The 54506-nt window shown below is 35.6% G+C and overlaps 3 protein-coding genes and 1 long non-coding RNA gene across 4 annotated transcripts in view; 1 reads left to right on the top strand and 3 right to left on the bottom strand.

Annotated features, from left to right (window-relative positions):
* The window catches only part of LOC140009602 (uncharacterized), a 3206-nt gene extending 2238 nt beyond the window's left edge, over window positions 1-968 (bottom strand). The window contains exon 1 of the long non-coding RNA XR_011817090.1: window positions 667-968. This is a non-coding gene — a long non-coding RNA (uncharacterized lncRNA). The remainder of the gene's footprint in view (window positions 1-666) is intronic.
* A 19620-nt stretch (window positions 969-20588) lies between these two features.
* Window positions 20589-21344, bottom strand: LOC140009813 (uncharacterized). The gene has a single exon (XM_072056142.1). It carries the CDS (start codon window positions 21342-21344, stop codon window positions 20589-20591), a length of 756 nt encoding a protein of 251 aa, XP_071912243.1.
* A 6607-nt stretch (window positions 21345-27951) lies between these two features.
* LOC140009814 (uncharacterized) lies at window positions 27952-29887 on the bottom strand. The gene is made up of 2 exons (XM_072056143.1): window positions 29878-29887; window positions 27952-28361 (listed from the first exon to the last, which is right to left on the bottom strand). The coding sequence occupies exons 1-2, from the start codon at window positions 29885-29887 to the stop codon at window positions 27952-27954; spliced, it is 420 nt and encodes a 139-aa protein (XP_071912244.1).
* Window positions 29888-45061: 15174 nt separating this feature from the next.
* LOC140009815 (putative disease resistance protein At1g50180) lies at window positions 45062-49518 on the top strand. Its single transcript, XM_072056144.1, has 2 exons — window positions 45062-45335; window positions 49103-49518. The coding sequence occupies exons 1-2, from the start codon at window positions 45062-45064 to the stop codon at window positions 49516-49518; spliced, it is 690 nt and encodes a 229-aa protein (XP_071912245.1).
* Window positions 49519-54506: the final 4988 nt, after the last annotated feature.

Genomic DNA, 54506 nt, shown 5'->3' on the forward strand with positions numbered 1-54506 from the left:
GCAAGCAACCAGCTCAAAATTGAGCCTCAAGTTGCTGCCTCAACAAGCCATTCCAGCAAATCCGAGAGACAGGACAGCTAACTTAAAACGTTTGGTTCGGATCACTCACAAAGAATCAGAACGTGAATTTTATCTCAAATTAAAGCTAGGAATGTCTAGTTTCAAACGCCACCAACGGCACTTGATTTCGACCCCCGAGGACAGAGTTATGGCCAAAATACGACCACTGGACAGTTTTACCCGAAAATAATTTTCCAGCATGCCTAGTTCATGAATAAATTCATTTGCCCATCCAATCGTTAATGTTTTCCAACGAAAATTTCTACACACATAATATAACATATACACATCAGGATCATGCCAATAAATCACCAAAAATGGGCCTTATCATGGCCGAACAAAACAGGGGCAGATTCGGCAATTTCTGGTCATGACCTCTACTTGAGTTCCCAACAATAACACTCCATAAATTCATCATTATAACCATTAAACTACCATTAAATCCAACATTGATCCTCAAATCAGCAACAACAACCCAAGTGTGGGAATACAAAGAGCCCACTATCACATTTTACATCCATATCAAGCTAACCAAATGCATGCATGAACTTAACAAGGTAAGATAGCTTCCAAACTTCAAGTTTCCAAGAGTGGATCATCACTTACTTTGGGTTGATGTTCAGCAGAATTTTCGGCCCTCTATTACCCCAGAAAAACCGTGATTTCCAGCCCTTGTTTGCAGCTAAAAATGCTCCTCAAGTGTCAAGCTAGGTGTGGTGCAAGTTTGGTTGAATTTGGAGATGATTTGGGGTGGTTTTGAGTGAGATTAGTGAGCAGAAATTTTGAAGCAATGGAGTTAGAGAGAGGAGGGTGTTTGGTCGGCTATGAGGAGAGAGAAGATGGAGAGAAATCTGATTTCCTTTAGCTTCCAAGAGAAGGTGAAATAAGTGGTGTAAATTCACCCAAAAGTCAACTCTCATTAGGGGCCGTTTGGTGCGATTACGGCTCGATTTTCTCGCGCGTTTGGTTCACTAGTGCACTGAATCTCCAATGCATTTATATTCATGTAAGTGTTATTCACTCCTAATTGTCCCGATATAAGGGTCTAAAGTCCCTCAAATAACGTCGCGCGTGTGAAAACGCGTACCGTCAATTTTAACGCTATAACGCGAAACTTCCAATAAATTCTTATAACGATTGCGCTACTAACTATCACTTGAGTATTTACTCATAAGATTACCTATTTTAGGACCATAGTACAAGTCTCCAATATTCCAAGCTTATTGTGTTACTACGCGGATAAAATCTCCAAGTACTATTCACTATTTTTTTTTCTAGACGTACTCCAGGAAATTAATTTTTGAAACGAATCATTTTAAAAATATAACGAAGTTATATTACCATGTATTTAGGTCTAATAAGACTAGAAAATATTCCTCGAAGCGAAAATCCAATTAAATAATTTATTAAGCCATAAATTAGGCATAAAATAATAGTTTTTACGAGTCCTCACAGAAGAGCAGGGCAAAACTGCCTAGTTTAAATAAAAGTGACAACCCATTTCCTATTGTGTGCAGTATACACAAATCTAGTTGCTGCATACTGGTGATGCGCTAGTTCTGCTCATTCATCGTTTCCAAAAATCTTTATTGGACCCATACATAAGGGTAGTAGCTTTTAGGATAACATTGAAAGAAGGAGAAAAATTCACTTGCTATTTTTGGTAACATGACACAATTTTGAAGTAGACCAAAAAGAAAAGATGACACTTATAATTAGATAGAAGGAGAATTTGTTTCTATATGTATTTAGATTGAGGGCCAAACCAATTACTCTTATAGCATTGCTTTATTAATTGATTAATTAATATTAATAAATGAAAAATTATTATGTAGAAAAGATCGAGATTTATCTACTCAAGAAAATCTATATTTAAGTCCAAAATCTAGATTAAAACAGTAGCAAAATTGACCATTGTTTTTTCTTCAATCGAAAATCAAATAAATTCCTCTTTATATGCAGTAAAAATCGACCATAATCCAGCGGTCGCAGAGATATATACAAATTTGTATTTTGAGAAAGTGGATAATGATATGCTAAGAAGGCAACTATATTATCATTGCAACTAATTTGGAAAGGCAATATTTATATTTAATGCATACGAATAAAATTCATATTTTCTTTTAATGTTGTACAATTAAAAGTTTAAATTTTGTAAATAATAAATAAAACTACTACATTTTTTTTAAAGATATATTTTGAAGAAAAATTAGAAAAGGTTTTATAAAGAATACAAGAAATTTTAATTTTATATGAAAATGATTGAAAATGTATTTTCTAAAAAGTTTCTACCTCCTTATCTCTTATTTTTCTCTAAAGAGTGTAAAGTAGACTTAAAATTTTCCATAAAATAGAAGGCGTTAGAAAAATTAATCTGAAAGGATTGAAACGATAATGATAACAGTGAATCAGAGCAGAATAACTAGTCTAGCTACAGTTATCTATAGGTAGAACTTAACTATATAAATCAGATTTGGAAAAATAATTTCTCTCATTCATTTTGGCCAACCTCAAATCTGAAAATTCATCAATGTAAGCTTGAACAGCTTAAGTGTGGCACAAAAAATCAAATAAAAGTCAAATGACATGAACAAGAATATTCTAAGTCACCCAAATCCAACAGAAAGACAAAACTTTTATACTGATACAAAATAAAGATGGTCTTAAAACAAATGAAGCCTTGTTCCTTATGCTTAGTTTGCATGTGATGACCCCACCTCCCCCTAAAGCGAACCAAAGGATTCAACGGACCACCTGTCCAACTCTCGCCAGGACTCACTCACTAACATTCTTGAAATAGTCTTTCATGTCTCTAGATTAATATAAAAGTTCCATTCATCCAAGAATTCCAACTTAATTTACAATCCAAAAGTGAAACATAGGATTTCATTACTAAATCTCCAAAATACATTTCACCTACAAAAGTACAAGTACATGAAAATTATACACACTATTTCATGCTTACTTGCTCCGGTCTCCACTCTTGTAAGGAAAACAAAACTAAAGGAATGAGTTAAAAACCTGATGTGCGCGGGGTATACATATACAATTAGCTCATCCTAATCAAGTATTACATTTATAAACTCCTAAATACCCCACACGCGATATATCGCAAGTATACGAATCGTGAGCGAGTATAGGGTATTAAGGGTCGATCTCACAAGGAAGATTGCAATTACCGGCACTACTAAAGATTCTCTATTATTAAGACTATCAATGACTTATAACAAGTAAAACCTACGGAACTTATGCAAGAAAATAACAAATGAAAGCTCCTTAGGTTGTGGTATCCCTAACTACTCATGCAAGTGCTTTATTTGGATCATTGAATACTACTATTTAGGCTAGTTATGGTGTAATTTCCTCATGCATATGAAACCTACTTTCGTAGTGAATCAATTATACTCATAACTAATCCATACCTATTCTCATGGTTATGAAATTAGCTACAAGTTCATTTCTTCAGTGAAATTACATGAAATCAATCACTAAAACCACATAGGTGCACTTCTACTCTCGTGAGTGTACTCCCTATGTTTGGCACTTCTTGAACTAGTGTTAAATCTCAATTTTCATTGCAGAAACAACACCTTAGATAATCACAATTAATGGTACCAGATTAATCATGATTTTAAAGAGCTAAAGTGCTAAATAACTTGCTCAAATCATAGCAATCAAATAGCCAAATAATAAACACTAACAATGATAGAAAGTTCAACCAAACCCAAGGCATAAACTTTAAAGACACATAATAAACACAAAATTCAGAACTTGTATATTAACTATACTTAAGAATCTGATACAAAAGATAAAGAGTTGGAGAAGAGATAACCCATGTTACTTGAGCTTCAACTCCTCTTTCTTCATCTCCATCTTCATCCTAATCTAGCTAACATACAAGAATGGATGAACTATACTACTCTACACTAATGCTAACCTAACACTCAGAAAATGAAAGAGCAACATTTCTGTACTCTCCAAGTTCTCCCGTATGTGTCACGCCCCGAGCCCGCACGCGCCCGTCACTTGACATCCGCCGTATTCCCAAGTCCCACTCAAGAATACAAGGCCACATTAACTAGACTACTTTTAAAAGTACTAAAACAATATAATTAAATAAAGTGCGGTACACAGCTCATATAAAAGGTAGTCTACAAATACCCAAGACGTTCGTACATTTATTCTCTAATTGTAACAATGAAAACAAAAGTAAATGAAGCTAACAACTGGAAGTAGCTAGCCTGTCAACTTCCATTCATCTAAAACTAATAAAAGTCATCCTCAGGGTCTTCTACGTAAACCAATTCATACTCTTCAGAATCTGCAAAAATGGTAAAAAGTGGATTGAGCGACAAATCGCCCAGTAGGTAATACGTACCCCTCTATTGGACCATGTACTCGTAACTTTATAAATACATATATATAAGTACAAATCAAATCATTTGCGCATCAATCACCTCCATAATTTGAAAGTAGCGTCATTCATAAAACAATCAGTAATAACGAATGGCAAGCAATTTAAAAGCACCTTGTTGATAAATGTACATGAAAATCATAAAGCCATAAATCATTGCGTCTCAATTCGCAAGTCTCTTCACATCCAATACAATTGAAGTCTCTTCACATCCATTACTAAAATAATTCATATCAGTTCATAAGTCTCATTTCAGATCAGTTCATAAATCATTCCATATCAGTTCATAAATCTTCTTTCAGATCAGCTCATAACAAGTACATGCAATGACCGGCTACTGAGTACTCAGCCTAGAAATTAAACCCCTTCTAGGTGGGCGACCAATAGACTTCGCGACTATCGATTGGTCTCATTCATACGTGGGTCAAGCGGCCGGACTTTATACCAATCTACCATGACCTTGTCAATCGGCCGGATTTTATACCAGGCTACCATGACTTTGTCAATCGGTCAATCGGCCGGACTCTATACCAGGCTACCATGACCTTTTCAATTGGCCGGACTCTATACCAGGTTACCATGACCTTGCCAGTCGGCCGGACTTTATACCAGGCTACCATGGCGATTAGACAGGACTATAGCCCCTATCGTCTATTCCATGACTGTTTTGAGCTTTACTTGTCAAAAATTCATTCCACGTGTCACATACACAAATCTTTGATTTCATAAAAAATTCAGCTCGTTTGGTATATAATAACGTATCAAACATTTCAAATAAGTCACATGGTCCATTTTTGTATAAAAAGGAATATAACTTTCATAAATATCCAAGTAAAGCATTTAACCAAATACATTTCGATTCAACACAACAATATAGGATTGAAAACAAAATTTCATTTTGCACCTTTGAAATCTCAGAAGGGTAAGTACCACCTACCTCTGTTTGGTTGCTCGAGTGGAACTACCTTAGGTCTCTTAAACTGGTACCGTACCTATCAAATGCATAAGCTTCCTAATTAGCTGTTATTTCCTATAAATACATAGTATGCACCTCTGAGTAAGTTGGAGATTCATATCTAGACCATTGTATGAACCCTAATAGCGTTTTCCCTAAATTGGACGATTTCTATTCTTGGAAAGTTTCCTAATTTAGAAAGTGTTTTATTTTTAGAAAGTTTCTTAATGGGGAAGGTTCTCCTTTTTGTAAAGTTTCCTAATTTAAAAGAAGATAATTATTCATTATTATTATTATCGTCCTTGTCGTCGCTACTATATTTTATTACCACTTATATATATGTGTTAATTAGTTACTATTACCTTTCCTTTTTATTTTCACTTTTATTCGTGTGTAAGTGCTATTATTATTTATGTACACATGTACATATATATATTGGCTTATCACCATTATTATTGTATTAGTTTATTCCACTCGTATTTATATTCTTACCTTCGTTTATATCCTTACTTTATTTCCTCCATGCCCATATTGTTAATATCCTTACTATTATTGTCTAATAATTATTATTTACTATTATTATTATTATTATTATTATTATTATTATTCTTGTTGTATTATTATTATCATTATTATTATCATTATTATGATTTTAAACATTTCGTTTAACAATTTAGCACTTATCTTACCTTGTCTAATCTGACTTAATACGGCTAGAATAAGATGTTTTTAGATTCCCATTTAAATATCCTATACGTAATTAACTAAGTATAATTTTACATGACTAACCCTTCAATTCTAACCATTACTTTAAATTGGGTCCTGAATTTTAATACTGATGATAAACTATAAAAAAATGTACTAATTATAGCTAAAATTTGTTTCTTAGACATTTATTAATTTTACATTATATTTTGGTCCATATCCAAATTGCTCCCCTTTTTTAAAAATTTTTTTTTCTCTTCCTTGGGTGGGACCCATAGGCCAACCATCTTTGGCCATGGTTGCCAGAAAGACTTTCTGGTGAACCATTGTTCTCTATTGGTTTCGGCCAACTATTGCCTTGCCTATTGTCTCTTTAATTTTTTTTTCCTTTTGGGTCTTGGGCCAACCTTGCAATTCTTTTCTCTGCCGCCAGTGACGGCTGCCCCCACTTTTCCCTCTTGTTTTCTTTTTTTTTCTCTGTTGCACTGCGGCAACAACAGGGTGCCGCTGCTCTTCCCTCCTTCACCCTTTTTTTTTTCCTTTACCATAATTGGGTAACCTATTCATCCCAAGATTATAATCTATTATCCTATTCCTACTAATCCAAACATGAATCCTCCTAAATCTCTAATAGAAACGTATATATCAATTTGGTAACAATAATATATATCCATAAAATCTCTAGGACCGTTAATGCAACTAATAGAACTAAAAAGAGAAGTTTTGCGTGAATTTGGGACTTACAGGTTCCGGTGCCTAGTCGTTTGATTGATTGACGGCGACGCCTGCTTCTTTTTCTCTACTCTCTGACGGCTCTTGCTCTAGGGGAGGCAGACAAAAGAAAGGTAGGGATGTGTTATTTTTTTTCTAGGGTTTCAATAAAATCCTAAACCCTAGCACTACCCACTAGTAGGTGGTGTAGATAAGAGTTTTAGTTTACTAGGAACCCTTATCCCATCCTATGCTTATTTTATCTTATTCATTTTTTTTCCTTTTTACCTATAGTAATTTTACCTTTTTAATTAATTGGCAAAATAAAATAATAAAAACAGGGGCCAAAAAACGTGGGTTTCACATTCTACCCCCCTTACAAAAAGTTTCGTCCTCGAAACTTACGTACCTTGTTCAAAAAGATATGGGTATCTATTCCGCATGTCCTCCTCTAACTCCCACGTTGCCTCTCGCGGTATATGATTCGTCCATTGCACCTTCACGTAGGGTATGGTCCTTCTCCTTAGAATTTGGTCCTTCCGATCCATGATTCTTAAAGAAACTTCCTCCACTGATAAATTCTCCCTCACCTCGATGGGTTGATCCTTTAAAATATGGCTCGGGCCTGATACGTACTTCCTCAGTTGGGAGACATGAAAAACATTATGTATCCCTGATAAAGCAGGTGGGAGAGCCAGTCGATACGCAAGAGGTCCAACTCTATCCAGTATTTCGTAAGGCCCTACATACCTCGGATTTAACTTGCCACTTCTTCCAAATCTCATCACTCCCTTGGTAGGGGATACTTTCAAATATACATTTTCTTCCTGTTGAAACGCTAAAGGTCTCATTTTGAATCCGCCCAACTCTTGTTTCGGTCCTAAACTATTTTTAATCTTCCCTGAATAATCTTAATTTTCTCCAAAGTTTTTTCCACCAAATCGGGGCCAGTGATCAGCTTCTCATCTACTTCATTCCGATACAAGAGAGATATACACTTTCGCCCATACAGCGCTTCAAATGGTGCCATACCTATCCCGCTATGATAGTTATTATTGTACAAAAACTCCATTAGTTTCACCAACCTATCCCAACTATCCGAGAAGTCTAGAACACAAGTCCTTAGCATGTCCTCCAATGTCTGTACGATCCTTTCTGACTATCCATTCATTTTGGGATGGAAGATGGTATTTAGTCTTAGGTATCAATCCCTATAATCTCTTGGTAGGTCGACTAAAATCTAGACGTGAATTTAAGATCCTAATTTGACACTACTTCCACAATTCATTTTTAGACTAGATATCACATTCTCTCTCCCTTTTAAAGGTTTCGTCCTCGAAACCTAAAAGACATAAACATCAAGATAAGTTGACAAAATTCCCAATGTTCTTGCAATACTCTAAATTGGATTTCCTTATTTAATTCCATCGAGCTTCTGTTGCGCACTCTTATTTTCCTCAATACCACCCATCTTTATTTTTATATAGCTCAGGTGAACAGAATATCTCTCACAAATCCAGTATCTCAGCTTATAATGCTCCATAGAAATTAACCTATAGAAAGGATGCCATAAACCCTAATAGTACCGTTTCTTTTTTTGTCACACATTCTATAACAACATACTTATCTACTATCACAAAAAGTAATCATTATCTCAATATATGGATTCATGCCCACTTGTTTGTAATTGGTAACGAAATCTCTTATTTCTCTCAAATCTCAAATCTAAAATAGCATCGTACCTATTTCCAGATCCTATAACCTGAGTTATTATACCACTAAATGCCATGGGAATCTTACTTTTTTTTTCTAACCTAGCTCAATTCAATTTTCAAAAACATTAATACCTCAAATATCATTTCACAAACTTTTTGATCATACAAAAATATAGAAAATTTTATTAAAAAAAAATTATCACCAAATTCTCATATTGAAATATAATATCTTTATCATAACTTTGGTAAAATATTTATTTATGTGTAGAATTTCGAACTCATACAGGTTTAGAAAATGAAAGTGTTTTGAAATACATAAGTCAACTAACTATACTTCTTATAGCGTAAGAATTTAGAGTACAAAGAGAATTTATCAAGAATTATTGTTAAATTTTTCTATATGATAAGAAATTTTTTGTTTGTTTGTAGAATACTTTTATCTAATGCTCTTTTTGAGATTGGACAAGTATAAAAAAAACATTTTGAACAAGATTACAAGATATAATTATTTAATGTATTTATTTTTTTTCTTATAGATATATACATATATATTTAGAAACTATACTTACCCAGCAACTGTAAGGTAAGGTACATATTTAAAAATTCTGATTAAAAACTATTTGTGCAATTAAAATTTTGGTTTCACTGTTTATTCACTTTTAGGTAAAAAGTATGTAAAATTATATATTGTAAGAAATTTATAAAATATGTATTGCCTAATCATGATGTCATAATACTCGAACTAATAATATCAGCTAGTTTAATAAATGTCTTGAGCATTAGTTCTATTTATCGTAAACCTCAAAATAAGTCAACAAAATTCCCAGATCCAACACGTATTGCATGCGTTCGATGACAGCATATTGTTGATCATTCATGCTTTCGCTGCGTACTCTAATTCTCTCAATATTTTTAGTTTTCTCTATACTGGACTTCAACTAGACATAAAATTATGCATAAGTCTGACGTCCTAAAAGATAAACTTAAAATGTACTATAAAGATCAAAACTTACAAAAAGAACACCATAAATACCCTTTTATTTTTTTTTTGGAAGCATCAATCATATCTGGCAGGTGGGCTTGGTTACCTTTTCAACTTAACATATACATATAGTCATCACTTACTCACTAAAAGTAATCATCATCTCAACACCTGAGTTCATTCCAGTAAATTCGTAACCTAAAATTCTAATACCATTAAATTTTATGGAGTCACTTATTTTCTTTTACTCCCTTATCCATTTCATTCCAATTCTCAAAATCACAAATATCTTCAGTATCTTTATACCTACTTCCAACTATCACAACTTGAGCTATAATACCACAAAATATCATAGGAATCTCTTGATCTGTTTGGCATCTCCTTTCCATTTCCGAAATCATTAATATCCAAACATCATTTCTCACACTTCCAGATCATAAAACCTAAGCTCTGATACCACTAAAAATGTCACGCCCCGAGCCCACACACGCCCGTCACGTGACATCCGCCGTATTCCCAAGCCCCACTCAAGAATACAAGGCTACATTAACTGCACTACTTTTAAAAGTACTAAAACAATATAATTAAATAAAGTGAGGTACACATCTCATATAAAAGGTAGTCTACAAATACCCAAGACGTTCGTACATTTATTCTCTAATTGTAACAACAAAAACAAAAGTAAATGAAGCTAACAACTGGAAGTAGCTAGCCTGTCAACTTCCATTCATCTAAAACTAATAAAAGTCATCCTCAGAGTCTTCTACGTAAACCAATTCATACTCTTCAGAATCTGCAAAAATGATAAAAAGTGGATTGAGCGACAAATCGCCCAGTAGGTAATATGTACCCCTCGGTTGGACCATGTATTCGTAACTTTATAAATACATATATATATAAGTACAAATCAAATCATTTGCGCATCAATCACCTCCATAATTTGAAAGTAGCGTCATTCATAAAACAATCAGTAATAACGAATGACAAGCAATTTAAAAGCACCTTGTTGATAAATGTACATGAAAATCATAAAGCCATAAATCATTGCGTCTCAATTCGCAAGTCTCTTCATATCCATTACTAAAATAATTCATATCAGTTCATAAGTCTCATTTCAGATCAGTTCATAAATCATTCCATACCAGTTCATAAATCTTCTTTCAGATCAGCTCATAACAAGTACATGCAATGACCGGCTACTGAGTACTCAGCCTAGAGATTAAACCCCTTCTAGGTGGGCGACCAATAGACTTCGCGACTATCGATTGGTCTCATTCATACGTGGGTCAATCGGCCGGACTTTATACCAAGCTACCATGACCTTGTCAATCGGCCAGACTTTATACCAGGCTACCATGCCTTTGTCAATCGGTCAATCGATCGGACTCTATACCAGGCTACCATGACCTTGCCAGTTGGCCGGACTTTATACCAGGCTACCATGGCGATTAGACAGGACTATAGCCCCTACCGTCTATTCCATGACTGTTTTGAGCTTTACTTGTTAAAAATTCATTCTACGTGTCACATACACAGATCTTTGATTTCATAAAAAATTCATCTCGTTTGGTATATAATAACGTATCAAACATTTCAAATAAGTCACATGGTCCATTTTTGTATAAAAAGGAATATAACTTTCATAAATATCCAAGTAAAGCATTTAACCAAATACATTTCGATTCAACACAACAACATAGGATTGAAAACAAAATTTCATTTTGCACCTTTGAAATCTCAGAAGGGTAAGTACCACCTACCTCTGTTTGATTGCTCGAGTGGAACTACCTTAGGTCTCTTAAACTAGTACCGTACCTATCAAATGCATAGGCTTCCTAATTAGTTGTTATTTCCTATAAATACATAGTATACACCTCTGAGTAAGTCGAAGATTCATGTTTAGATCATTGTATGAACCCTAATAGCATTTTCCCTAAATTGGACGATTTCTATTCTTGGAAAGTTTCCTAATTTAGAAAGTGTTTTATTTTTAGAAAGTTTCTTAATGGGGAAGGTTCTCCTTTTTGTAAAGTTTCCTAATTTAAAAGAAGATAATTATTCATTATTATTATTATCGTCCTCGTCGTCGCTACTATATTTTATTACCACTTATATATATGTGTTAATTAGTTACTATTACCTTTCCTTTTTATTTTCACTTTTATGCGTGTGTAGGTGCTATTATTATTTATGTACACATGTACATATATATATATATTGGCTTATCACCATTATTATTGTATTAGTTTATTCCACTCGTATTTATATTCTTACCTTCGTTTATATCCTTACTTTATTTCCTCCATGCCCATATTGTTAATATCCTTACTATTATTGTCTAATAATTATTATTTACTATTATTATTATTATTAGTATTATTATTATTATTATTATTATTATTATTATTATCCTTGTTGTATTATTATTAGCATTGTTATTATCATTATTATGATTTGAAACATTTCGTTTAACAATTTAGCACTTATCTTACCTTGTCTAATCTGACTTAATACGGCTAGAATAAGATGTTTTTAGATTCCCATTTAAATATCTTATACGTAATTAACTAAGTATAATTTTACATGACTAACCCTTCAATTCTAACCATTACTTTAAATTGGGTCCTGAATTTTAATACTGATGATAAACTATAAAAAAAATGGACTAATTATAATTAAAATTTGTTTCTTAGACATTTATTAATTTTACATTATATTTTGGTCCACATCCAAATTGCTCCCCTTTTTTTAAATTTTTTTTCTCTTCCTTGGGTGGGACCCATGGTTGGCCCAAAGGCCAACCATCTTTGGCCATGGTCGCCAGAAAGACTTACTGGCGAACCATTGTTCTCTATTGGTTTCCGCCAACTATTGCCTTGCCTATTGTCTCTTTAAATTTTTTTTTCGTTTTGGGTCTTGGGCCATCCTTACAATTCTTTTCTCTGCCGCCTGTGACGGCTGCCCCCACGTTTCCCCCTTGTTTTCTTTTTTTTTTCTCTGTTGCACTGCGGCAACAACAGGCTGCCGCTGCTCTTCCCTCATTCTTTTGCCCTTTCCTAATCTATTAATAACAAAACGAATTTTTCCAATGTATAAAGTAAAAATTCCAATGGCTTTGGCTGCTATAACCTTCCCGACCACGATTTTTTCTTTTTTTTTGTTTTAGGCGAAATTAAGAAAAAAAATAAGAAATTGTATTCTGCGCTATAAGTGTAAAAAATCAAAGTAAATAGGCAGATAAAGAAATAGTGGATTCCATCGTTTCTATGGTGACTTCGTAAACGGTGAGGTCTTTTCTATACACCGGAGCCTTTACTTCATTTAATCAACGTTATTGGTAACTTGTATAGTTCATCCTCCTTGGCTCTACCCATGAATTATCTAGTAATAGGTCTTTCACAACGAGATCTACCTATACCGTAACGGTATTTTTTTATGAAAATTAGCTGGGTAGCTGACCCTCTCAGTCCGTTCTTGTCAGAATAAGGCCTACTTTTTATACTTTTTAAATAAAAATTTCTCCGCTTAATGGATAACCGTTTGTTACCAATGGAGAATTGCTTCTCATCATTATTGGATTTGCACCAATGGAAACCATAAAATTCATACACAATGGAGGGATATGATAGATTGTCTTATTTTTTTAGATAGTAAATGGAGTCCCCCTCTTACATATTATATTCGCCGGTACGTATCATTGATACTGGAGAGGTTGTTTTTTTACTTTTGTGCCTGCTCATGATATGATCTAAACGAGTTCTCCCTTTTTTTTTTTTCCTTTAACATAATTGGGTAACCTATTCATCCCAAGATTATAATCTATTATCCTATTCCTACTAATCCAAACATGAATCCTCCTAAATCTCTAATAGAAACGTATATATCAATTTGGTAACAATAATATATATCCATAAAATCTCTAGGACCGTTAATGCAACTAATAGAACTAAAAAGAGAAGTTTTGCGTGAATTTGGGACTTACAGGTTCCGGTGCCTAGTCGTGTGATTGATTGACGGCGACGCCTGCTCCTTTTTCTCTACTCTCTGACGGCTCTTGCTCTAGGGGAGGCAGACGAAAGAAAGGTAGGGATGTGTTATTTTTCTTTCTAGGGTTTCAATAAAATCCTAAACCCTAGCACTACCCACTAGTAGGTTGTGTAGATAAGAGTTTTAGTTTACTAGGAACCCTTATCCCATCCTATACTTATTTTATCTTATTCATTTTTTTTCCTTTTTACCTATAGTAATTTTACCTTTTTAATTAATTGGCAAAATAAAATAATAAAAACAGGGGCCAAAAAACGTGGGTTTCACAGTATGTCTCTCTATTTTCCCTTCAATCTTGCAAGTTTTGGCTATATAAAGATGAAAGGTGATCAAGAAATGAGGCTTACACCTCCCTTTTACAGCTGGTAATATTTCTCACATGTCTAGCATTACATGTGACTTAGTGGAGGTGAAATTGGGTTTTCCGCGTAAAGAGCAGCCTTCTCTGACCACAATCCGGCCACAAATCCGGCCAATTTTTGGCCGGATTGCCACAGTGACATTTTGGTGCACTTTTGTTCAATTTCCAGCTCTGCTCCGATTTTACGTCAACTTCAACTGAACGTTTCTTGATGATAAAAGCTGATTTAGCTCTTGACTGAAACATAAAACTTGTATCCCTTTGAGTTAAATTTCCAATGCATCAAGAATCACCTCATTTGGATCTGTGTAGGCTACAAAATGACCAAAATACCCTTGACTGCTCACTGCCCTGTTTCAGCTTCGACCAATAGAAATTAGCTACTGTAATTCGGTTTTTTGACCTGGAAAACCTTCAAACTGGATTCAGATGTCTTCACCAAAGTTGTAGATCTATCTCTTATCTTCAAATTGGTTTAAGAATCATCTCAATCCGATCATTGTAGCTCAAGTTATACCAAAATACGAAAATATGTCAAAACTGTCAAAATGCACAAAATCCAAGTAAAAAGTGATAAAAACCTCATTTAATTACTTAAAAGCATTTTTCACCAATTATAGCCAAAATGATTCATTTTCTTCCAGTAATATAACCAAAGTGACTAAAAATAATAAAAAATTTCATACAATTAAAATGTAAATTAGTCACTTATCAAAACCCAATGAGGTTCCTAAACAAGTAGTCAAGTAGGTAAAGCATGGAAATATTACATTTAACACTTCACACACTTTGCACAATAATAAACAGTCATTCAAGAAGTAAACATTCAATCATTGAAAGGATACATGCTCACTTGGAGCCATTCATTCATTCAGTCATTCAATCTCCAACCATTTCTCCCTTATACCTCCAACATGTGAAAACATTTGAAATAAAACTCCAACAGTGATCATTTCATTCAGGCAGTCATCTCATTCATTGCATTTCATTCACTGACCAGTATTCCACCAGATTTCGTGGTCATACTCGAGTATACCAAACATTGTCCCAAGGTCACCAGTCGTCCGACCGAATCTACTTTTGGCTTGAGTCGACTAGCAACGAAGGGCAAGGGTCCAGTTCAGCCAAAGGCTTACATTCATGCACAAGTAACATTCAATCATTTGATCATTGAAAATTCACATTCACTTAGGTCGAGTGCGATAAAGTACACACTCGCCATTGAAAATCCATTTAACAATAATTGAAAAGCGTTTAACATTCAAGTAAATATTCACAACATTCCACATAGTCATTGGAAGCACAACATGCAAGGATGACTCACCGATCAATCGCAATCTTTCACTTTAACCCTGGTTCATCCTCCTAAACTCTCTCGAGTCCGGTGGTCATATACTATATTAAAAGACTAGCAATACAAAGCCATAACTTATCAAAAATATAACATTTTCTTGTTCAAGTCGAGCGAAAACCTCATGTGCATACTAAATCAATGTTTCAAGAGTCATTTGGAGCACACGAGCATCAATTATAATCAAACGTTTGAGGAAATTAGAACAAGACTTTCAAATTGCAAAGTTGGAAATCGTCCGACTAGAAAATGATTTGAAGAAACCATTTCCTTTCATTTAAACCTCTTATCTTGGCTCAAAACTAACACACATGGAAAGAAATAGATTGTAACAAGTGTTTTAAATAAAATCATACGCAAGAGGAAAACAAAAATGCCCTAAATTCACACCTCAACCCTCGCTTGTTAATATCAAAGGAAAATCATGTAAATAGAACTTATATAAATAGACCTCATGGCTTAGTAACCCTATGCAAGATACATGCTCGCTCCTTTTTGTTTTGGGAAGAAAACGAGTAAAATATTTTAAGTTTAAAACTTGACATACGCAACTAAACATCATGTTTAAAATGATCATCGTATTCACCATGCAAAATGTATGAATTTTGGCAAAATTTCAGTTCATATACCACCACTAGAGTGGACTCAAGCATCCCTAAGCAAACTAAGTCCAAATCATCTAAAAATCACATTTCCACTATCACTTCCACTCACTTAAACTACAAGAACAAAAACGGGCAGCATCTCCCCCGTTTTCCCCTACATTTTCCTCCAATTTCAAGGCTATAATCTCATAGCAAAACAGTCCCAAACAAGTCCACAGTTATAAGCTACAAAGGGTCCTTATTTCAGCCACAAAGCTATCTATATTAGTCATATACCTAGCATATATTCAACATATATCTAAACTGGAAATTTAAACCCTAAGTTGGAATTTAACACCAAGAGCTAGAAATCCTTCAAGTGAAGCCAAAAATACATGTACAAGCTGGAAAATCTTCATGGCAGTCCAAAATTTCTTAGCAAGCTGGAAAATAATAATTCAAGGCTGGAAATTTTGAATGAAAGCTGAAAATTAGCACTAAAGCTGGAAAATCGTACATAGAAGCTAGAAAACCTCATTTCAAAGCTTATAAGTTCATCCAATGTCATATCAAAACTAAACCATTCATATCAAAGCTGTCCAATACATTTCAAAGCTGAAAATTACAACCTGCTAAGCAAAATCATGAAATCTTCCATAAAATCCATCACAATCAAGTCATATGTTGCTTAAATGGCAAAATAAGAAGGAAAAAGAGAGGTTCTTAGTATAATACCCGAAACCCCAAGATAAGTTGCAAGACAAAAGCTTTCTTTCTCAAGTAATTCCACCAAAAGCTTCCCTCCAACCTTAACTCAAGATTAATCGGTGTGGATTAGGGTTAATATTTGGATTTCTCATGGATTGAGCAAGAAATCAAGGCTAGAAGTTGGTTTCTTTTCTCTCCCTTTCTCCTCTCTAGTTTCGGCCAAATCAAGGAAAAGATGAAGGGATTTTGGTGTTAATTTGGAAGATAAATACAAGTTTTCTCTTAGTCAAAGTCTTAGTCAAGACTTGATGGATGACCGACAAGTGGCGAAGCAAGAGTAATACCTATCTCTTTGTCTCTTATTTTATATCTAATCTCCAAAATATCTAGGGTTTCTCTAATACACTCTTAACACTTCTAATCACATACTCCCTCTAGTATCACACTTGTTCTCGTCCACTAAATATAACACACACATATCACTAGTCGGTCAAACTACCTTAATACTCTACAAAATTTAACACGCACTAAAATATAAAAAAGAGAATGGTAAAAATCTTGGCTCAACCAATAAAATCATCGTGAAATTAAGGCAAGTAAGGTAAAATAAAAGAAAATATAGATTAAAATTTTCAAAAATAAGAGAAATTATAAAATAATTTTTTGGGTTCTCACATTGCGTTAGTTAAAGCTAACAAAATTCAAAAGAAAAAGCAAATTAAATATCGATATTATGCTTCTTTTATTGTTTCAATTACATTTATTTCATTCAAACATTTTTCTTCTTTTCAAACAATTTAGTTTCTCCCAAAAAAAAAAAACCAAAAGCATCACGTTCACATTCAAATCACGTTCTCCATGACTAGTTTTTTTATTTATTTATTTATTTATTCATGGAAAATATAACAAAATATTCCTCTTACATAATCCTCATTTTTCTAATTGAAGGTATCCCTATTCTGTCCAAACGGATTGCCCCACGAGCCAACCTTGGGAATGTACTGAAGGTGTCATAAATCTCAATTTGTTTATCTGGATGAGATATACCCACATTAGATAAAGCATCAGCAACTGTGTTAGCCTCCCGATAGCAGTGCGTGAATCTAGGTGGATCATCTAATAACTGCCAAATCTGGTTGACGTATCTTCGAATTTCCACGGACATTGAGTACGACGTTGAATGATCCCAATTAAAACCAATGAATCTGATTGTACACATATGTTTCCAAAACCGTTATGTATACAGATCTGAAGACCAATAAGAAGGGCACAAGCCTCTGCACGGAGACATGTAGTTTCTCCCAGATATGCCGAAAAACCAATCATTGGTAATCCAGTGGAATCCCGGAGTATGCCCCCACCTCCACCTATTCCTGGATTACCCTTAGCACATCCATCCGTGTTAAGAGTATACCTCCCTGTCTCTTTGGTTTCCCAGCAGATACCTTGATATACAACTGTACCCCCAGGTGCGTTTGACCAATCATACAATTGACAAAAAGATTGTAGTCTTATCAGTTGTTTAAAATGTATTCCTACCATGGATTGGACTTCTGAGAAGATGGCTTGGCGAATGGCCGATGATTGCATCTGGACACCCTCAAACATTGCTTTGTTCCTTGCCTTCCAAATCTGCCAGCAAATTACACTAGGAAGAATACGACAAATAAGCCTTCGTAACTCAGAATCCTGTGAATACAACCACCACTCTACTATGCGTGCTCGTAGAAAAGATCCTGAGAATTTTATTCCACATAACCCTCCAAAATAATTCCAAAGTAATGACGCAATGTGTCCATTGGAGAATAAATGCTCAATAGACTCCTCAGAAGCCTCAGTGCAGCAAAAGCACTTTGACGGCAAATGGAAACCAAATTTACGAAGCTTATCCGGTGTCGGTATTCTCCTCAGAAGAAGTCTCATCATGAAAAATGAAACTTTCAAAGGTATCCGAGGGTACCAAATGGAAGCAAATACCATAGACGTGGGTCGGGCCTGCCTAATGTCCCCAAAAGCCGATTGTAGAGAGAAATTTCCAGTTGTTGTGGGCATCCAAATGACTTCAGCTATACTTCCTTCTTCTGGGGCCATTTGTTCTGAAATGGAATAAGCAATTTCCTTTGGCAATGTATGGTATAGAAGGTTCAAATCCCAATGGCCGTTGCTTACGAAGTTTCGGAACGTCAAATTTGGGATAACCGGAACCTTTAGAAACAATGCACCACTCCCCAACCAGTTATCATATCAAAAATGACACGCCCCATATTTGGCCACCCATAATATTGAGAGTTCCACTTGTCGGCTCACATTGATCATCCTTCGCCAAATTGCCGAATCCGTTGGCCTGAGTTCTACCTGACAAGGATGCAGACATTTACAATACTTTGCTTTCATGAAGGTTGACCACAGTGATGATTCTGTTCGGAATTTCCACCATAACTTGGAGGAAAAGGCTATGTAGACGTCACATAATCTCCGAAATCCAATTCCCCCTTCCTCAACTGGATAGCACAATTGAGGCCAACTTATCCAATGAAGCTTCGACTCCTCGGGTGAGGATCCCCACAGGAATGCCGAGCATGCCTTTTCTATAGTTTTAAACACCGAACTGGGAATCACTGCAGCTGACATTAGGTGAACTGGTATTGATGATAATACATGCTTGATTAGAATAATTTTTCCTCCAAAGGAAAGTAACCTTGATTTCCAAGACAGAATCCTTGCTAGTATTGCGTGACAAACTTCTCCAAAATAAGATGATTTGCATCTTCCAATGTAGAGCGGAAACCCTAAATAGCGTATTAGAAATGACTTGCGGGCAAACCTAGAAATGCGATCAAGCAGCCGTCGTCTTGCCATTGATACAGATGGATGAACTAGATAACAGCTTTTTGTACATTTATTAATTGGCCCGAACATCTTTGATAATCATCTAACACTTTCATGATAGCCTTCAGGGAAAATGAGGATCCATTTGCAAAAATAAGAACATCATCCGCAAATGCCAAGTGAGTAATAGACGGGCATCCATATGGAACTTTGAAACCCACAAATCTTGGTTGCATGACAAGATTATTCAGTGCTCTAGATAACACCTCTGCCCCTATAATAAATAATGCTGGTGATAATGGGTCACCCTGACGGAGTCCTCTCGAAGATTTGAAAAAACCGTATAAGGATCCATTTATAATGACGGAAAATCAGACATTAGAAATCAGTCGCCAAACCATATCAATGAATCTCTCACCAAAACCGAACCTTCTCAGAACATTGATAATATGACCCCATGCCACTCTGTCATATGCCTTAGACATGTCTAGTTTCATAACCACATTACCACCTCTATTCTTTTTCGCCATACCCGATATCACCTCCTGTGCAAGTAGGAAGTTTTCGGTTATATTACGACCCTTCACAAATCCTGTCTGCTGGGGAGAAATAATTTTTGGCAATATTTCCGCCACTCTGTCTGCCAAGATCCTTGATAATAGCTTGTTGAAGAAGTTACATAGGCTGATGGGTCTAAATTGAGAAAAATCTTGAGGATTTGGCACCTTTGGCATTAGAATAATTGAAGTAGAGGTGATGAAACGAGGAAGTTCTGCTCCACAGAAAAAACTGAGTACCGCCTTGTAGACATCTTGGGCGATGACTTGCCATGCAAAAGTAAAAAATTTTCCCGTGAATCCATCTGGGCCAGCAGCACTTTCTTCATCCATTGCCTTCAGGACTCTAAAAACCTCTTCAATTGAAGGGATTTCTTCCAACTTCACATTATCCTCTCCCGAAATCATAGGTGGAATTAGGTGTAGCATATCTGCAGATGATCCCAAAGAATCCGAGAAAAGTTTAGAGAAATAGGTGGTTGCTTCACTTGCTATATCAGCTTCATTGTCCACCCAAACACCATTGGCTTTTTTGATACGATAAATCATAGCTTGAGCCCGTCTTTGTCTTACTATCGCATGAAAATACTTTGAATTGGTATCTCCTTGTCAAAGCCATTTCACCCTGGCCTTTTGCCTCCAAAATTGTTCTTCAATTGATAATGCATGTCTCAGCTCCGCCTGAGCCTTTTTGAGTTCAATCTGGCACTCCTCCGAATCATCTTGATCTACCACTTCTTCTGCCCGTTGCACCGCCATTTCCGCAGATCGCATATTATCGATCACGTTTCCAAAGTGTTCTTTGTTCCATGTCTGAATAGCTTTTCTTGTTGCTAATAATTTAGAACATAGAGCACGCATCGGAGATCCATTGACATCTTGATTCCAAGCCTGGCTTATCACCTCCAAGAGTTGTGGTTTAGTCGTCCACACATTCAAAAATCGAAATGGACGCGGCTTAGCATCTGATTGAGCAACAAATGAGAGCTTTAACGGTGAATGGTCAGATGGATGTCTAGCCAAGTGAAGGACAGAAATGCTATAAGAAAGATCCAGACATGCCCCGTTGACTAAGAACCTGTCTAACCTCTTTGAAATCCGAGCTCTACTTCGTCGATTGTTTGACCATGTAAAATTGGGTCCTGAGAAGCCAACATCAAATACTCCAGCCTCCTCCATGAAAGACAGAAATTCCACTCCTTCTGTTATAGCAAATGGACGACCTCCCTTTTTTTCATGAGGTGCCACAATAACATTAAAATCACCCCCAATACACCAGGGAAGAAAACTAGGCTTATCAGCTAACAATGAGGACCATAACTCACGCCGCTCGTCAACTGAGCATTTAGCATGGACAAAGGACATAATTATTGGAGAAGGAATTAGGGGACTTTGTACATGTAGAGAAATATGCTGATCAGAATTACCAACAATCGAGCAAAGAAAAGGATTATTGTAGAACACCCAAATATCACTTGAACAATTAACAAGCACGTAATCAAATAATAGACGTAGACGAATGGTCTGTATTTTAGATACGTCTAACTTTGGCTCACAAATCACAACAAATTGGAAATGATGTGTCCGTACTAAATTGATTAATCTTCGTAGATTAGGTGCTTTAGCTACTCCTCTAATATTCCAAAAAATGCCATTAATCATGAGAAAGAACCTGGAATGAGTTGTTGGAAGATGTCTCTGACCGTGAGCGCAAAATTCTGTCGGTTTGCAAATTAGCCCTCAAACCTTTTGTCCTTTTTTGTTTGGGATTACGGTCAGCCACCCCTGATTGATGAATAGTTAAAGAAGGACCTGATGATTCCGGCAAATTTTCTTGTGGGACATCCGGTCTGGGAGACAAATTTCCTGCAACAGTTGGTGAATTAACCTCCACTATCCCATGCTCTGTAGGACCGTAATTCTCCACTCCTCGCAACTCAACATAGAGATGGTCCAAAGAGTTATTGTCGGCCATGGACTGAAGTTTCACTTTTGATGCTTCAGACGATGTAGCTTGGGTTCCTTCATCATTTCCGTGGACCTGTTCTAACTGCTTGTGCATAGTCAATTGTTCCCCAACAAGTGTTTGCTCCCTCATATGAGTCGTATTAAAATTCCCTTGTACATCAGATGTTGTCGGCTTGGAAGCAGCAACTATCACCACTTGGTGATCAGTATTTAGATGATGAAGAGAATTTCTATTAGCCTTACAAAGAAGTTTGTCTGTGGGATTTATATTAGTTTCAGAACGGGTCCCTTGGTATTCATTCCCGTGGGCCTTGTCCAGCTGGTTTTCCATTTCCCTTCGTTCCTCACGTACCGGCAGCTCCAATGCAAGATCATTGTGTGGTTGTTCAAATTCAGCATTGGACGACAACTTAGATACTCCAAGCTTAATAAGGTGATCATCAGGCTGACTAACTTCCTGAACCTTTGTGGCAGTACAGACTTCCTCCACCACTGCACCTTTGAGTTTTTCAGCATAATTGCCCATCTCAGGATGCTGCACTTCGTCGGAATCAGTCACGGCATCTGTTGTTTTGTTCAAGTTAGCATCTGGGTTGTTTACAAGGTCTAAATTTGACACTTGAATATTATTAACTTCTAATGGTAGATCCCTCTGCAGCTTCATGTTTTGCTTATATAGATACCGAGACCCAACCTCAGTTACATTCTTCTTGCATTGCTCTTGGGAATGACCCAAACGTGAACAAGATGAACAATATAATGGCATATTCTCTGGCACAATACGTTGCCAGAATCCAGACTCACCTTCAACAGCCACCCAAACTCTTTGTGTAAAAGATTTCGCTACATCGAGTTCCACACATACCCTGGCCAAACTTGGTCGAGTCCCAGCTGCCGTTGCCGAATCTGGAAAGAGTGGTCTTCCTACTGGAGAAAGTATGGAGAATAATGAATGTTTGTCGAAATAATGAATAGGCAGAGCTAGAAGAACTACCCAAACCGGAGCCAGAGATGATTCCCTAAGCACATGAAACTCCCTTGTCCATCTAAACACACGCATCGGATATTTACCCAGTTGCCAAATCCCTCTCATCCAAATTCTGTTGAAGTCAGCTTCAGCCATGCACTTAATGAGAACATGCCTATAATCCATCAATCCAATAGAAACATGATCCTTCAGGTTTAAAGAAGTAAAAAACTTTCGAATATCTTCCAAAGAAGGTCGGCCGTGTGAAAATTTTCCCACCAAAGCCCATTGAAACGGCGCTGCAAGTTTGTCTGCATCTGCTTTAGAAAAAACTACAGCAGCTTCTCCCTTGTAGACAGAAGCCTGCTGAATGTGGATAGGAGATGTTGCCGGCTGAGAAAAAAGTTGAGAAAAAGATTTTTTTTTGGTAGGTGATAATCCTTGCCCCTCAGCCGACGGCTGAAGGGCAGCCATGAACTAGTTAAGAAATTAGAGAGAATAAGAATAGAGAGAAGGAAGAGAGTTTTTTCCTAGAGAGAGAAATACAAAGTTTTTTTTCTTGACTCTTAACTGTATTTTTCTCCATGACTAGTATCATACTAAAAGAAATAATTAAATATTTTCTAACGGCAAAATGGTTTGCCTCGATAAATGTTATACTTCAACATATATATTTTCCTCTATAATATTCAAAACTGACTATTCTTTGAAGTCTTATACCCTATCAATATTTAGGTAACCACATTTGTCGCATGCGAATTGAAGATGACGATTGATTACAAATATCACCGGACATAGGGGGCTAGGTCATGGATACAAAATCAAAGAGCTTGGGGTTCAATTGATTTTGTTTCATTGATATTGTTAGCCTAGAGAAGCAAAGTTGGGGTAAATTGATTTGCACGACATGTTAAATTAGGATGCAGTGCTGCAAAATCAAGCTGCAGCTAATTAGCAATGATTAGATTACATCAAGGCCTGTTGACAATATTTCAAGTTGGGGACAAATATTATTGCTTTTGTTTCGAGAACAATTGCCCATTTTTAAGCTTGTGTTACTAGTGTATGATATTCACTTGGAAGTGGTAACTGATATAAAAACGATGAGTCATCACTACTGCAACTGTTGTGTAGTTATGCTTTGGTACTTGATTTATGGGTTTGTCTATTTGATACTTTATGACACCAATTGTGAAGTGGAATCCAGCAGTATATATTTAGCAGGAGGATAATTTTCTTGTGGAAAAGTATAAAATTCAAGAATATGATGATAAATTTAAAGCATTAAGGGTTTGTTTGGTTTATGGACTGGATGAGATGGGTTAAGTCATCCTCGAATTATTAATGCTAGGTTGAGTCATCCTCGGGTTGATAATCTAAGTCATTAATGTTTGGTTAGTTTTAGGTTGGATAGGATATGTTAGAAAATAATCCTACCCTATGTTTGGTTAGAGATTAGATGAGATAGGAATACTATTTTAATGACCAAAGTACCCCTTAATTTGTAGGATCATTTTAATAAAATAATTTATAAATTTATAAATTTTATTAAAATAAAGTAATTTGAAACTTTAGAATTGTAAAGTATAGCAAGGGCTTTGGTATATAAAAATTTGCATTCAGTCAACTCAGGCCATTCGATCCCATAAAAACAGGTTTTAATCTAGGTTTTGAATCTAAATTTGAAATTTAATTAAATAATGACCAATTTTTGGCTAATTTAGGGCTAAATTGAATAAAATTCAACCCATTTAAGAGTTTTAAATGAGCCAGGTTAAGTCAATGTGGAAGATTTTTTTGGCGTCGAACTTGAGCTTATTGAAGCCCTTATTTGTACAGCCCAATTGATAAGATTATGTATTCATATAGAATTTGATTGAAAAAAATAAGGTTAGTAGGGGCAATTTAATCCAAGTGCAATGTAGTCCTTTTATTATGATGTAAGTATGGGAAATTAATCAAAAATTTTAAATTAATTAATAGGGGTAAATTTGTCAAAAAAATTTAAAATAATGAATAGGGGCAAATTAGTCAAAAATTTTAACATAATTAGTAGGGTCAAATTAGTCCATTTATTATCATATTATTATGTGAGAGTATGATTATATAATATTCAGTATGAATTTGTATCACTCGCAAGGGCAAATTAGTCCAAATATCATTATGTTGGTAGTAGGGGCAAATTAGTCAAAAAACTTAAATTAATTAGTTGGGACAAATTAGTCCATTCATGTTATATTATCATGTAAGGGTAAAGTTATATAATTATGAGAGTATAAATTTATATTGTAAGGATAAATTAGTTTAAAATTTCATCATCTTATCTCTTAGTCATTTGAGGATGACTAATACACCTTTCCTGTGGAATAATTTTATCTCTTGAATAGGGGATTAATTTGGTTAGTTGGGATGCGTTATCCCATGTGTAAAATATAACCAAATATAGGATAACATAGAATGATTAATTCAATTCTGTATCATCCCATGAACTAAACCGACCCTAATAGTTGATACACTTTCTTTGTTTAGTACACTTATTTTAAAAAGAAAAAACCATGATTTATTAGTGTTGAACATAGATATATATACACACATATATATATATAAATATATATATATGCAATGCTATTCATATTTCTATTAACCAGGAAATGATGTGATTGACTTTGAAAAATTTTGACACGAGTGACAGCTTAAGGCTGATTTTTATGCTTGAAAATGAGAAAAATAAACATGGTTTGTTTTCGATAGAAAAAATAAACATGATGATAGTGGAGTAACAATATATGTAAACATTCTACCACAAAACTAGTGATAGATAGAATGATAACATGATAGAAGGTTGTGGCAACAAGTTTTGTATGACTGGTATGGTTTTATTGCACTAATGTAGCCATCTTCTGATTGGCTATATCAGTACAAAGCTTTCTACACGAGCATCAGTTTATTTACATACATAGGCTATTTGTTAGTGGGTGAAGTATTGAAGAGGAGCACAAATAGTTGCTAGCGCGACCATTCATGAATGATGTAATATTTTTCGAACAAATTGCAAGTCATTTAAATTTATTTGTACAATTTTTTAACAGTCATTTTATATTCAAGTACTATTTATGTAGATCTGTGCATGCCAGTTACGTCGACCATTCATGAATGATGTAATATTCTTCAAACAAATTGCAAGTCATTTATTTGTACAATTTTGTAACAGTCATATCATATGCAAGTACTATTTATGTAGATTTTTGTATGCCAGTTTTGTCAAAATGTAGTGACATGATTTAAAAACTACATTTTCAAATTTTGCACTGCTGATAAAATCTAGATCACAAATTGTTTGGGACAGATGAATCTAAAAATCATCCCATCCCCATTCCCTTTTTTTTTTGATAGAAAAGCATAAAGTTTTATTAAGATGGAATAAGGTGCGTCTGAAGTGCGGACAATACAAAAGATGGAGGTGAATGTTTCCACAAATAGTCATCCATGACAGTACAAGCATTCCTAGCAAAGCTATGGACTGCACCATTCAAAGAACGTGGTATCCATATGGCTTCCCACTTGGTGAAATTTTGCAGAAGTTGCAACACATCATCAATCAATACGCCACATGCTGAATCATCATAGTCATATTGCTGAAGCATTTTTGTAATCTTTAGATTGTCACCCCCAAGAGCAACGTGACTATAGCCTAACTCAACCAGCAATTTAGTTGCAAATTTCGCTGCATAAGTTTCGATCACATCCAGGGCTAAAATATCCAGCTATGAAATCGCCTGCGCCATCACGCACCACCACCCTAATACCCGAGAATCCTTCAGATGGAAAAATGGCCCCATCAAAATTTGCTTTGACAAAATCCATTTGAGGTTTTTTCCAAAGAGTTTGTGTGGCTTGGTGTTGCATAGAAGTTATTGAGTCATGTGTCGAATTTGAAACAGCTTCCCGATATTGGTGTACATAGTTTATAGGAAAAGAAACCAAACTAAGGGGGTCTCTAGGTGAACCTTCAAAGGTAACTCCGTTGCGATTGTTCCAAAGATTCCACAGTATTATACCTACCAATTCCATGTCTTTTCTTGATAGATGATGTAGGAGATTAGGGAGCCAGATTGTGACTTGCTGAGCGGTATCCAAATGAACTTTTGTAGATAAATGGCTAAGTGCCCATGACTGAATAGCTACTGGACAAGAAAGGAAGATGTGATTCATGTCATCAGATGGAGCATGACAAACAACACAAGATGCCTCCAGCAATACTCCATGTGTTTGAAGCTTGACTTTAGTTGGCAAAGAGTCCGTGCAAACCCTCCACAGAAAAATTTTGACTTTTGTTGCCTAACTCAGCTTCCATAATCTACCCCATGTGTTTGTCATCATACTGTTGCTGCACGAAGCTAAACTCTGCCAATCCTTGGACTGCTGTTTGATTAGATGGTAGGCCGATTTTACAGTGAAAAATCCATTTTTAGTATAATGCCAGATAAGTTTGTCCTGATTATGAGAGTCTCCTATTGGAATACTCTTAATCATATCAACTTCATCCAGCCAAAAAAGGTCTTACAAAAGGTCCAACTTCTAAGCTCTTTTAGTATTGTCAATTAAGCAAGCTACGATAGAATCATCAGGGAATAATTCCAAATGAGATATCACTTTAAAAGTTGAAGGTCGAGGTAGCCACCTGTCATGCCAGATTTAGATGTTGGTTCCATTCCTGACTCGCCATCTGCTACCTGCTACTATATATTTGTGCACTTCACAGATTCCTCTCCAAGTCCAAGAGGGACGAGAACCTTCTGTTGCCTGAAAAAAATCAGAGTTGGGGAAGTACTTATCCTTATAAATCTAATGTAAAAGTGTGGAGGTTTGTGTTCCAATGCGCCAAGCTTGCTTTGCTAGCAATGCGAGATTAAATGACTTCAGCTGCCTGAATCCCATTCCTCCATCTTCCTTATTGGTGCAAAGCTTATCCCAGCTAACCCAATGAATAGGTTTCCCTTTTATTCCATCACCCCACCAAAAATCACTTATCATTGACTAGATGTCACTGAGCAATGCATCAGGGTATTTGAAACAAGACATAGAATATGTAGGGATAGCCTGGACCACAGCCTTGATCATTACTTCCTTCCTTGCCCTTGACAAATGCTGTTCATTCCAACCATCGATCTTTTGCCATATTCTATCTTTTATTGATGAGAAAACTGCACTTTTTGAGCGCCCAATAATTGTTGGGAGTCCCAGATATTTGTCGTGTGTCACAACCTCTTTAATGCCAAGATAATTAGTAATGCTATGCCGCACCTCGGAATTAGTATTGCTGCTAAAAACTATAGCAGATTTGTCCAAGTTTATTTCCTGTCCCGAAGCAGATTTATAGAGTTGCAAAATAGACTCGATATGCTGAGCTTCACGGAGTGTCACTTTGCCAAACAACAAGGTATCATCTGCAAATAACAAGTGAGAAATCTTTGGTCCAGCAACTTTTGCTCGGACACCAGAGATATTACCACAACGATCTGCTTCTTATAATAAACAAGAAAAAGCCTCCGCACAAATGAGAAATACATAAGGGGAGATAGGATCGCCTTGCCGAACACTATGTTGGGGCTTTAGGTGACCAAACTGATGACCATGAAGTAGAAAGGAGTAGGAAACTGTTGAAATACAACGATAAATAAGATTAACAAAATCTGAATGAAAACCCCTAACATCATTTTCTGAAGAAAAGGCCATTCAACTATCAAAAGCTTTTCTCATGTCCAGTTTGATAGACATGGATCCTTCCTTGGCCGCAACTTTTAACTTTTGGGTATGATTAAGCTCATAGGCAATGAGAATGTTGTCAATAATAAGACGCCTTGGTAGGAAAGCAGATTGATAGGGAGAGAGAATTTCTGCAAGAACACAACTAAACCTAGTAGCAATGGCCTTTGAAGCTAATCTACAGACGACATTACAAAGACTAATTGGGCGGAATTGAGAAATATTGGATGGGTCATGGCATTTGGGAATGAGAACTACGTATGTGTGATTAATGCACTCATCAAAAGGTCCATTATTAAGAAAAGAAAGAACCCAACGAATAATATCTTGACCGACAATATGCCCGAATTTTTGATAAAAAAATGATCCCATTCCCATTAAAGATAAGGATTATTGTCAGGACAATCATTCTAGGACAGTTATGTCCATTTCAACAAACTGTTAGTTTGTCTATTCAAGAATGTAAATATAGCGTACTCTTTGAGGGTTCCACACATGACGTTGATAACTATGTATATCATGTGATCTCAACAAGTATGTAAATACTATACTAGTACTAGACTACTAGTTAGTAATCAATAGTTAACTAATTATTAATGAGTTAATCTTATATACACTCATAGTATATATATACATTATCATAGTTAGATGCATGACACATATGTAAAATTTAAATTTAGATTACGTGTCATGTATCTAACGGTAAAAATGTATACATTGTCAATGTATAGAAGATTAATTCATTATTAATTAGTATTTAGTAATATGTATGTATATAACTATTATATATATAATAAAAATTTTGAAAATTGAGCCTGTAATCAATAATATGATAATATATTTTTAATATCTACTCTCAAACTATTTTACCAAATATTATAATTGGATATATTTTGATTTTACTGAATTCTATTTTAATAAAATTTGAAATTCAATTTAGATTGGATCGGTCAATTTTTTAGTTTTTCCCTAAGTTTGATCACCCCTAGTCTTAGCCTTGAACGTTCTAGAATGGTTGCAATCCTGCATTCTTTTGTCAGTACGAGTACTTAGCTAGCTAACTGGAGAGGTAGTCCGCCATAGAAGCTTAGGTTCTATTTGAATTGTGAGTTTTGGCGGCTTTTGGAGGAGAAAGCTTATGTTGCTATATATATTCGGAAACTAGTGATGAGAAATTCGCCTACGTATAAGCCCAACCTGGACCCATGGTTGTGCCGATAAGAATTCGGACTAAAAGGCCTAATTGGGGCATAATTGGGAAGGAGGCCTACCATAGAGTCTTATATTTGCAAGGTAATTAAGAAATTTAAAACAAGAATTCTTGATTTTTTTTCTTTTTCTTTTATTGTTTTAGCATGAAAGGATGGAATTTAAAAAACGGAGAGGTGGAAGGGAAATTTAAATTCAAGAGCTTTAAGTCCTTGAATATCAAAATTATCCACTAGACCAAAACTTCTTTGGCTCTAGATATTATTTGTTATTTAAACATGTTGGAGTATTTTAATAAAATAATAAATTCTCAATTAAATGTGCATGTTACAAGGAAAATAAATTGGCAAAATTTTCTGCAATTTATAGGTGTTTGAATGGTTTTGAATAAAGACTTATTATGTGAAATTCTGACTTTTCAATTACATTGAGGTTTTGTAACTTACAATTCAAATTTGAATTGAATGGGTGTTGACTAAAGAATTATTATGTGAAATTATGAATTTTCAATTATAATAAGTTTTTGTAACCTATAGTACAAATTTCAATGCGTTTTGAATGGCAAATAATTTCAGCATTTACTTGGTGTCTTATTAGTGGTGTAGGTTATGTTTGTCTAACTTTTCTTCACCTATAAATATGTATAGTTGAGATGGAAAAATACTACTACTACAATTTATGTCTTGTGAGTTTAAATTCACTATTTTCTATCTCATAGTTAGGCAAGAAAAAAGGTGTTTGTAGATCTATACTCTCCTAATTGTACAATCTAGAAAGAGTGTCAGCAAGTGGCTGAACTGTTGTATCCTTAGGGTGACAAGCCGGAGATTCTACTGTATCGAAGTTGATTCTTCCACAGAAACTTGAATCACCTTAAAGAAAGCGACATATCTGTGTCTCAACCCCCCATATTTGTGCATTATTATATTATTATTTTAACTATTTTATTATAGTTAATTTTATTACTGTTATAATTATTATTATTATAACTACTGTTAATTTTTCTATTTAACATTTGTATTTTTATTCTAGCGGAACAACAAAACATAAGTAGTGATTATTACTGATATGAAAATCTGATGGTCGCATTTGAAGGTGGCCAGTGCATATAGATTATACATCCAGATTAATACAAACAAACAAGCAACGAATCTATCAACAAAAGTAATTCAATGCATGGATTCTTGACTTTGAACTTGGTTTTTGCCTGCACCATCATTAGTGTGAGTGAGTTATCATTGCCTAGTTTTGCTGGTGATGTAACCGATTTTAGAATACAATCAGAAATTCAGCATAATTGAAAAACATTTTATTGGCTCTTTCAGGAAAATTTGTAGGAACTGGGTACGTACAAGGAAACATCCAATGTTATTAAATATGTAATATAGTCATTAAAGTTTTTTTGTTTAATTGTCTCTGCTCTTTTGTTGAAAAACTCTTTTTAAATTGTCCCTTTTTATTCATTTTTTTTAATTTATGGCTCTCGGATTCTTCCTGCTGTACATTTCGCTCTTGTTTGAGTTCATAATTGAATGTCATACTTCACACTGCTATTAGCGCTTTGTGTTTAATTAAGACTGGACTTGTTAAACGGCAAAAGTATAACTTCTAACGAGTCATTTGGGATATGAAAATTGGAAAGTGAAAATCAAGACCAACTTAACAAGAACTCAGTTGATTAGGTGATAAAGTTAAAATCTAGAACCAACTTTTTGGTAGTTTGAAAAGTGTTTGAAAGCCTTTGATTTATTCATTACCTTTTTTTGTTGTATAATATAATAAAAAAGTGATCAAACTTGATGACATAAAGCGATCACTTTTGGCCACACCTGGGTATAGCTATTAAAAGGTTAATACAAAATTAATATCAATATGTATAAAAAAAAATTTTAAAAATTCTTATTAAGGCGCATTTATTTTTAACTTTACACAGTTTGAGTACAACTTTAGTTTTTTTTCTTTTAATGTCAAAAAAATATGTAATTGCATAGAACACATACAAATCGGATGAGTATATTCTTAAATGGTTAAATTAGTCATACAGTACTTTTCTCCTCCTTGTAATCTTAAGTACAATGATTTTTGTATAATTATTTTATAGTGTAATGTAAAACGCACAACGCACGTACTACCAAACAAGTATAATGAAATTTGGTCAAACTTCATAATATGAAATAGTCACATTAGGTTACAAGTTATACATTTTGTATTCTATGCTAGTCAATTTACTGAATGTTATACAAAACAAAGATTGATTTAACTTGGCAAGAAAAAAGACTGCATAATTCTTCCAACTTAGGAACGCTCAAAAAGTGTTAATGAAACTTCTTCACAAGTTAATCTAACCTCCTTTATGTCTCATCAGTCATGGTTGATCCACCTAACACCAATTCATAAAAAATAATCAAGTTGTACAAGTTGTGGAACTTGCAAAAGTAGGAACCGACAGAGAAATCGAACCTTGGACAAGAACCGGTTTTGTCTCAAAAAGAAATTTTGATCATCTTCTTCAATCATTTTGTCACCACACCGAGGCTTTTAACCATTTCTTGTCAATGACCGATTTCTTATCCTTTTTTCTTGACTTAATCGTTGCATACTTGAGATTTTTCTTACTTGATTTGATGATCAAACTTCCAATGAAATTTTTATTCTTTTTCTACGAAATTCAATCATCCAAACAAGTGAAAGGAAACTAAAAACTTCTAACATTAAATCACATGTGCTTAAACATTAACTTATGAAAGATTTTCATCCTTAATGCTATTGTTTTAAGCCAAACATGATTTAAAATCACTTGAAATGGCCACAAAATATAGTCCATAAAATGCTATTATCAACTCCCCCACACTTTAACTTTTGCATGTTCTCAAACAATCAAAAAGCAATACCAAAAGTTTAAGAGATAGGAATGTACACACTTATTCAAATTCATTTCATTTAACAATAAGAAACACCCTTATAATTTCATCAATATTTCAAGTACTCATATATCAAGCTAAACAAAGATTATTGTATGCCTAAGATAACATATTCGACTCATTCCTTTATCTTCAACTTGAATATAACAGTGAATGACCCGCAATAGCTATGTGAAATACAGTTTTCCCAAGTCATTCTCCAAGTTCTTGCCATGATAAAATTCCTGCATATTAGTAGAGGGGTTCTTGTTACTTTTGCATATATTCTAGTGCTCCTTAGGGAAATTGTCTTTTGATGCGACAAATGATATTTTTAGATGAAGATTGTCAGTCACTCAACAACTACCCACTCAAATACCATTTGACACGAAGATCAACACTTTTAGATGAACACCCCGATTACTTAATACAAGAGTTCTTGGAAATAGAAACTCACTCTTATTCATTATTTTTTCTTTTTTCTTTTTTCTTTTTTGCCCTTTTTTCCTTCTTTTTTTTCTTCTTCTCTTTTTCTTTTTTCTTTTTTTTTTAAAATCCCCTCTTACAAAAATTAGGCTAAGAACTAAGGAGAATAACTGGAAGATAATTGTACTCACATAAACTATACATATCCCCCAACCAACATAATCAAGAGAAAATAAGGAAAGTCATCAAACATGCACTTATAGGCACAATTTTTTCTTCTTAACAAGGTATAGTTTCCTATTTTACAATTCATCATCATAGTCAAGGTGTTCCAAATTATTAAAATCATGAATTTTTCAAAGTAAGTGCACAATTTCTTCCAAAATTAGGGAACTAATTTAGTCACTTAGCACTATATTTAAGGTAACTGGACACATTTTTCAAAATTTTTGAAAAGTTTTTAAAAAATTTTGATAGAGTTTCCCCTTATAAAAGAATCAAACTCCCTGTCAACAACCCAATTAATTGCAAGTCCAATCATCATAAAAACTCTTGATCATGTATGTCCATGGCCATTCAATTACCAAAAACCAATTTCCTTTTTGCAAATTATTTAGTTGTTGTTAATCAATAAAATTGAGTAACAATGATATAAAAGAATGAATGGAACGTAAGGAATAGACACACAAGAGTAGTGATGTACTTGGGTGGATTTTTGTTGTTGCATTTCATGAATTATATGACTAGTATTTATATTTTCACTCCTAGAGTAGGAAGAATGATGTTAGTTACAATCAATTCATCATGAGAATGAGTCTTCATTAACTTTGAAAATGAATCCCTTGAGACGAGAGTAATTAGCAAGAGAATGATCATTTCACTTGTATTCTAGACCATTACTGGAATCTACACCTTAGAATTTTATATTCGGTAATTTCTCCTCAAGAATTTCATCTACATGTTCAGCTTACAATTCTAGTGTGTTTGACATAGTCACTTTTTATTGTCTAATTTGTTTGCTGTCTAAATATTAGAGTGAAGTAAGGAACTAGTGATTGAATTTCAAGTTTCTTATGGGATCAACGCTTACACTCCTTACACTGTAGTTACGACATGTATAGTTGCAGAGAACGGAAGTATTTGGAATTAAATTTGAGTGCATATTTAAAACCCGTCAAACCACATGTTTTATTACTATTTATCATGTACTTTGAACAAATTAAATATAAATATTGTTAAAAAATTCTTTATTTATGTATTTTTTACGAATTATGACTTGTTCATGTATAGTTTTAATGATGTAGTTTCGTGAATGTTAAATTAGTTTTACAACTTAATAGTTATAGTAATTGTATTAAGAAAATTGAAGAGTAATAAGTGAGTTTGCATTGAACTCGATTAAGGCTAAAAAACTCGAATATTTTGTGAGTCAAGTATAAAATTCACATTTATCAACCTGAAACTCATAGCTCAAATCCCAAAAGTGTTACAAATAAAATGAATTGAATATGAACTTATGAAAGCCCAGCTCAGATGGCCCTAAGCAGTCAAACTAATTACCAAATGACCTATTATTATATTCCCAAAAGTACTCCATCAGTGAAGTACGAATTGAACTACTGAAGCCCATGTTACAGCATCAAACAAGTTCTGTCAATTCTATATGGTAAGTGATAAATCAACTATAACATTACCCTACGCAACAACATGGAGTTAAGAACCCACCGAACAAGAAGTATAAGTAATTTTCCCTTCAGTAGTCTATGGATCATGCACACACTCGTTTCCCTCTTGATGCCAAACCTTTCATCAAATTCCCTTGCGTTCCTCGTCACTTGGAACTATGACTGCAAACGAACCAAGCCGCTCCCGAACCACTCGATCAATATCGAGCTCAACTCGAACTCAAGCTCAAAATATTAAACTCGTTAGCTCGCAAGTCGGCTCGCGAGCTCGAGTATATATATATATATTTATATTTTAATTTTAATAGTAAAATTGCATATGCATCCTTAATATTTTATTATTTATTAAGAAAAAAATATTATTTTATTAATTTTTTTAAAAATAAAATAATTATTTTTTATTTTTTTAAGCTCGAACTCGAGTTTTAAATTGTCAGCTCATCAAGCTCAAACTTGAGTTCGAATTCAATAAAATTAAGTCAAGACTCGACTCGATTAGGTCAAAACTAGATTCGACTCGACTCGTTTACAGCCGTATTTGGAACACAACATGAAACTCATAGCTCGAATGTCAAAAACGTCACAAATTAAATGAATTGAATCTAGACTTATGAAAGCCCAACTCAAATGGCCCGAAGCAGTCAAACTAATTACCAAATGACCTATTATAATATTCCCAACTCCCAAGAGTACTCCATCAATGAAGTATGAATTGAACTACTGAAGCCCATGTTAAGGCATCAAACAAGTTCTGTCAATTCTACTTGATATGTGATAAATCAATTATAATAGTACCCTACGCAGCAACATGGAGTTAAGACCTCACTGAACAAGAAGTATAAGCAATTTTCCCTTCAGTAGTCTATGGATCATGCACACACTCGTTTCCCTCTTGATGCCAAACCTTTCGTCAAATTTCCCTGCGTTCCTCGTCACTTGGAACAAAACAATTTGCGTTGTTTGATTTGAAAAGAAAAGAACGGGAAAAATATCCCATGTGCGTCGTTTATTTTTTTTAGGGCTACAATAATATATGAAGTACGACTCTCCTTTTCTTAAAACAAGATCAAAATATCTCTTTAAGTCCCTTAATAATATTTTTACTATATTTAATCACATACTCTCAACTTATTTAATTATGAACGAGACCTAAAATAATATTAATTTTTTTATTGGGGTATTACATTTGGTGTTCTGTATTTCCGTCAATTTGGCTTATTTCATTTGTCTTCAGAACGGTTGTTGCAAGTTCTTTGAACTTCTTTTTTATTCATGCATGGTCAATCAGCCATTGGACCATGAACATTTGGGCATGTAATGGTAGTAAGCTGAGCTAAGGAGAATGAATTGAAATTGACAAAGCTGAATTTGCTAATGGAACTTGATAATAATTCCCAATGGTAACAGGATTAGTAGAAAAACAACTCGAAGCTCATATATTGATATTAATTGAAGAAGTTACAGAAATGGGCAGCAAAAGAAAGAAGATGAATAAGAAGGGAGGAAACTTGGGAGGGGGAAAGAAGATTTGGAATGGTCCCAAATCTGACAAATAACAAACATTCACTAGTCTATTACAATAGCAAATCTCCTTATATAAATCTGCTAAGCCAATAACTAACTTCTAAAAGTTATAATCACATTAAGACACGTGTCCTCCATTGTTTTCAAGCTGTTGTAGGACCACAGCTGCTGCCTTCACGTTGCTAAGCTGATTTTCCCAAAAAAGATGTGCTTCCAGAATCACGCTTTCATCCACTTCTTCTTCTTTTGTGATCACGCCTTCTGATTCTAGTATCACGCCTTCCATTTCTTTGCTCTTAGTTCAATTCTATTCCATGACAATAGCTTCCCATTCAAAACAATCTTGCCCTCAAGATTGAAATTCTGGAAACCTTCGCTCAATATCCTCTGCGTCTTCCCAAGTAGCTTCTGTGAGAGAGGCTTCCCACTATTGCACTAGCCACTGGACTGTTGCTGCATTCTTTTCTTTACAATTCTTCTATCTAGCACTATCAGTGGCTCTATCCTCAGTGTCCTTTCTCGTCTGTGCCTAGCAGTTGAAGTACAGGAACTACCTTCTGTCCCACCTTCCTCTTTAATAGGGAAACATGAAAGATTGGGTGTATCGTTGATTGTGCTGGTAACTGGAGTCTGTAGGCCACCTTTCCTATCTGTTGCACTATCTGGTAGGGTCCCAAGTACTTGGCTGATAACTTAGAGTTGCCCCTTATCTCTACCGAGTTTTGTCTGTAAGATTGTAGCCTAAGGTATACGCAATCACCAACCTCAAATTCCCTCTCAGATCTCTTTTTTGTCCGCATACACTTTCATTCTGTTCTTTGCTTCCTTCAGATTCTTCTTGAGTAGCTCATCTATCCTCTGTCTATCCTTCAAATGGTCTGCAACAATGGCTACCTTAGAGTGTGAGTATGAGCCTAAGGCCAATTTTGAGGAGGGGAGGGTTCCATTCCATATAGAGCCTCAAAGGGGCTCATCTGAATGGCAGTATGATAAGTTGTGTTATACCACCACTCTGCCAGAGATAGCCCTATGTTCCACCTCTTTGGTTTCAAATGAGTCATGTACCTTAGATACATTTCCAGCACCTGATTCACCCTCTCAGATTGTCCATCAGTCTGAGAGTGGTATGCAGTGCTTAGACATAATTCAGTTCCCAATAGTGTGAATAATTCTATCCAAAATTGACTAGTAAAAATCTTATCCTCTATCAGATAACATGCTTAGTGGCACACCATGCAGCTTGCAAACCTGATCCAAGAAGACTCAGGCCACTGTTGGGGCATCAAAAGGATGTGTTAAACTAGTAAAATGAGCATATTTTGTGAATCTGTCCATTATTACCATAATAGTGTCTTTCCTTTTTGAAGTAGGTAGTCCTTCAATGAAGTCCATAGTGACATGACTGGCAACAAAAGGATGTGTTAAACTAGTAAAATGAGCATATTTTGTGAATCTGTCCATTATTACCATAATAGTGTCTTTCCTTTTTGAAGTAGGTAGTCCTTCAATGAAGTCCATAGTGACATGACTCCATGAGTACTGAGGTGAGTACTGATTGCAGGAGACCAGGATCAGCAATATGCTCATCCTTGCACTTCCTACAAGTATCACACTACAACACTGTAGCCTTGATCTCCTTGTACATTCTTGGCCAGTGAAATAGCTGTTTGGCTCTCAGGTAACTGGCTTGCACCCCAGAATGTCCTCCTAGCTGGGAGTCATGGATGGTAGTAATTATTTTCCTCCTAATTCCTCCTTCCTTCCTACCATTACTCTTCCCTTATATTTGACTATTCCATCCTAGTAGGAGTAGTCCTATAGGGAACCAGGTGTGAGTACCAACTCCTTGATCATCTTCTGAACCTCCTCATCTCCTTGGAAGCTCTCCATCACCTCCCTTACCCATTCAGGGATAGCACAGGTCACCTTTGCATACTCCTCTTCTTCCTTGTTTGTTCTCCTGGATAGTGCATCTGCAACAACATTTTCCCTTCCCTTTTTGTACTGAATTTCATAATTCAACCCCAACAGCTTAGTGAGCTCCGGTGATCTGTTCTGATAATGAACTGGTCACCCTCTAAGTAGTACCTCCATTTGGTGACTGTAGTAACCAGTGCTTGTAGCTCATTTTCATAGATGGACAGCTCCAGATTCTTTGCCTCCAAACTTTGACTCAACTATGCTATAGGTCTCCTTTCCTGCATAAGCACAACTCCCATTCTACCATAACAAGCATCAGTTTCTACAATGAAAGGTTTACCAAAATCTGGTAAGGCTACTACAGGGGTGCTGCATATAGCCATCTTCAGCCCTTAAAATGTCTCCTCAGCCTCCTCATTCCAATGGAATCCACCTTTCTTCAGTAGTGAGGTAAGGGGTTTGGCAATGGATCCATAACCCCTCACAAATTTCCTGTAATATATAGTCAATCCCAGAAATCCCTTCAGTTGTTTCACATTTTCAGGTTTTGGCCAGTTCATTGTACCTTCAATTTTCTTAAGATCTGCCCGCGCTCCCTCAGCAATGATTATGTGGCCTAAGCATTCAATCTGAGTTTGAGCAAAGCAACACTTACTCTTCTTAGCATATAATTGATGTTGTCTTAGCATGTTCAGTACTACTACTTATTTGAGATGATCCCCCATTGTAGAACTGTATACCAAAATGTCATCAAAAAACACAATGACATACTTCCTCAGTTGCTCCTTGAAAACCTGGTTCATTAAACTCTGGAATGTAGCAAGGACATTAGTCAATCCGAATGGCATGACCTTGAATTCATATAGCCCCTGGTGAGTCCTAAATGCAGTCCTATGTCTGTCTTCCACTTTGACTCTGGTTTGGTGGTATCCTGCCCTCAAATCTATCTTGGTAAAGTACTTAGATCCATGCAACTCATCAATTAGCTCATCAATTAGTGGCATAGGGAACTTGTCCTTCATTGTGATTTCATTGAGCTGCCTATAGTCCACACAGAACCTCCAACTCCTATCCTTCATCTTGACCAACAACACCGGTAAGGCAAATGAGCTATTGCTAGGTTGAATAATTCCCATCTGTAACGTTTCTTTCACCAGTTTTCTATCTCAGATTTCTGCACATAAGGGCACCTGTAAGGTCTGATCTGAAAAGCTTTGGCCCCCTCCCTCAATGGAATTCCATGATCATGACTCCTGGAGGGGGAGGCAATCCTTGTTGCTTAGCAAATACATCCCTGAACTGGTTTAGAATCTCTTCCATGCCTGTTGGGATCCCCTTTTGTCCTACCCGTCCTTCCTCTACCATGGTTAATTAAGCAGTAACTCTATACACCTGTTTCCTCTTCCATTTGGCTAATTTGCTCCCCTTGGTTGTTGTGAGCTTCAGGTCCCCGGATTCTCCCTTCAATTTCACCTTTTTCCTTCCTTTGCAAAACCTCATGCTCAGTCCCTTGAAATCAAATTCAATGGGGTTGTACCTGGCTAGCCAATCAACCTCCAACACCAAGCCACAGCTCCCTAACTTCAAAGTGTTAAAGTTATGTTGGAACTCATACCCCTGCATTTTCCATTCCAAAGTTTTGTTGAGCTGTCTGGACTCCAACCTTTTCCCCATTAGCCACTCTAACTCTCAGTGGAGCTTTTGTTACCTGTAACTGTAGTTGTGTAGCTAGTCTCTCATCTAGGAAATAATGTGTGCTACCACTATCCACTAATATTAGGACCTCCTTGCCCCCCAGAGTTCCTTTAAGCTTGAATGTTCAGTGTCCATTTCCTCCAGCTAGGGTGTGGATAGATACCTCTATTTTCTAATTACTTATCCCATCTTCAATGCAATCAAGAACTCTTACCCTTCATCTCCTACTTCCTCAATGACCTCAACTAAATCATCCTACTCATCCTCCAAGATGTAATGTATTTGGGCTTGTTTGTAGACATGGCCTAGGGTGTATGGTTCTGCACACTTATAGCACAACCCCCTTACCCTCCTATAGCTAAACTTTGAGGAGGTAATCTTCCTGAACTGGTCTGTTGTAGTAGCTTCTACCCTATTCCTTCTGTTATTATTGTTTCCAGGGTTCTTAGGTTTGTCATTAGACCATTTGTATCTCATCTGTGTTGTTAGTCACCTGGGGATTTGAATTTGGTGGGTATTTCTGAGTCATAATTCTTTGTGTCTTCCTTATAGCTTCCAAGTTCTTTTCTTGTAACTTAGCAGCTTCTATGGTATCTGCTAGGTGAGAGGTTTAGCCATTTTCACCATACTTACAATTTCACTTTTCAATCCACTTAGAAAACATGATTTGTAATATGAATCGAGTTGGCCAGGAAGTAATGGCATTACCAGTGATTTCAGCAGTTCGAATTTCTCCAGCTAGTAACTACACTCCGAGTATGTGTCAGCTTGTTGAATTATTCTATGGTCTCCTCTGATGTCCCTCCTTCAAATCTCTCACACATTGCCATGGACAGTTCATCCCAGGTAACCGACTCTCTCCCATGATACATCCCATAAAACCATATGTCTGCCTTGTCTCTGAAGTGTAGCTGAGCCAGATCAGATTTCAATCCTTCTTCCGCCCCCTGGATCTTGAAGTATTTATTGGCCCTCTTGACCCACTCTCTAGGATTATCCCCATCAAACATAGGAAAATCTTGCTTAGGTAGCCTGGCTCCTCCTTTCCCTTCTATTTTCTCAGGTTTCCCTTTAACTAGGTCCAACTTCTGTTCACCTCCAGAGCTGCTACCTTCCCCTATTCTCCCTTAATCATTCAACTTGGCCATCATACTCATCATACTCTCATACTTCTGATCCAAGTTTTTAGTAGTTTTCTCAGTACTCTCCTGCCTGTGGTCCATGGCTCTCATAGCTTGTTCCAGTCCATCATTCTTATTGGCGAACGTTCTCATGGCACTCCCCCAGCTCAATTAGATCTTTCTTCAACATTTCTTCCTGAGTTTTAGTCATCCCATTGGCTCGTAGCTAGCTTTGATACCACTGTAATGGTACCAAGTTGAGGTAAGAAGAATGAATTCAAATTGACAAAGCTGAATTTGTTAATGGAACTTGATAATAATTCCCAATGGTAACAAAATTAATAGAAAAACAACTCGAAGCTTATATATTGATATTAATTGAAGAAGTTACAAAAATGAGCGGGAAAAGTAAGAAGATGAATAAGAAGGGAGGAAACTTGGGAGGGGGGAAAGAAGATTGGGAATGGTCCCAAATCTAACAAATAATAAACATTCACTACTCTATTACAATAGCAAATCTCCTTATATAAAGCTACTAAGCCAGTAACTAACTTCTAAAAGTTAGAATCACATTAAGACACATGTCCTCCATTGTTTTCAAGTTGTTGCAGGACCACAGGTGCTGCCTTCACGTTGATGAGCTGATTTTCCCAAAAAAGGCGTGCTTTCAGAATCACGCCTTCGTCCACTTCTTCTTTTCTGATCATGCCTTCGGCTTCTAGTTTTACGCCTTCCATTTCTTTGCTCTTAACTCAATTCTGTTCCATGACAGGGCAGCAAGCCTGGCCATTTATTCTATTGTAATTAACTACCTCGAGACGTTCATGACATTGTGGGGAAAACAATATCAGAAACCAAAATAACAAAACGAATTACAGGTTCTTTGTTTTTGCAAAAATAAATGGGGATTCATTTTAACTTCTGTTATCACAAGAAGCAGCCAGCGGCTTGTAGGGTTCAATTTGGACATGAAATGAGCCTATCATTAACCCCATTTCGTAGAAGGTTGTAGAGTTCTTTCCTATATCGAGAAAAAAAAATCTGTTGATGATCTGAATAAATAGACAGCAGTGGTATTAGGATTATGACCTTACAGCAAGTACCAAAAGGGCAAAAAAAAAGAAAAGAAAAAAATAGGGTTCTTATTCCCTCGAAAGTGTAAAATTTAAGGTTGACTCAGTTGTTGTGGACTAATCAAACTTGTACCTTATTTTGTTTTAGAGTCTAATTGTAAGCCTGTGATTGGACCTATTCCAGGATGGTCGAACTTTGCTGTGACTTTGTATTATTTCAGGGCATGAAGACCAAGGAATGGTATTGGAAATTTCCTCTTCTCTTTTTTTATGCATAAAATAAAATAGAGCAAATTACACTTTACCCCCTTGTGGTATAGCTAATTTTCACATAACCCCCTAGAGTTTTAAAAACTATATATAACCCCTTTATAGTTTAAATTAAAGTGTCAAAGTGACGGAAATGTTCATCCGTAACAGAATCTATGAAAATGTCGAAATTACTCTTGTTAAAAAACTAAAATAACTAAAATGACCAAAATATATAAACATAATATGCATGACACTCTAATCCGTATGATTTTATATTTTACCATATAACTTCTTTATGGTTTAATGCCTTATCATAGAACCTTTTTATGGTTATTAATATATATACATAATCCCATTGTGGTTAATAAATAATTTTCAACTTTACACGGGGGTATTTTTGACATTTTAATTGACTCCGTTATGTATTACAAATTCCGTCACTTTGACACTTTAATCCAAATTATAAGGGGATTATGTATAGCTTTTGAAATTATAAGGGGATTATGTACAAAAATACTAAACCATAGACGGGTAAAGTGTAATTTTTCCAATAAAATATTATCTATCTATTTAAGAATCTAAATTTACGTCTGGGGACTGTTGATCCTGGTAATCTTGGCTGTCAAGGGCAGCCAAAGTATTCTACCTTCTGCTTTTTATATTACATTTTTAGGCTGTTACGAACTGCTTAATATCAAAATTGTCCTATTTTAAAAATGAAGTGATAACCTGAAAACAAAAAATAGAAACATCTTCAGGGACATTATAGTCAATAAATAAATCCAATATTTATCATGGGAAAAAAGAAAAGAAAAGAAATTCTCTTATGTGAAAAGAAATCTGACTGTGTACAGAAGAACGTGAAAAGGAACACCAAAGGTGCACTCCTCCACAAACTGAGATATTTCTGATGAAAGAGCACCGGTACAAAGGCGTAATGCTCCCTAATGATGGTGGTTCAGTTTTGGTCGATTTCTTGTCACCATGTTAGGTCCCTCTCTTAGAATAGCTTGAATAGGTTAGAGTAGGAGTGGAAGAATGTATAAATGATGACAGTTGAAAAAAATAAAAAACAAAGGCATTCTATACCACACAATACGAGAAAGACGAAAGAATACCCATTTGCCTTCCCGGGCAAACGCGGAAAGGTCAAACAATTCAATAAGTATATACCATTATCCATAGACTTCAAAAAGAGATAATTTTAGAAACCATCCCTGAAATTTCTAATAGTTGCAGGGAGCTCCCCTAAGATTCTAAAAATTGCATAAACCTCTTGTTTTTCAATGTTTTTGGTAACAAAATAGACCAAAATAATAATACATGCCAAATTTACCTTTGAATATCCTATAATACCTTTCTCTTAATCTATAAAAACAAAAATTGTGTTGTTCTAAAAGTTCTTAAGTTGGCAAATATATGTTTCGTGCCAAGCAATATGTGATTAATGGTCTCAATATCAATTTGATGTCGGTGAAGTGCTTGATATTTGTATTATCATTTTTTCCATAGTTGTCATGCAACTTTTGCCTCTTTCTTTTTTCCAATGCAAAAAGGGAAAAAAAAGTCGGGATGTGAATTAGGTAGTAGAGGAAGCTACTTTATCTAGGTACACGAATAAGGTAGAAAGTACATGATTAATCCAAGAAGAAAAGGATGTGATGAAATTGTAGTTCGTTAATGATGATAATAGGAATTTAAGTCAATGGAAAAGAAATACTGATGGCTGCGGTTGATACTCTTTTCCCATTTCTTTTTTTTCCTATAAATAGGTCTAAGTATTATGTGAGTGTCATTTACGTAAGTTTACATTAGAAGGGAGGTAAGTGTAATATTTAAAATTTCAAGGGAAACTCCTAAAACTATTAAAAAGCTCAGGGAGGTTTCCAAAATTATCCCTTAAAAAAATACACTATTTTCTTTTGAAAATTGCTTGTAGATGTTACTTGTCCAGGCGTTCCTTCTCCATAGCTCTCCACTCTGTTTCCCTTCTCATTCTTCTTTCCCTTTTCTCTCTATTTAAGCCAAGGAAGACCGCCTCAAATCTCAGTCAACCTATCAAAGATCACAACTTGCAATTTACTCTGATCAAAATATCCAGAATGATCGAAGTGAGATGATTTTGGTGAAGACACCCATCTCCTTCTCCTCCTCTGATTCTGGTGAGTTTCAAGTTATCGAATTTGCTTCTTTGTTGTTTTATACTGACTAGGCGTTGACTTTTTTATTCCCACTGCTTGTTGCAGTTTTCTGAGAAAAAGTTGGAGATTTCAAGTCTCAATTATTTTTTGTCCTTTGTTGTTTCTTCAGCGAGTCCTAGTTGATTCTGAGTCCATCAAGTTCTCAACAACAGGGCACTTCACCCTGGTGAGTTGACCCACCTGGACCGATCAGGTTATCATACAGATTACACTAACACTCATTCCCTCCTTTCAATCCTTTTAGTTTATGTACTTCAAGAAGACGAATATAAATGGAAGGAGAGTTATTGTTTCCTCAAATATACAACCCTGATGCCTATCTACATGCTTGCTTGAATTAAAAAGGAAAGAAATTCATATTTTTGTCTAGCAAAAATGACCGAGGCCGCTGTCAATTTTGCTGTGGAAACCATTCGCAACCTGATTGAAGAAACGAAGTTCTTACATGTGGTTAGTGACCAAGTGGCGCAACTTCAAGATGAGATAAAGCAGATGCGATCGTTCTTCAAAGATGCAGATGCAAGGCAACATGACGAGGAAACGGTTAAGGAGTGGATTTCACAAGCTAGAGATCTAGCTTATGAGGTTGATGACCTGTTTGAAAGCTATGCTTTCAAAATTGCGGGTCGCATGAGGAAAGGCATTCGAGGTATCATAAAGATATACCCTTACTAATTGATTATCTACAAGAATAATTATATTCTCTTAATACTTCCCCTCAAGTTGGAGCATATATATCATAAGCACCCAACTTGTTACAAATGTATTTCACCCTAGAGCCCCCTAAACTCTTGGTAAACACATCAGCCAATTGATCTACAGATGGTATATGAAATGTTTTGATGACTTCGTCAAGCAATTTCTCTCGAATGAAATGACAATCAATTTCAATATATTTTGTCCTTTCATGAAACACTGGATTAGACGCAATATGAACAGCTGCCTGATTATCACACACTAAATTCATAGGCTGTTTATGCTCAAACCCAATTTCAAGTAACATGCTCTTCAACCAAACCAATTCACACACAGTGTGAGCCATAGCGCGGTATTCAGATTCTGCACTTGATCTGGAAACAACTGTTTGCTTCTTACTCTTCCACGACACTAAATTACCCCCAACAAATACACAATATCCTGTGGTCGATCTTCGATCTGAGGCAGAACAAGCCCAATCTGCATCACTATATCCTTCAATATCAGTGTGTCCATGATTTTGATACAACAACCCTTTTCCAGGAGCACTCTTAAGATACCTGAGAATCCGTATAACAGCATCCCAATGACTAGTACGAGGGGTATCAAGAAATTGACTCACAACACTCACTGCAAACGAAATGTCAGGTCTTGTTACAGTGAGATAATTTAATTTACCCACAAGTCTTCGATATTGCTTAGGATAATCAAGTAATATACCTTGATCTCCTACTAATTTCACATTAGGATCCATAGGAGTATCCACAGGTCGGCAACCTAACATCCCAACTTCACTCAGCATATTGAATACATATTTTATTTGACATAAATAAATTCCATATTTAGACCGAGCTATCTCAATATCCAGAAAATACTATAGATGACCTAAATCCTTTGTCTGAAAGTTTGCCTGCAAATTGGATTTAAGTTTCTAGATCCCCACAACATCATCACTTGTAATCACAATATAATCCACATAAACAACTAATAAAATTTTATCAGCATTAGAATGCCGATAAAATACAGAATGATCTATTCCACATCTTGTCAGACCGAACTCCATGACAACACTACTAAACCGGCCAAACCAGGCCGTCGGAGACTGTTTTAATCCATATAAGGATTTTTTCAAACGATAAACCAATCGCGAATTCTTCCCCTGAACAACAAATCCAGGAGGTTGTTCCATATATACCTCTTCTTCCAAATCTCCATGCAGAAATGCATTTTTCACATCCAACTGATGCAATGGCCAATTGTAAGTTGCTGCCAAAGAGATAAGAAGATGAACCGAAGTAATCTATGCAACAGGAGAAAATGTTTCTAAGTAGTCTACTCCATACACCTGAGTAAATCCTTTATCTACCAGACAAGCCTTCAATCTATCAATAGAACCATTAGGCTGCACTTTTATAGTGTACACCCATTTACAACCAACAACAGGCTTACCTGAAAGGCGAGGGACAAGATCCCAAGTACCATTTTGTTCCAAAGCAGACATCTCTTCTTGCATAGCTAATCTCCAACCAGGATGATTAAGAGCATAGGTAATAGACTTAGGAATGGAGATAGAATCAAGGGAAGCAACAAAAGAAGAATATGACATAGAGAGAAGAGAATAAGAAACAAAATTAGAAATAGAATGGAAAGTACAATGTCTCTTACCTTTGCGTAAAACAATAGGAAGATCTAACTCAGAGGAGGGCGTCATACCTGGATTTGAAGATTGAGAGTTAATTGGTGAAGTGCGTGGCATATCAGGAACTTTCTCAACCATGAAACGACGAGAGTAAATTTGAAGATGAGGACGAGATAATCGAGCTATGGAATCTGGTGGACTAGATAACTCAGATAATAAAGAGAAAGGGACTGGTAAAACAGGAGAGGAAAAAGAGGGACACTGGTCTAACTCACAAGGCATACTGTGTTTGATAAAATATGGAGTGGATTCAAAGAAAGTAACATCAGCACAAGTAAAAAATCGATTTAAAACTGGACTGTAACATCTATACCCTTTTTGCGCTCGTGCGTATCCTAAGAAAATATACTTAATAGCACGAGAATCTAATTTATCCACCCCGGGAGCAAGCTGATGAACAAAGCACACACATCCAAAAATACGATGAGGTAATTTAAATACAGGTTCATGAGGAAAAGGAATGGAGTGAGGTAATTGACCTCCAAGAATATTAGATGGCATGCGATTAATTAAATAACATGCAGTTAAATTGTTTGGGCACATTCATGTGCAACAACAGTGTTCGAGCAATTTCGATTAAATGTCCAATTTTTCTTTCAGCAACTCCATTCTGTTGTGGAGTGTGAGGACAAGATGACTGATGAATAATACCAGACGTAGTCATAAAGGTATTAAAAGGAGTGAAAAAAATATTCTTTCACATTATCACTGCGAAGTATATGTACAGGTACACCAAATTGATTCTTTATTTCTGTAACAAATGCACAAAAAATAGAATATAGTTCTGAACGATTTTTCATTAAATAGAGCCATGTAACTCTTGAAAAATCATCAACAAAGATTACAAAATATTTAAAACCTAACTTTGAAGTGACTCGACTAGGACCCCAAACATCAGAATGAACTAACAAAAAGGGTTCAGAAACCCGTTTATTGACTCTAGGAGCAAAAGAAACACGATGATGCTTCCCAAACTGACAAGACTCGCATTCTATCGAAGAAAATTGATTCAAAGTAGGAACCAACTTTTTCAAATTTTATAGAGACGGATGATCCAAACGACAGTGAATTTCAAGAGGAGAAACAGTAGCAGGACATGCAATCGGACTATTAGAGTTGAGAAAATAAAGACAATTATGCTCATGCCCTCCACCAATTGTCCTCTTTGTTTTCAAATCCTGAATGACAACAAAATCAGGAGAAAAAGTAATTGAACACTGTAGAAATTTAGTGAGCTTACTAACAGACATTAAATTAAAGGGCAAATCGAGTACGTAAAGAACAGAAGACAGCGGAAGAGATGGATTAATTTCTACAGTACCTAGTCCTTTAACTTTAGTGGTAGATCCATCAGCTAAAGTAACATGAGAAAAGGAAGTAGACTCTTGAAAATTAGAAAAGTTTTTAGAGGTACCTGACATATGATCAGTAGCCCCGGAATCAATAATCCATAAGTCATTACCTTTTTGTGCTAAAGAAGCAGAGGGAAGAGATGCGTGATTTGTAAGTTGGTACTGTAAGAATTTAACATAATCTTCCTCGGATATAGTGACAGTTTTCTGGGAACTCGATTCAACTTGGTCAGTGGTAACCGCATTAACAAATCTTTCAACCATAGCGAATAGCACTTTAAACCAAAGGAAGGGTCAAAACTCGAGATGAACAGTGACGCTTGAACAGTGTGCCGTGCACAGCACACCGTGAACAGTAACGGCGTGAACAGTGCTGTGCCGTGAACAGTACGGCGTGAATAGTGCTGCGATGAACAGTGCGCTGAACAGTACTTTTGCTAGATGTTTAACCCTAACCCTAGGACTTTAGCTTTGATACCATGTTAACAGGTATTTTGGGAGGAAAACATCTAGTCACTGTATTATGAGTGACCAACTAGTATTTATAGGAGTACAAACCTAATAAACTATTTACAAGAATACCCTTACTAATTGATTATCTACAAGAATACTTATATTTTCTTAACAGTATCCTGAATGAGTGCTATGATAGGCACACCATTTGAACAGGTACTCAAACGCTGAAAACCAAAATCTCTCATCTTACCAAAAGACTTCGGGATTATGGGATCAGAGTTATGGAAAGACAGGAGGGTGCAAGTTCATCGCATCAACAATTGAGGCGGACATATTCCCATGTTGTCGACGATGACTTTGTTGGATTGGAGGGTGATGTCGAGATGCTGGTAAAGCATCTGGTGAGGGGAAGTGGTCATGAGATTGATAAATGCTTCAGTGTTGTCTCCATATGTGGGATGGGGGGCTTAGGAAAGACAACTCTTGCCAGAAAGGTATACAATCACCCTCAAGTGAGGCGTTGCTTGGATATGTGTATCACAAACATGGCAAAAGGAAGACATTTTGCAACAGATCTTGTTACACCTAATCCCAGAAAGGAGAGAAGAAATACTGAAGTGGAAGGATGAGGAGCTAGTCAGAAATCTTTTCCAAATCCAGCAAAATAAAAAATATCTTATAGTTCTTGATGACATTGGTCTACAGATGCTTGGGAATGTATAAAGCATGCATTTTCGATTAGAAAGACCGGAAGCAAGATCTTAGTTACCTCTCGCAATAGAAATGTGGTTTTGCATATTGGTCCAGATGGTTTTCACCATCAACAGTGCCTTTTAAGTTACACCGAAAGTTGGCAGCTGTTTCAGAGGAAAGCCTTATGGGACAGATTTAATGGAGGTACATGTCTTTCTAGTATACTTTGTTACATAGTTTGCTAAACTGATAATTACTCATCTGTTTGCTAAACTGATAATTAGTCATCTCCCTTCTTTGGATGATCATCTATAGATCTTAATGCTTTGACGTGGCTATCATAGTTTGCTAAACTGATCATTACTCATCTTCCCCCTTTGGATGATAAACTGTAGATCTTGACGCGTTGTTGTGGCTATCCATATTAAAAGGGTAATTAAAAAAAAATACATCGGAGACTAGGAGGAAACACAGTTGCCATGGAATCAAGTTCATTTACCGTGCATTCAAAAATCAAATGCTGTGCAAGAAAACATGAATATTAGTACCTATTCCTCCACAAAAAACAAAAAGTTGCATCCGAGTCAAACAAGAATTAAAATATAAATGATTAGCATTTATTTTACCTATTTTTAGTTAGGTTTTAGGGTAATTTTTTGGTGTATTTTAAGTTAAAATGGAAGAATAGTTACATAAAAAGTTAAATGGATGAGGAAATGTGCTCGTAAAGTTGTTCTTCACTTTTCAATTCAAGTTTAGCTAGATCCAGTCAAATTTTATCAGAAAAATTGGTCTACAAAATAGTGTGACACAAGTGCAAGTTGCAAAATCAACTTGAAGAAGCTTCTCACGGATCCGTGAGGTCTACAATCGCCTCGCGGTTCTTCATTGTTCACAGTTTTGCACTTTCTGCTCAAATCTCAATTTTGCTCTGTTTTTGGACAAAATTCAACTGCAATTTTCTTAATAATGGATGCCGAATTAGCTCTTGCATAAAACATAAAAGTTGTAGATAATTTATCTAGCTATCTAGTTCATCAAGAATCATTTCATTTGGATCTCTGTAGGTTGAGAAATAATCAAAATACCCCTGACTGGTTGATACCCTATTTTGGCTTTCAACAAAAATTTTGCCCTACTATATTTTGACTTTTTGGCCAGGAAAATCAATGAACTGAATTTTTATGTTTTCACAAGAATTGTAGATATATGTCTTAGTTTTAAAATGGCTTAAGAATCATCTCAATTCGATATTGGTCTACAAAATAGTGTGACACAAGTGCAAGTTGCAAAATCAACTTGAAGAAGCTTCTCACGGATCCGTGAGGTCTACAATTGCCTCGCGGTTCTTCATTGTTCACAGTTTTGCACTTTCTGCTCAAATCTCAACTTTGCTCTGTTTTTGGACAAACTTCAACTGCAATTTTCTTAATGATAGATGCCGAATTAACTCTTGCATAAAACATAAAAGTTGTAGATAATTGATCTAGCGATCTAGTGCATCAAGAATCATTTCATTTGGATCTCTATAGGTCGAGAAATGATCAAAATACCCCAGACTGGTTGATGCCGTATTTCAGCCTTCGACAAAAATTTTGCCCTACTATATTTTGACTTTTTGGCCAGGAAAATCAATAAACTGAATTTTTATGTTTTCACAAGAATTGTAGATATATATCTTAGTTTTAACGTGGCTTAAGAATCATCTCAATTCGATACTCGTACCTCAAGATATAGCCAAAATACCAAGGTGTGTCAAAACTGTCCAGCATTTCTTGACTTGAATCAATTTATAAGATACCAAAACCTACAAAATCAACACAAATTTTGTATATTAAGCCACACTTTTGCATTTTTTGGTAAAGGGACACTACTTGTATGAAAAGTAACTTATCAAGGAATTCAATTCTTCTATTTTAACTTAAAACAACAAAAAACTTACCTAACTAAAAATAGGTAAAATAAATGCTAATCAAACTCCTCCACAATTGAAGTATTGCTTGTTCTCAAGCAATTTAAGAATTACAAACCATCACAATAGTTCACATATCCCTTTTGTGCTCATGTATCTTTCAAATTCATTTCCTCAATAACAATGTAAATTACCATTATATAACCATTCATTCCACCACAAATACTCATCATACCAAGTGAAGGAGAGAGAATTATATCAAGAATTAAGACTTGTTCAACTTATTTCCTTCCTTCAACTATATTCAGTTTAAGCAACTTATATGATCAAGTCAATAAAGTAGATGTCTATGTGATTGGTTGAGAAAAGAGTTTATAAACCAATGGACTCTAGAGTAAGGGAGTATTTTTCTAAACTAAGCTTGATATTAGTCATGAAAATGAACTATTTTGATCCTCACATCTTAGTGAAATCTTTTTTTGTCCCTCATTTTTAAAATAAAACAAATTAATCCCTCAAACTAGTCCCAGAATGACAACTTGATATAGAGTTTAGGAGTAAAATTGTTAAATGACTTCAGTCTTTTTCAAAAAGATATGTACATCAGATTAGATCAATATAGAAAGGAAATGAAAAATTATAACATCAAAAACAAATCGTTCACTCTGAAAAAATAAAAATTTTTAGAAAATTAAGTCAACAAAAAAGAGAAAATTAAAAATTATAACATAAAAAAAACCTCTAAGTTACAAATTTTATAAATAAAAAATTTTTAATTTTTCTAGAGAGAATGGTTTTGGTTTTGATGTCATAATTTTTGATTTTTTCTTTTATTAAAGAGAATTGTTTGTTTTTGATGTTATAATATTAATTTTTTCCTTTTTACGTTGACTTAATATAGCTTTCTTAAAAAAATTTTAATTTTTTTACAAAGAAGGGTTTTTTTTGATGTTATACTCTTTTTTTTTTTTTTTTTTTTGCTTTTTGTCTTGACTTAATGTCAAGTGCACAATAAGTGGAGTTAGATTTGGGCAAAATTAAACTGGTATTCTGATTTTGTCCCTAAAATCTATATCTGATTGTTATTGTAGGACTAGTTTTTTCATTTTTAGAATGTGAGGAAGTAATGTACTTCATTTTAAGAGTGAGAGACGAAAAGACCTTTTTTTTTTACAAAACGTGAGCGATGAAACTGGTCATTTTTCCTATTTAGCCATTGCGACTTTAGTGTGAAGTTGCTTTCCTTTTGTCCTCACATTGTTAATAGGTTTTACTTTTTGTTTTCTTTTTTTTTTATTTTGTTTTTGGTAAGCTTACTTCTTTACTGATATAACCACGAAATTTTCACGAGAAAGAGGAACCATTTAAATGCATACAAAAGAAATAACAAAAGGTGGAGCAGAATACAAACAAAATCTAGCCAATATATGCAAGACTGTAAGACAAAACTATATTAACATAGAACTGTTTGAACCTCTGGAGTTGCCTTTCAGCTTTTTCCAGCTTACAAGGCCTTTCCTTTGCACCAAATTTTAAAAATTCAAATACCCCATTTTCTGCAAGTATACATATACAGGGATATTAAGTATCAATCTCACAAGAAAAATTGTCAATTATTAGTAGTTTTCAAACTCCTTTATTATTTAGATTATCACAAATGTAAGAAGCTAAATCTACACTACAAACATGAAATAAAAGTAGTAAAACTAACAATAGAAAATTGCTAGGGTTATGGAATTCCTATCTACTTTTGCAGGTAAAATTACTGGTTAATTGAATGTTATTATCTTTTTTTTTCTTTTTTCTTTTTTCTTTTTTTTTTTTTTTGAAAAGATACAACAAGGTATCTTCACTTAATGTCCATTGATGAATTTAGTATACCAAAGACAAGTATTGAATGGTTCCATGAATGAACTAATGAACTTGAAAAGATACATCAATGTTTTTTTTTTTTTTAATCAAAATTTATTTATTCAAAAAGAATGAACGCCGAAGAATACAAGGCTTTGTTCAACACCATTTAATGCCTAACATAAGGAACTGCTAGCCTATCTAATCTCAGAAGAGCTTTAATCCTACGTGGCATCGCTTCTTCCCCGTTGTACACCACTTCGTGTCCCAATTGAGCCGAAGCCATTGCATCAGCAACCATATTCGCCTCGCGATAAACATGACTAACCGTTGCCCCCAGGTTTGCTAGTAGACACCGTAGCTTCCGCAGCACATTGCATAGTGGCCAGTTTGCCAAAGCCCCCGAGGAGATCATTCGAACGAGCGTATCCGAATCGCTCTCTGCCCTTACCCCTGTGAAGTGCCTTTCCTGGCAGTAGTTGAGACCCGCGAGTAGAGCAAGCGCCTCCGCATGTACCACACTCACCTCCCCAAACTCCTTGTAGAAGGCAAAGATCACCTTCCCTTCGCTGGACCGGACCACGCCTCCTTCGAAAGCCCCCGCTGAAGTGACACTAGCATCCGTGTTCAGTTTCAGATACTGCGTAGGGGGTTTGACCCATGCCACCAGCGACGGCCTCCGCCCTGCTACCACCTGCCTTCCTTTAGCCCAGACACAATCCCCGTCTCCCCGAAATGTGCGCCCTAATTTCTGCGCATCCCCCAATTGCTCAATGAGGTTTCCCACCTGCCCAATAATACGCTCCGCGCTCATTCTCGATCCCTCGAAGCGCGCATGATTCCTAGCTCGCCAGATAAACCACAGGGATGCCACAGGAACGATCACCCGTATATGATTCGCTGTCACCAACTGGTGAGATAAGAACCATGACAATAGCAGCGAGGGAACCGCGTGGAACCCCCTCTGCATAACACCAAATTGTTTGCCAAAATGCCCCCAGACAACTGATGCCACTGGTCCCGATCCAAATAGATGCCCCACTGTTTCCCGAGCCCTTTCACAGCAAGAGCACCTGGACCCTAGAAGAACACCTTTTCGCTGCAGTTGGTCATCCAAAGGAACCCAATTTTTTACCAAACGCCAGACGAAGAAAGAGAGTT

The sequence above is a fragment of the Coffea arabica genome, chromosome 6e (genome assembly GCF_036785885.1).
Source record: "Coffea arabica cultivar ET-39 chromosome 6e, Coffea Arabica ET-39 HiFi, whole genome shotgun sequence".
In the NCBI taxonomy this organism is placed as follows: domain Eukaryota; kingdom Viridiplantae; phylum Streptophyta; class Magnoliopsida; order Gentianales; family Rubiaceae; genus Coffea; species Coffea arabica.

Coding starts and splice junctions, on each gene's coding strand:
- LOC140009813 (XM_072056142.1), bottom strand. CDS start 21,344: ATGTCCTTTGTCCATGCTAAATGCTCAGTTGACGAGCGGCGTGAGTTA.
- LOC140009815 (XM_072056144.1), top strand. CDS start 45,062: ATGACCGAGGCCGCTGTCAATTTTGCTGTGGAAACCATTCGCAACCTG. Junction 45,336..49,102: donor CATGAGGAAAGGCATTCGAG/GTATCATAAAGA, acceptor CCATTTGAACAG/GTACTCAAACGCTGAAAACC.